The sequence below is a fragment of the Glycine soja genome, chromosome 20 (genome assembly GCF_004193775.1).
Source record: "Glycine soja cultivar W05 chromosome 20, ASM419377v2, whole genome shotgun sequence".
NCBI lineage: Eukaryota > Viridiplantae > Streptophyta > Magnoliopsida > Fabales > Fabaceae > Glycine > Glycine soja.
The window spans coordinates 33,566,235-33,638,323 of NC_041021.1; the positions used below are offsets into that span (position 1 = coordinate 33,566,235).

At 34.2% G+C, this 72,089-nt stretch overlaps 4 protein-coding genes across 6 annotated transcripts; 1 reads left to right on the forward strand and 3 right to left on the reverse strand.

Annotated features, from left to right (window-relative positions):
* Nucleotides 1-15,151: 15,151 nt before the first annotated feature.
* Nucleotides 15,152-16,455, reverse strand: LOC114401756 (uncharacterized protein PF11_0207-like). Its single transcript, XM_028364334.1, has 2 exons — nt 15,936-16,455; nt 15,152-15,621 (listed from the first exon to the last, which is right to left on the reverse strand). Exons 1-2 carry the CDS (start codon nt 16,378-16,380, stop codon nt 15,380-15,382), a joined length of 687 nt encoding a protein of 228 aa, XP_028220135.1. The 5' UTR covers nt 16,381-16,455; the 3' UTR covers nt 15,152-15,379.
* Nucleotides 16,456-38,916: 22,461 nt separating this feature from the next.
* LOC114402218 (WD repeat-containing protein 55-like) lies at nt 38,917-43,994 on the reverse strand. Of its 3 annotated transcripts, XM_028364711.1 has the most exons (13): nt 43,810-43,994; nt 43,627-43,714; nt 43,447-43,519; nt 42,758-42,864; nt 41,924-41,966; nt 41,773-41,829; nt 41,304-41,380; nt 41,116-41,164; nt 40,968-41,014; nt 40,781-40,854; nt 40,435-40,490; nt 39,364-39,484; nt 38,917-39,233 (listed from the first exon to the last, which is right to left on the reverse strand). In XM_028364711.1, the coding sequence occupies exons 1-13, from the start codon at nt 43,871-43,873 to the stop codon at nt 39,163-39,165; spliced, it is 927 nt and encodes a 308-aa protein (XP_028220512.1). In that variant the 5' UTR covers nt 43,874-43,994; the 3' UTR covers nt 38,917-39,162. The 3 variants fall into 3 exon arrangements, with proteins under 3 accessions (XP_028220512.1, XP_028220513.1, XP_028220514.1); XM_028364712.1 differs by lacking the exons at nt 41,116-41,164; nt 41,304-41,380; XM_028364713.1 differs by lacking the exons at nt 41,304-41,380; nt 41,773-41,829; nt 41,924-41,966.
* Nucleotides 43,995-46,386: 2,392 nt separating this feature from the next.
* On the forward strand, nt 46,387-47,896 carry LOC114402011 (protein MAIN-LIKE 2-like). Its single transcript, XM_028364564.1, has 3 exons — nt 46,387-46,758; nt 46,861-47,520; nt 47,606-47,896. The coding sequence occupies exons 1-3, from the start codon at nt 46,387-46,389 to the stop codon at nt 47,894-47,896; spliced, it is 1,323 nt and encodes a 440-aa protein (XP_028220365.1).
* A 7,446-nt stretch (nt 47,897-55,342) lies between these two features.
* Nucleotides 55,343-55,816, reverse strand: LOC114402012. Its single transcript, XM_028364565.1, has one exon. The coding sequence runs from the start codon at nt 55,814-55,816 to the stop codon at nt 55,343-55,345; it is 474 nt and encodes a 157-aa protein (XP_028220366.1).
* Nucleotides 55,817-72,089: the final 16,273 nt, after the last annotated feature.

Here is a 72,089-nt window from a genome sequence, read left to right on the forward strand (position 1 = left end):
ACTTAGGTCGTTTGCATTGTTACCTATGCATCGGGGATGTGATCCCCCTTGGGTGCGCTCAGGCAAGGTGTGAGAGGATTGCTCGTGTCCCTAGGGATGTCTGACACGAGCCTCTAGGTGGTCATGATCATCCTTTAGCTTTCTCAACTCTTCCTTGTGGCGTCGCTCTATCTTTGTAATGCGATTTTGGAGTTGCTTTAGAGTGTTCGTGCCTGCCATAGCTACCGGATGAGGATGCGAGTCTACAAGTCTGCGATGGGGGTCTCGTGTCTGATGTCAGACCGAGTGCTAACCATGGAGGGATGTGAGTGGATTGTTGAGAGTCCACGGGATATGTTTTACTACGGCCCAACGGTGGGCGCCAATTGTTCTTACTACAATTTCAATAATAAACTATAGTAATTATCTTGTCTTTCTCTTATTTATTGTGATGTTTGTATCCTTTTTAATTAGGTTGGTTCATTATAGGGAATAGTCATACTTAGTTTAATTGTCGGAAATTTATTAGTTTTGTCGTTATCTCACTTAGTGACTTCAACTTTGAACTTAGCAAAATACTTCTAAAAGTCTATTTGAGGAAGACTTGGATTTCGCTAATGAATTGTAAAAGTTGTTAAGCGAATTGCACTTTACGGGGAAAAGATAAAACAAATATTTTGAAGGGAATTTGACGTGGTAGGAAATCATTGGGAACATTTTTGTATCTACCAAGGGTTTACTGCGTCTCCATCTTCATCCAAGCTCCATTTTCTCTTCCATTTTGTGTAATTTCTTGAATTTTCATTTCTTCTCATCACAATGAAAGACTAGTTTTCATCTTTGTTGGGGAATTTGGTGTACTAGCAACTCATGTAATCACTTCTCCTACTTATTCCATATTTGGTTTAATGTTAATGCTTATTTTCTGTATTTAATGCTTCTTGTTGGATTGATAACCCAATCACATAATTTTGTATGGTTTAATTGTCATTGAAAAATGCATTTAAAATTAAGAAATGGAAATTGTAACGACTCGCCTTTGTTACATGAAACTAGCAACTAACTCAAACGGAAGATTTTATAACTCTTCAGTTAATTTATTTATGAAGGTATTAGTAAACTTTTTTGTCTCAAAGGCCTAAGCCTAAACACACATCTCCAAAATAAAAACATCACATGATATATATACAACATCATAGTAACTCAAATATTCTCAAAACATACATATAAACATAAACCACACTATAAGGATAAACTACATAACTCTAAGTTCGTTAAAACTAAACATTGCTTTCAAGAGGAAACAAAAACAGATAACATGCATTCACGTCTAGATATGCATATCCTTGAAGTCTTCAAAGACATGGGACCACCTCCTATCCATTTGCTCCCCACGTATGTCAGATATGGGATCATCATAGGCACGAATCACATGTACAACAATGCAAGGATAAGCTTACAAAAAATAAGCATACTAAAATGGGATTAAAAATTGACAATTAAAGCATGATCTACTATCATCACGTATTTGATATAATATGTAGAAATCATACATAAAACATAAGTCTTAAAATCTACATAGCAAAGAATATCATAATAATCATTAGTTCATCAATCATCATATACCATCATCATCATTAGTCGGCCAATCATTATAACCATGAGTTATCCATCAAACATGATCATCACCAGTTCAACATTCATCGACACCAAAGACAAACTCAACTCCATGAAGATTTCACCTTTTGAGTGATTAACTCAAGTACATCTCTTAATATAGTCACACCTTGAAAATGGATAAGCGTGGGTAATAGCTTACCTCGAAAAGACTTGAAAAGACCTTGACCTATCTAGGGATTTGTCTACTCATCCATTCTATAGGGCTATTCCTGTTAGCCACCATCGACAACCTTCAATACTAGGTTAAAGGCCCACCAAACACTCTCAACTTATGTGCCTACTCACAACAACAACAACTAAACTTTAATTCCTTGAGATTTAAGATACAACACCTTTGTACCTACCATCTCACTCATGGTCGGTCTCAAGTATCCAAGTTTCACTATCAACAACCATTCATCCCGTATACACTAAAAAGACACTAAACCTCTTGGGAAGTAATTCTCAACACGCTGACGTGTCACTTGGAGTTAAAATATTGGGTGTAATGCCCTAAAATTTCGCTAACTGAAAATCAACGTTTAATATATTTCTTGTATTATTTGATTGAATTAGATGAGTTGAGGTGTTGTATGAATTATCTATGTGTGATTGCTTGATATAGATGCTAAGTTATGTGAAGTCTGTTTAGCATATGTTGAAAATGTGAGATTTCAAGTTTTACCGAAACTTATTCCGGTAAAACCACGATCCCAAACTCGTTAACCATTGGATTGCCTTCAAACTTGAACTGTAGGTTTCGTGACTTATGTCTACATGTATTGACCGTTGGGATTTTCCAAATAATATTTTTGGACAACCAACTCAGTGAGACAGGTGCGCTAAGCAAAATTCAAAACCCGCCAGAGAAATTCGCTTAGTGAGACGGGGCGCTAAGCCCAATTCCAACCCGAGGAAGTACTTCACTCAGCATGACAGGCCATACTTAACGCCAAAAGTGGATTTCCGCTTAGCAAGATGAGCTCGTTAAGCAAGATCTACAAATTATAAATACGTCCAATGACGTAACATTTTGCTTTTTTAGCTCTCTCTCTCTCTCTCTCTCTCCAAAATTTCCACCCAGAAACCCAAACCCCCGTCTCCTCCACCACCCACGACCACCAATGGCCACCATGAGCTGCCATTGCTTGCTGCTGGACCACCGCATGAAGAGGAACGCTTTAATCAGAACGGAATCCTCAAAATCCATCTCAAAGATTCGATAGAGAACAAGCTCTCAATCCTTTCTTTCGTAGTTTCTCTGAGGTAGCATTGACTTCTATGCCTTTCTCCTAGTTAGTTTGAGTTTCTCTTAGTATCTCTTGTGTTTTGGGTACCGTAATAGGATATTTTTACACTTCCTTTGAAAAGCCCTTGAAAATGAGACGTTGTAAAAGTTACATTTTTATAAAATTGATGATTTTTTTGTGACCTTCGCTGAACCTCGGTCAAATTGGCATGATCATAATTTCAAAATGACATCTCTTTGTAGTAGAACCTGAAACACCCCTTAGCCTCTTTTATTTTCATAGGGGTATTTGACCCCTGAATGTTGATATTAATCTTGTTTTTGAAATATATACTAAATTGCCTTTGATTTGGTATATAGACCTATGCTTTTGGATCGACAAATGTGAACATGAGAGGCCTTTGAGAGACGCAGAAAGGAGCTGATAGAAAGCTCATGATAGGTGAGAGGATTTTATCATAATTTATGACTTTGATACCATAATTAGGGTCAGGGAACCCAATTATGGGAATGTATATTTGTCCCTGTGAGATGAAGGAACTATGAATGTAAGAAGAGCAAGAAAGCACCCTCTTGTATCCAAATATGAAGCTTTCTGAATGAAGAATTGTGAAACCATTTCAAAACTTCAAACAAGATTCACCCATATTGTGAATCACTTGCTTGATCTTGGAAAACCGTTTGAAGATGATGAGCTAAACATCAAGATTCTCAATTGTCTTACAAGAACTTTGGAACCAAAGATCACAGCGACCAAGGAATCCAAGGACTTAACATCAATGTCGATGGAAGATCTCTTCGGAAAATTGCTTGTGTATGAACATGGGTTGATTCAACAAACTCGTGTAGAAGAAACATAAAATAAAAGAAAAGGAATTGCACTCAAGGTTAGTTCTTCAAAGGAAGATTGCAAAGAAAGCTCTAGTGATGACGAAGATGTAGAGAATTTAAGCTTGATGGTAAAGAAGTTTAGGAAATTTCTCAAACAATCCAAAAATAGAAAATTCTCTAAACCTTCAAAAAAAGATAGAAAACAACAACAACACCTTTACATGCTTCAAATGCGGGAAGCAGGGCCATATCAAATCAGAATGTCCAATCTACCTTAGAAAACAACTTGCTGAAAAGAAAGGAAAGAAGGATAGAAAATAGAAAAAGGCCTACATAGCTTGGGAAGAAAATGCATTCACATCCTCTGATTTTTCTAGTGAAGAAGAAGTTGCAAATGTGTGCTTGATGGCTGATTTAATGGATGACTACTCAACCATTGAAGAAATTGAGGTAAATTCTGAATTTGAAGAAGTTTTGGAAGCATTTAATGAAATGCATGAAGAAGCACAAAGACCTTCTATTTCAAACAATAAACTGAGACGCGGTCTAAAATTTCATATCACTAAATTGTCTTCAACACAAAGTGAGTTGGAAAAACTGAGACAAGAAAATGAAAAACTTATTTCAACTTATAAAGCCACTGGTTGTGTTTGTGCTTCTACTTCTCTTAATATGGATGGTTACAAATCTTTACAAATTATGTTTGAAAACTTCAAAAAGGATCACTATGAAGAACGTATGAAGTTGCAAAATGAGCTTTCTTATCTTAAAGACCTTTTTAGAAAAATGAACAGAGGAAAGATTGACCTCAGTCACTTGCTCAGTGTGCAAAAGCATACTACCAATAAGACTAGTTTGGGGTATAACAACCTTTTCAAAGAAAATCAAGTTTTCATCCTCCAAAAAGGTGAACTCAAACAAAGTCTCCAAAAATAAAAACATAGTGCATTTTGATCGTACAGCAAAGACTTGTCATTATTTCATGAAAAGAGGGCACACATCTTACAAATGTTATATTAGAAGATTTGAATTTCCTAGAGGTAAATGTGTTTGGATTCCTAAAGATTTAATTGTGAAAATTAACCCCAATGGACCCAACCTCAATTGGGTACCACCTTTCTATAATTATTTTTTCTTGTATGTGTGTCTAAAAGCAAGAGACTCACTATGGTACTTGGATAGTGGCTGCTCTAGGCACATGACTGGTGACATGTCTAAACTTACTGACTTTGTATCAAAGGAAGAAGGATATGTCACTTTTGGAGACAACAATAAGGGAAGAATTATGGAAGAAGGAAATATTGGAAATTAGCACAAGACAAATAAAAAATGTTTTGTATGTTGATGGACTTAAGCACAATCTCTTGAGCATAAGTCAACTATGTGATAAAGGCTTCAAAAATGAATTTAACAAGAATTGTTGTCTCATTTGTGAAACTAAATCTGGTAAGGTTGTTCACATAGGTAAAAGAATAGGTAATATCTACATGCTTAATATTGAACATGCATCATTTCATGAACTTAGTTGCTTGGTAAGTAAGATTGATGATTCTTGGCTATGGCATCATAGGGCTGCACATATAAACATACATCATCTCAATCATCTAGTTAAAAAGTACTTAGTAATTGGTATTTCAAAACTCAAGTTTGAGAAAAATAAATTGTGTTAAGCATGTCAAAAGGGGAAACAAGTTAAAAACTCTTTTCAAAGTAAAAACGTTGTTTCTACTTCAAAACCCCTTAAACTACTTCATATAGATTTATTTGGACCATCAAGAACTATGAGTTTAGATGATTATTCAAGGTTCACTTGGACTTTCTTTTTGAAAACCAAAACTAATGTTTTTTGCAAACTTGCCGAAGTTATTCAAAATGAGAAAGGTCTTCACATTGTTTCTATTAGAAGCGATCATGTTGGGGAATTTCAAAATGAGTATTTTGAAAAAAAAAAATTGAAGAAAATGGAATTCACCATAATTTTTCTTCCCCAAGAGCACCTCAACAAAATTGTGTTGTGGAGAGGAAAAATAGATCTCTTGAAGAAGGAGCTAGAACTCTTCTAAATGAAACAAAGTTATCAATGTACTTTTGGGCTGATGTTATGAGTATTGTTTGCTATACTCTCAACAAGCTTCTTATAAGACTTATTCTAAAGAAAATTCCTTAAGAGCTTTACTAAGGAAGAAAACCAAATATATCTCATTTAAAGGTTTTTGGATGTAAATGATCTGTTTTAAACAATAGAAAAGAATCTCTTGGCAAATTTGATGCAAAAGCCGATGAGGCTATTTTTCTTGGTTATTCATTGCAAAGCAAAGCATATAGAGTGTTTAATAGAAGAACTATGTGTATGGAAGAATCTGCACATGTTGTTTGTGATAAAACTAACTCTATTATTCAAGAAAATACTTTGGAAGATGAAGATGCGGGTTTTTCAGATAAGGACACTGCACTTGAAGATGAAACCAAAGTGAAAGATCTTGAACAAAACAAGGAAATCACTACTACACCTCCTAAAGACCTCCCAAGAGAATGGAGAACTCAAAGAGACCTCTCCTTGGACAACATAACCAGTGAAATATCAAAGGGAGTATCTACTTACTCTAGACTTAGGATTTTCTGCAACAACATGGTTTTTGTTTCTTAGATTAAACCAAGAAACATAGATGAAGCTTTGTATGATGAGCATTGGTTGTTGGCTATGCATGAAAAGTTAAATCAGTTTAGTTAAAAGGATCATTAAGTATCTTAAGGGCACAACCAATGTTGTTTTGTGGTATCGCAAAGGTACCTCCTTAAATCTAATTGTCTTTTTAGATTCTGATTTTGCAGGATGCAAGTTAGATAGGAAAAGCACAAGTGGGACCTGCCATCTCTTAGGAAGCTCACTTGTATCTTGGAACTACAAGAAATAAGCCTATCTAGCACTATCCATTATGCAAAAGCAGAATATATTGCAGCTGGAAGTTGTTGTTCTCAAAGTCTCTGAATGAAACAATACCTAGAAGACTTTGGAGTAATCCTTTATCACATTCCCTTGAAATGTGACAACACAAGTGCTGTTAATTTTTCTACAAATCTTGTCATGCATTCTAGAAATAAACATATAGAGATTAGGCATCACTTTCTTAGAGGTCTTGTATCAAAAGGTGATTGTTGCATGAAGTTTGTTGACAGTGAACATCAACTACCTAACATCTTCTCTAAACCTCTTCTTAGAGATGGGTTCTTCTTTATTAGGAATGAACTAGGTATCCTAAATAGATCTAGTGTTGAATTATGTTATGCTTTAGTACATGTAGCTTGATATATATGCTCTCTATGTTTGTCATTTTTTTAATATCTTTGTATGTTGATATGTGATTGAATATCACTTTCTAAAAAATACGTGTTTTTCTCTGCCTTTCGTGTGTTTCATGATTTTAATCGATTACACAGTGTTGTTATGTGATTATCAGTCTTTGAAACTTTTTGTTTTAATCGATTACCCCATGATTTAATCGATTACCATACATGTTTTTGTGGTTCTATGGTTTAAGGTTTTTTGTTATAATTGATTATTGCATCATATTAATCGATTACATGTTTTGGTTTACATCCTTTTTTGGCTTTGCATTTTGATGTAATCGATTACGGCTTTGTGACACCCTCTACCCCATACATATATGTACTAATAAAAGGAAAAGAAATCATAATTAATTAAAAGTTTTTAAAACACATTTAAAAAGAAACCTTTCAACAGGGTAAAAGGCTCACATTCACTTTTTTTTACATCATATTCTAATTTGTCCAAATAAATAATAAAGTCATCTCAACTCAAACAAGATCGTCTAAGACTTCATACAATTAATATAGAAACCTATACCCCAATGTCACATCCTATCAGAGCATGGTGTCTCGACGTCCTTCAGCACAAGGTTCCTTAAAGTAATTCAACTAGTCATCTGCTCCCCCGAACACAAAGTTCAAGATCATCACAGGATCCAAACACAAACAACACACAGGGAATGAGTTATCACATTCCTAACTAATGGAGAGAAATAAGATAACATGTAGGCATAAATATCATATAAAAAAATAAAACTTAAACATAGCTCACGTCATTTCACCATTTTGTCGCCCAACATCACATCACAACACAACACATCTCATTAATTTTCACAACATTCACGTACTCAAGGATCAAAACACAATATCACCAAGTCAATCAATATCTATCAATACACAAGCGTTATGCAATATATACACTAAGACTCAATACTATATGCAATGTAGTACCATGTCAGTGAAAAACCTCGTCGGATGCCTAGGAGTACATGACAAGACAAACCACACACTAGTAAGTCAAGTCACTCTCACTAGGTAAAATCATAGGGAGACCAGTCAAGGTCACGCTGTTTTGCAAGAATGCTCTAACCATGTGGGATCGGCACAGGCTTAACGGAGCACTCAAACCAGGTGTATTTACCCCCAAGGCCTACACTCCGAAGAGTCCGTCAGGGCCTCTTCCTCATAATTCAGGTCCAACCCAGAAAATATTTTAGCATACAAACTCTATCTATGAACTGTACAAAACACATGACTCCTTAATTGTTCTCAAAATAGTTTTATCTCATTGCGCTTGTGATTAAACTCAGCGAGTCCCCATAGTCGTTCCCATCATAATACTTGTCGCGCGTTAACTCGTCACCCTTGAAGGGTCTTATTATTAGTTCGTCGCCCTTGAAGGATCTTATAGTTGTGTTATTGTACAATGCATAGCTTACAACTCAATGCACACAACATCTCAATGCACTAATATATTACAAGTCAATACATACTAAATTTATCACATATATTCGGTCTCAATCACAATGGTATAATCCTAAAATAACATGTTATCACACCTCATGAATCATACACACTTTACCTATGAACTATGCAATACACATAACTACTCAATTGTTTTCAAAATCATTTTAACTTGTCGCGCTTGTGATTAAACTCGTCGGGTTCCTACAGTGGATCTCATCACAATACTCGTCGCCCTTAACGGGTCTTACAATTGTGTGATTGCAGAGTTCATAGCTCATAACTCAATATCCACATCTCATTTCAATACACATGTATTTCATCATTCATCACAAGTTCAATTTATCATATACTCACAATTTGAATCACCATTTCATAATCTCAACATAACAATTTATGCAAAAGGTTTATCACAACATGGGGAGTAAAACCCCTCAAATAATTTCACATAATTATATCAAAATCATGGGTCAAAACACAAAAACATCAAGAGCGCTCAAGTTTATCAATTAATTCTCATCAAAACATCAATTGGTACATAAAACACAACAATATTGTATTTATAATCGTAAAGGAAAAATTGTAATTCAATAAACATCCCAAAATAAACCCCAATTTAATCCTCTAAGGATCCCTACACATGTTCATTCTAACCTCAATTGCGATAAACTCATCCCTTACCTTTAAGCGGGCTCACGTGTGCATTGTGACAGCAATAGCGGCATCTCTAGCGGTTTTCTAAGATTCCTCCAGTTTTTCCTCCAACTGCTCTGATAGGGTTCCCAAACATCAGAGAGAAGGAGAAGGGATTGAAGCCTCTATTTTGTATTGTCTTTGTGCGATTCAGTTTCTCTCTCCAGGAATCTTACTTCTCAAATCCCAACGGTGGAAGTGTGCAGTAATGAATCTCAAACCACATATCAAAATTTCATGACAATATAACGGCTACCAAGTCCAGGATCGTAGTTTTACTGAGACAGTTTTAGATTTCTACGGGAAAAGAAAAAGTTTCGATAAAAAGAGTTTTTCTCTCCGCTTCGATATTTTTTTGTAATTTCCAACGGTTAGAATGTTTGTAAATGAGTTCTGAGATTGTTACTCAAATTTCACAATGATCCAACTGTAAATGAGTCCAAGATCATCATTTTTCTAAGATAGGTTTGGTGGTATGCGGGAAAAAGAGAGGGTTTTGGGAGGAAGAGTGGAGAAAACAAAATTGAGAGAAAGAGGAGGCATCGTCAGTGTAAAAACTGACCTAACACGTCTCTATTTATAGTTAGGGTACTTAAAACTTATCATTTACTCTATTTATTTATTCTTATCATTTTATAAAACAAACTCTATTTTATTCCCTATCAAATGAATAAATAAAATACCCTTTTTATTTTCTCTCAAACCATTATTTTAATTAATAAAGTTATTTCTCCTTATTTATTTTATTATAAAAAAAACTTATCATTTTTTAAAGCTCTATTTATTTACAAATAACAATTAGTTTACAAAATATGGGATGTTACAGGCTTCATTTTAATTGATTACATGCTATGGTTTATAGCTTCTTTTGGCTTTGTATTTTATTTTCATCGATTACCTTACATCTTAATCGATTACAAAGGCCACATTGGGAGTTTTCTAGCATATTTAATCGATTACACCTACATTTTAATCAATTACTTACATCAGCTTTTGGTTTTTGGTGAAAACAAGGGCCAATTTAATTGATTAACATGTAACTTTAATCGATTACTTGCATATTTTTGTGTGTTGTAATCTATTACATCTCTTCATCTTCACCACATCAACCACCATTACTACTGCATTTACTCCCACCACCCATCTCAGCCAACCAAAACGCCTCAGCCTCTCTTTATAAGCCAACCTTACCCTATCCATAAATCACACCAACACCTCCTTTAAAATCTCCAGTTACCACCCATCTCTGAACCCAAACATATTCTGCTATCAAACCCTTTGTCTCCTCTTCAAGAGGGCAAGCAATCCTTCAAGAGCATAGCAAAAGGCAAAAACTTCCAAAAGGAAGCAAGAAGAATGTTCATAGGCTACTATCAACCATTTGGACACATGGTTCATAGATGAAAGCAAGAAGAATGACTACAAGATGATACATGTTGTAAAAAATGTGAGGATCCCTAAGTATTTGGACTTGGAATGGTTCTTTCAACAAGGGTTCAACATCTCCAATATGCTAGAAGTACAAGGATTGCCAAAGCTAGTGCAGATGAAAAAAATATTTTATCCAGAGCTAGTCAAGGTTTTCTACTCTTATGCATGTGTTGACCTTGAAGGTAACCTCTTCTCTATTGTTAATGGAGTAGATATGGTCATTGATGTTGCTATGTGGAAGGAAATAATCGGTCTGGACATGGGTGAAGTCCACAAGTTCGATGAAACGCCTAATGGGTACAACAAGATGCAAACCTATAGGGGAATGCTTCTTGACCCTGCTAGGAACTTGAGGAATCGCTTAGGAGTTGGTGGACTGACTATAAAGGATAGAATGTTAGTATACCTCATCACCTATATTCTCACACCTAGCTAAAGTAATCATGCTCAGGTAATGGATGATGATCTACAAATAGTTTATGGTATGAAATCAGGTATCAAGATGAACTGGGTACTATTGATTGAAGACATTATGCTGAAGTGTTGTCACTTGGTGGATTATGAATTCCCTTATGTTGTGCTTGCCTCAGGATTCATTGACTACTTCAATGTTGATATCTCTAATGAGGTTATGCACTTTACCAAAGCCTCTAATGACATTACTAAAAGGCATCTCAAGAATCTTGGAATGAGGTTTGTTGATCATGAATGGATAATGGCTGGAGAGCCTGCAGTAGGAAACATTGACGAGATGTAAGAAAATGTTGAAGTTGAAGCTCCACAAGAGCCTGCACATCAATGGAGTCCTTTCGAGACCCTTATGATTAAGAAGATGGACGTTATGCTTCACCTCCATCAAGAGCACTCAGCTAAAGTTCATAGTTCCTTGGAGAATATAACTACCCAACTAGAAAACATTGAGACTAGGTTGACCCTTAGCAACCTCCTTAACCCTGATGAGGATGAAGCTTAGTTGTGTGTTTCAGTGCTTGTTTCAGCTATTTGATTGTCCTTTCTGTTTGTTTTTAATCCTATTTTCATTTCTCTAGTCGATTATTATGATGTATGATTAAGTAGTTATGTTCTCTTATAATGATTGTACTGATTAAGTTGTAATGGTTATTCTATGAATGAAATGCCATGATATCTTCCTTGTTCACATCATACTTTGTCTATTTTTTTGTAGTTGTGACTTTTTGGCCTTGTTGTGCCAAAAAGGGGAGAAAATTGCATTAGGAAGTAGTATTACATTGCATACTTACTCTACTCTATGATGATGATGAAATATGGTTTGACACTTCTCTTAGCGCTCATAAACTTTTAGGTTGCTTTTTCAAGAGAAGTCTCTACTCTCAAGACTCTCCAAATGCACACAAATGACAATTCAAGTTTGGCATCATTAAAGCCAAAAAGGAGGAGATTGTTAGAGATAAGGGGGGGCAACATGAAGATTAAGCTTTGGACTTGAAGAAGTTTTATCTTTTACATGTCCAAATCTTTGAGTGGCATTTGTATTGATTTTTGCATCTTAATCTATATCTTTCCATATGTACATCATGCATCATCATGCAGAGGTAGGAAGATTGTTTCTAAAGTTAGAAACTTCTTTAGTGCATAAAATTCTCTATTTTAATCGATTATCGGGCTATTCGTAATTGATTACACAAGTCGTTTGAAGCTTGCAAAGATATTTTCGTTCGATTTAATTGATTACTAGTTATCCGTAATTGATTATATCGTCCAGTTTAGAGCATGTTTAGTTTTTCATGAGTCTCTGCTTAATTGATTACCAGGTGATTGTAATCGATTACTTCATTCTTGAAAGTGTCCCCAGAAGTGATCAAGAACACTTTAATCGATTACATTGTTCTTAAAAGCTTTTCAGGTTTGGGAAGAACACTTTAATCGATTAAAATGATAATCTAATCGATTACTTCTTTGAAATAATTGATTACAGGTTGTTATAACTATTTTCTTTATTTACCTTGTGTTCTCACTTTTAATAGATCAGAATAAGTGCTTAGAATAAGTTTGTTTGACTCACACTTTCTAGTCTTCGTTTTCTAAAGTGTTCATGGTAAAAGTAAGTTGTTAACATCCTATGAGATCAAGAAAACATCCATTCGATCAAGCAAAGGCTTTTGCATTTGAATGACCAGGTTGTGTTTCTCCTTGACTCAGTTTTTCATGTGTTTTACATGTTGTTAGCATATGCATGAGTTCTGAAAGCATGCTAGAATATGGTTTTCTAGTTTGGGCTAAGGGTAGGTGTCTCTTAGGCTCTTATTCACAAAGGGACCTAGGGTTGGGTACCTTAGTCTCTTTTTATGGGTAGGAACTGAGATTGATTATGATTGCTTGTAAGAATTCAAAGTGTATAGTGGAAATGCAATTCAAATTGAATTAGATAACTAGAGCAGCTTCTCTAGAGATAGAGAATGGACCAATATAAAAATTGGCGTACTTTTTCTCTTGATCTTATCTCTCTCATTGTATTCTTGATCAATTTGCTAAATTTAAAGAAAATTTCTTTTCAAAAAGAACTTTAAAAAAAGGATATTGTGTATTGGTGATTGATTAGATATTAGTTTTAACAAAATTTTGTGATACAATCCTTGAAAGCAAAAGTTTTTCAAAACTTTGTTTTTAAGTTTAATTTGATTTAAAAACCAATTCAACACCCACCCCTCCTCCTCTTGGTTTGTGAGTTCCATCATCTTTTTCAGTATGGAGATTTCCAAAAGCATAGTCTCAAACATTAGAGTTAGCTTTGGTGTTAGAGATGAATAAAGAACATTTTGTAATGACATTGCTCTGCATAGCCTTGAATTTATTCCATTTTTCATGCAATTTTACGTTATAACATTTCTAACATGTTTTAAATATGTAATTGCATTTAATTTATCAATGTTTTTAATGTAATGAGACTTGAAATGTTATTTAATTTTTTATTTTTCATGAAAAAATTACCACTGTGTTAAATGAAGAATAAATCTTGATAATTTTAGAAATGTAAATTGTCACTAACTAGAGAGGATTAATTTTTGTTGTTGATTTGAGAGGGAAGCAATTCATCACTAATTTGAAAGGGATGCAATTTGTCACTAATTATTGACGGAATGATTAACCATCAATATTTGAAGGAGATTTTATATGTCATTAGTGAGGGAAAAGAGAGAGAATAGTGATGAATAAATGAGAGTACCTTTTCAAATAGAGAAGGATTTGTGTGGGACAATTAGTGAAGGAATAATGAGGGACTAGCGGCAAATAACTAGCAAGGGCATTGCAAGGGATTAACGAGGGCTCTATCGTCGCTAACTAGTGAGGGAAAATATTTGCATTCCACCACATAATTTGTGAGGGATTTTGCGAAGGAGAATATGGAATTAATGAAGAGATTGCAAGGGACTCTGTCCGTCGCTACTTGGCAACTAATTTTTAGCGAGGACTAATGTTCATCGCAAACGACTTTTGTGTTAAATTAGAGAGGGATTGGCGACGAAATTATCCTTGCTAAAACACGAGTTTCTTTTTGTGATATGAAAAAGCAATATTTCATTGATTTAGTAAAAACTTTTAGAATTATTTATTATTTTACTCTTGATGAACCCTTTAAATTTCAATTAGGGTTAGGGTTGCCTTTTCTTTACCTTTTCTTTTATCATTGAATAATTAACATTATAATTCAATTAAATAATAGTTAATATCAGTTATTGAATATTCCTTTTGATTTTGTTAATTCACAGCTGGTTCCTATCTTCTGCTTTATTTATTTATAAATTTACATATTGTACTAATTATGGTGCTTTTGCGTTTTTGACACTTGTTTTAGGCTTTTGGTGGAATGAAATCATTGCATGGCGATTGATAGGTTTGCATAGAATCTAATTTTCCCTGTGTCAAAGGAAATCAATCTAGGGAATGTGACGTAAATTGAATTGGTTTTTTTCTTAAACTAATTCAAGAAAAAATAAGTGTAGTATTTTATAAAATTAATTTGATTATCCGAATTGTTTTTATAAAATCAGGTCTATTAATCAAACTGGTTTTTATTTAAATATTTTTTATTTAAAAAAATAGTTCAAAAACTAATTCGAAAACCAGTTCAAAATTGTTTCGACTATTAGAATTAATTTAAAACTGATTAAAAATTAATTTAGTTCAAAATCAATTTTTTTAAAACCAATTCGATTTTGAATCAGTTTCTAAATCAGTTTAACTATTTGGATATAAAACCGAATCAGTTAAAACAGCTCAAAATCAATTAAGTTCGATTTTTTTACCGAATTAGCTTTTTGGACACCCTTCTCCCCACCCTTTACCATTGAAGGGAGACATGCCAAATTAAACCAGTGGAACAAAAACTTCTTTTAGAAACTAACTTTGTTTGAATCTAAATAATTAATGAAAGAAAAAATAAAAGTAAAAAAAAAAATCTTTCTATCTTAATTTCTTTCCGTAGTCCTTAGACCTGGCATATAACATTCAATAACTAAGCTAGTCCACAAGGAAAAATTGCTAATCTTCCTCAATGTTCTGTTTTTTTTCTTTCTTTCAAGGTACAAGATGAAGATTTTTCTTCTGTGGAAGTATTGGCTTGCTTATTTTTCTGAAGAAAAAAGGAAGGGGAAAAAATAAAAGGAAAATAGGTGATGTTGCAATATACAAACCAACCCAGTATACAATAATACATATTCAACCACATTGTTCAATTTTGGATATGAAACCTAGTTTTTGTGCATTTCATTTTCCCAATTTGCTTTTCAAGAGCTTCTCTTTCGTTTGAATTGAATTTTTCTTGCCATTCATAATCCTCAGGCTTTGCCTTAACAAGTCAAACTCCCTCTCCTTTTTGTACTTTTCTTTCTCCATTGAAAGTAATTGAGTTTTTAAGGCCTTGATGGTTTCGTCCTTTTCTTGCAATTCCTTCTTCAGATTTTCCATTTGGATGTCATTCTCCTCTGCTTTCCAATACAGACCATCCCCTGTGAAACACAACCAAAAATTCCAATTAAGCCCAACCAAATCAAAACAACACACTCAACCGTTATGAAGTTAGTTATATTAGTAACATATTGAAAATTCCTAAAGAGCAAAGTAAAAAAAATAAATTATACCCAAACCATTGAACATCTTAATTGGGCTAGGAATTGAACCCCACCAGCCTCAATCTACTTTTCAAAAACATAACATAAAAGCACAAGGCAAGTAGTAACCATGAATTCTTGTTCTACAATTTATATTTTTCTTAAATAAGTACAAAAAGTAGATAGATAGATATATATATAGAGAGAGAGACCATCATATGTTCTTTGAATGAGTTCATCAAGCTCGATCTTAATTGCAAGATAAAGTTGCTTCCACTTCTCCACAGCTTCATCTCTCCTTGCTCTCTCCTCTTTCATCTGCTCAACCAAGAGCTTAGTCCCCATCAATTCCCACTCCTTCTCACTACTCTTCTCCATCATTCCAACCTCAATCTCTCTTATCTTCTCATCTTTCTCTTCCACCAAACTCCTCAATTGCTTCACCTCCTCTCTCAGCCTCTTCCCCTCTTGCTTCCAATCTGCCTCCTTGAAAGTGAACACCATTATGTCCCTCTCATAGCTCCTGGTCTCCTTCTCCCTCTCATACATCATCTCCTTAATCTCCTCTTGCAATAGCCTCACTTTCTCCTTCAAATTCATCACATATTTCTCAGAACTCTTCCTCCTCATCCCACTCTTGCTAACACTGCCACCCATGTTTGATGGTGATGACCCTTTGGTTTTGTGGGTAGTTTTGTGAACTGTCAACTTATAGTGATGAGAGAGAGGAAGATATAATAATAATAATAATAATAATAATAATAATAATAATAATAATGGAGGATGAATGGTATAAAAAACTTGAGTGCTACAGGGTAGGCTTAGGCTCCTGACATTGATAGAAAACGCACCAAGAATTTTGGGCTATTTTATGAAACTCGGATAAGGGTCATTGTTGTACTTATGCTTCAATAATGGAAGTGGTGAAATGTGGCTCGTGAATAGCACTTGCTATTTGCTAACGAGTAGAGTAATAGTAGTAAGATTTTAACATTGGAAACAATAGACACCACATGTTCTGGCTGCAATTATAAATGGGAATTCACCTATTCGCATGCAAATATTTCTCGGGAGCCTGGGGTAGATTTATGACGACCCTCAATAATTAAACAATTTATTGGCTAATTCCAATTGGTCACATTCTAATGCAAGGTTGTATTCTTTCCCACATGGATAGTACATCTAAACATAATTCTCGTGAAGCTTTGCAACAGTTTAATCAAAATTAATCATGTGATTTATTTTAGATCATAAATTTCAGAGACAAGAAAGCAAGTGAAAAAAAAAATCTGTACTTACTAAGTGACGATATGTGTCTGTTTCAAAGAAAAAAAGGGACAATTTGGGCAAACGAAAAGTCAATTTCTATCAAACTGAAAAAGTAAGAAATTTAATGCGTGCTTAACTTTTTGTAATGGATAAATTCTCCTATAATTATTAGTAGTGAATAAAAAATTGTTTTCCCGAGCAATAGAATAAAGCTTGCCCCATAAGTCACATGAGTAACACTTAGGCCTCACATATTTTTTGAAGGATAAAAGGCACATTAATTAAACTAGGAAAATATACATTGGAACAACTGTCAAGTTGTGACACAGGTGTAACACATATTCTATAGAAATTTGCTAGAAACCCTTGCTGGTCCATACAATACCAACTAGAGAGATATTAGTGGATTAGGCCAACAACAAAGGGTTGTCATGGGAAGCACATTTAGAGAGTGACAACAATATTCTCAAACTTAGCCTTAGCCATGCTGGTGTAACATAACACCGTATTTTTGCAGGTATTAATTGTCTTTTGGTTCCATAGAAAACAAAATTTCAATGCGTGATGTTTGTGTATTTCCCTATACGACATCATCATGCTGGTACAAAAAATCATAAATAATGGGTTTTGTGGATGCCACCTTTGGATTCCCTGCTTGAGAAGGACTTGAAGCATTCTGCTATTATGGCCCTTTGCAGGACCTAGTTTGTTTTCCTGGAAGCAGCATCGTATCTAGGAATTTTGGGACCTTAGACAAAAATGTTTTTTTTTTAAAAAAGGATAGGGGCCTATGTTATAATATTAATATAAACTAATAATTTTTATGTTATTTTTTTGGTCTTTTAAGCTGCAAAATTATTTGTTAAAGTTTTATAATTAAATAACTCTAACATCTTACTCTCAATATATATCATAGTTAATTCATTCAATCTATCTTGTAGCATGGTTGATCTTAAATATGATTTAATCAATTTTAATTTTGAAAAATTTCTTTCAGTGGTCGCAACAATCAGGAATAGTATCCTATAAGCAATGTATGTATTTGGAAAAGAACCTAACCTTTTTATAAAGTTCAATATTTTTAATGTTGTGTTAATTTCATTTGTTAAAAAAAATTTCAATAACTTTAATTCTGAAAACAAATCAAAACCATCAATAACAGAATGGTCCTCAAAACTCAAAATCTTTTCAAGATTGATGCAATATTTTATCAATTCATCTTCACTCAAACTTTTAAATTTATTTGAATCAAATAAAAATCCAAACATGTTTTTATATTATAAAAATTGTTCAAATCGACTCTCAATAGAAGATATAGACTAATCTAATATATACAAAAAATAATCAACGCGAAAAGAATCTTCAGTAGAATGCGCTATCTCATCACTAATGTCGCGACCTACCCTTCGGCAGGAGGGCGTCGCGACCTACCCTTCGGTGGGAGGGCGACACGAAGGCTCACGGGTGCGTCTTCCAAGGGAGGAAAACGCGCAAAGTCGCCACCAATGTTTATTTGAGGAAAACGTTAGAAAACCGAAAATGTGGGTCTACAAACTTTAAGTATGAAAGGTTCGGGAGTTGTTTTTATGCACCGGGAAGGTATTAGCACCCCACGCATCCATTACAAGGGACGACAACATCTAATCGAGTGTGCAAATCATGACTTCAAAATTATGTATTTTTCCTTTTATGTTTTTTACTTTTTTGTGGTCGACAATGGTGTTTCCCTCACTCCTACGTATCCTCAATTGCGATGAGAAAATCAGACTTACGTAATTCTTTCAAGAACTTGTTGGATCAAGTGGCCTCAGAATAATTAAGAAGGGGGGGTTGAATTAATTATTCCTAAACCTTTACTAATTAAAAATTTACTCTTCTAAGTCTTTTTCTATGTTGTTAAGTGAATAAAGAGTAGAAGAGAAACTTAACCAAAAGTAAAAGCGGAAATTAAAATGCACAGCGGAAATTAAAAGAGTAAAGAAGAAGGAGACAAATACACAAGATTGCTTGTGTAAAGAATGAATTGGAAAAGATAGATGTATAGAATGATTGATTGAATGAATGATGAAATGCAAAACAAAGCCTTACTTTTATAGACTCTTCATGTCTGGTCAAGAGAACCATTAGAAGAGTTATGACTTTTAGAAAAACTTAAAACCAATTTGAAAAAGTCAAAAACTATTTGAAGAGTTACATCTTTTGATTTGTTCAGAAACTATCACTGGTAATTGATTACCAAATCAGTGTAATCGATTACACAAAGCCTTTTTATGAAAGAATGTGACTCTTCACATTTGAATTTGAATTTCAACGTTCAAGCACACTGGTAATCGATTACCAAAGCATTGTAATCGATTACAAGATTTTGAAATCAATTGGAATGTTATAAATTCAGTTGAAATCTTTTTCAAAAACATTTTGCTACTGGTAATCGATTACAACAATCTGATAATCGATTACCAGAGAATAAAAACTCTTTGGTAAACAAGTTTTGAGAAAAATCCATGTGCTATTCAGTTTTTGAAAAAACTTTTTCATACTTATCTTGATTAATTCTTCTCTTGATTCTTGAATCTTGATCTTGATTCTTGGAAGCTTGAACCTTGAATCTTGATTCTTGATTCTTGAAATCAAATTTCCTCTTGAACCTTGAAATGTTCTTGATTTAATCTTGAACATCTTGAACTCATTCTTTGATTCTTGAGATCATCTTCTTTGTTATCATGAAGTGTTCTTGACCTTTGAGCTTTTTGTCATCACCTTTGTTATCATCAAAACTTCTTTGAATCAATCTTGATTCATCATGAAGCTTGCTTCTACACTGAACGTTGGTTAAGTTGTTTTGATCTTTTTTCGCAAGATCGATTTTAACCAAACAAAAATCGTTTAAGACGTTGGACCTTTAAACGATCTTTTGATTTTTGGAAAGGGGAGAGAGTTGTTTAAGGCGTTGGACCTTGAAACAACCTCTCGAATTTGAAGGGAGAGAACCGTTAAGGCGTTGGACCTTTGAACGATCTCTTTTGGGTAAGAAGCGTTAAGGCGTTGGACCTCGAACGATCTCTTTTGGGTGAGAAACGTTAAGGCATTGGACCTTGAACGATCTCTTTTGGGGTCGACAAAAGCAGGGCTTTTTCTCCTACGTATCCTCAATTGCGATGAGAAACTCATACCTACATAATTCTTAAAAGTGGTAAAGTTACACGGTGTGTTGGTTTTATACTTTTGAACGGTCTATTTTAACCAATAAAAGCAAAGGGGACCGTTTAAGGCATTGGACCTTAAAACGGTTTCAAGTGACCTTTTTGCGGGCAAAGTTTCAAGTGACCTTAAACGAGATTACAACACAAATGATCGGTTGAAATTCATTTTATCATTTATTAGGCAAGATAACGACTTAAACGATCAGTTAAAGCTCGTTAAAAATGGAAAAAAAGGATACCGAAAGTAAGCGGAATGAAAATGAAAGCATACAAAACAAGAATGGACCACTGAGGGTGCATAGAACGAATTGAAAGTTTCGAATTTGAGAACTTACCGGTTGAAGATCGAAGAACGAACGAAGAATGGCGAATAACTTCCACGGAATCGCTCACAGAAACGTTTTGGAAGCGTTACATAAGCACCTCGGGTTGAATTTTTTTCCTTCTTTCTCTTTCTCTCACTAATTTTAAGTGAAACACAGTGCAAGAAAATTGCTGGCCCCTAAAACTCAGCCCCCTTTCCCTATTTATAGGAGAAAAAGGGAGGTGGCTATCATTCAGTTGCTTCCTGATGAAGATTTTTTAGCGCACCCCCCCCCCCCTTATTTATAAGAAAAATGGACTGTGGACTTCTAAAAAATAATTTATATTAATAATATTACTATTAAAAAAAATTGAGGGCCTTATAAATTTGGGGACTCTAGGCCATTGCCTTCTTGAATGTCCGGGCCTGCCTAGAAGGTCAATCACTACTCAATCTCATTAAATTTTGGCCTGTGTTTTACTTCATATTTTTTGGTATATGGTGTTTAATTGTTACAACAGTTATTGTCCTTTGTCCATTTGTGCCAATGCTGGCCTTCTGTGACTAACTGAAGATGGAAAAGTATGCCTGAAATTGCAAATTAACATGGTGAAAGTTAAAGTGTGTGAAGAGAAAAATGACGAGGCAATAGAGCTTTGAAAATGACTTCAATTTAGTACTATTGTTTGTTGAGGGTATGGTATTGAATGATGACACTGAATAGGTTGATGAGTGAATTGAAAAGAATTTTATTACACGTGAGAGTTTACTTCAATACCGAGTAGGTAAATCAGTTGTTACGGGTTGTTCTAACTTAATTACTCTTTGCTTCCTATATTGATCTTATAGTAGTATGATTTAATTTGGAATGGTGGACGGCCAACGCAATATCGGGATATAATATGGTTCTAAGAAGTTATGATAATTCATCAACAGTATTTAAAAAATAACAATTTAATATTGATATAATAAAGAGATTAAGTATAAATTATACTACCCTTTCAAAAAAAGTTTAAATAAGTTTAAATATGTTTTGGTCCTGAAAAATTATCAAATAATTGGTTTCTAATATTATTTCTTTTGCTTTAGATATTTGAAAAAATATATATTTTTCATTCTGTCCCTACAATTATGTTGGTTGTTCTTGAAATATTTTCAGATTTTTCTTTTGGTCCTTAAATTTTCTTTTATCATAACGGCCAAAATGTTTTTCATTGGTAACGTGCTAAGTTAATAAAGTCAATGTAACCACAAAGATCAAATGCAATTTTTTTTTCAGGAACTAAAAGTAAAAAATAAATAATATTAAGGACTAAATACAAAGTTTAACTATTTTTCAGAGACAAAGACATATTTAAACCTAAATTATAATATTTAATAATTAATTTTATAGCTTGTCATTACTAATAATGTTTCAATTTGAACTTTTTTAACATATTATAATTATTACAAATTATTCAACAAATTAATTCAATGTTTTTTTACTTGTCTTTTTCTTTCCTGCATTTAAAAGTTGCACTTTATTCCTTTATTGTATTACACTTTCTCTCAATTTATTCGTTATAGTACTTTTTATATATCAATTAACTGATGTTTGAATTAAAGTGAAACATTAACTCCTAATTTATCTTTGCTTAAATTAATTCTGAATTTATTCTTATTAATTAGTATTTAATATAGTAATTATAATATGTTTTACTCTAATCTAAATTTTAGGAGAATTTAACGATAAAAATATACAGAAATAAGTTGAAAAGGAATAAAATAAAATTTAACTTATTTTTTCTTACGAGCAACACTAAATTAAAATAACACGTATTATTGGAGGGACGGGGAACATTCTATCGTTTTCTTTTCTTTACCTTTTCTTTTTAAGAGCGAAATAAAGATAAAATCACTTGAAAGAAAGTGGCAGATACATCACAAAGAGAACTCCAAATTCAAAAAGGCGCTGAAAAGTGTAAAAAACGATTCTGTGGGACTGATAAACAACAATCTGTTAATAATATGACGTCAATATAGAGCATATTGTCTGGGTGTTTCAGATGACGAAAGGTCAGTTATAGTTTTTTTTTTTATTATTATTACAAACAAAAGGTCAGTTATAGTTTAACAAAAGTAATCCGATCTGACAAATATAGATATATTACAATATATAAAACTTAAATAGCGGCTTTTAAAATATTTGTGGTATTATTTGTAATAAAAGTAATAATATGTATATTTTTAGCTATTTTATATGTTTTTCAAACTTCTCGTAATTAATCTGTAAGAAATAATGTACCATATTATAGTTAAAAAGCGTCTGTTTGCGTTGTAAAAATCTTCATGAATAATTTTTAGAAAAAGAATCTAGGGAGTGATATTATCTTCTATAAAATTCTATGTTTGTGTTTAGAACTTTGATACAATTATCAATTCAGATTGAAAGGTACTAAATATACATAGTTAAAAGAAAGTAAATTAAAATTTAAAGAAATTAAAAAGGAATAAATTACATATTGGGTTTTGGCCCAATCGAATTATGCAAGGGTGAGGAACCCATCCAAAACTGAACCTAACTCAATTATAATTTTGTAACTTAGATTGTGTTAGACTTTTTTAGTGCATTTAATTAAAATTGGTTTGGATATTAGGTTCACAAATTTCAAATTCAATCAAAGCCAACTACATAATAAATATATATAATAAAAATAATAATTATCTGATTTATTCTGTTTTATACGTGAGAGTTTGTGAATAATTGAAAAAGTAAAAAAAATGTGAGCTGTAAAATAATTTTAATGATTTAGTGAATACTAACTGTAAGTTACTATAATTGCTATAAAACAATGAAGTAAAGAACTAACTGTTGGCTTATAAAAATTAAAAATTAATGAAACAATACTAAATTATTAATTTTGAGGTAATAATCTCTAATAATGCATGAAAGTTGATAATTGTTCGTCTTGTAGGTACTATCAATAATCAACACAATGGGATTTTTTTTTTTTAAAAAGCTTAAGATATAATCTACCACAATATATCTAATAACAGCTTCAATGTTACATTTCATGGAACCCCTTTGTTGATGACGAAATTTTTGTCATGCATTATATATAATTTTGATGCTGTTGACATTGTCCTCATCTTGACTTTTGATTGTCAGTGAAATCTTACAAGACTTCATCATGATTTTGGTCATTTCATTTAATAAAATCTTTTTTTTACTATTTAAATGATCAACATATGCATGATCCAACAATATTTCACAAATCACATTCTTTTCTTTTGTGTCAATAGACTTTCTGGTACTATTTCCGACATTTCTATGGCAATAACAAACCAATCTTTTTGCAACTCGTCAAACCCACTTCAGCAAATCATATTCCCTAAAGCCTGAATCCAATAATCATTTATTTGAATATCATAGACATAATAAATGTCAACAACTAACAATTACTTATTCAATATATGCCTTTGTAGTGGTGAAGAATTCACTGTAAATATGATAGTCTTCATAGAGGTTCATATTCCACCTCTTAATCAAATGGTTCTCAACTAATGGATTTTCCAAAACATTATCATTTGCTTCTAACAGATGCTCAAAAGCATCCCCACTTCCTTCGATCACAAACACAAATCCTACAATCAATCAACAGTTAAAATAAAACTTGGTAAGACAATGAATAACATATCACTAAAACATACTTTTATATTTATTTAATTAATTCAAAAAAATTATTAAAAAAATATATTTAAATATATAGGGGAATAACGTTTTTGTTATGTATCCAGGTTAAGATACAAAACAAAATTATGATTTTATTATGTATTTGAATCCATATACATAGAGAAATCATGATTCCTGTATGTATCGATTTGATTACATAGTAAAATCACGATTTTGTTATGTCTAAACGAGATACAATGTGGAATCTTGATTCTACTATCTAACTAAACTCATATACAAAACAGAATCACATATTCGCTATATATGTGAGTTCAAATACATAGTGCAATTATGGTTGCGCTATGTCCTATAACCTAACAAATTTATGTTTCCGTTGAACTTAAATACAACAAAACTTGCTGGTGCTAGAGATGACAACCAACACACAAAAATGATTAGACTCGACGCTTACAAGTTTACCTGGTGGCACCATGCTACAACAAAATGGTGAGGGATGGTGAGGATCCACTTTGGAAGGAAAGGCAAAAAAATGGAAGAGGGTCTTATAGAAGAGGGTAAGAGGAGTTGTGAGTGAGAAAAGTGGAAGAGGTTGGAGTGGTGTTGGAAATATTAGCAATAGCAAAAATGACTTTTTTTTCCTATATTTTTAATAAAAAATGAGGTAGAAAGAGCATTAGAAAAGGTGAGAATAGCAATTCCCTAAGTGTTGATTGACTGTATTATTAAGGTAATTGCTATTCACACCCATGTTTGCGATTCTCATCCATGTGATTAAATATTTTTAAAATTCCAAAAAATATTCTTTTGAATGAAATATGATTCTTTTACACAAATGAACAATAAAATCATAATTATATTGTAAAATATGGGGGCAAAAATACATGAACAATGAAAATATGATCATGTTGTAAATTTGTGCAATAAAATCATAATTTTGTTGGATAACTCAACCTAGATAGTAATGGAAACATATTATTTTTTTGTTTTGAAAAATAATAAAATTATGATTCCACTGGAAAAAAGTTGAAAAAAAAAAACCCACCAAAATTGCAAAATGTGAATTGAAGGAAAACGCAGAAAAATTCAAAGAATGTGGTTGATGATGCAAAACGAATAACGGGAGGAGATTTGGTGTTTGCAGTGTGATGCAAAAAAGAAGGGAGAAGAGGTATTGGGGGTGTCAAACCAAAGTGAGAGGGAGGAAGGGAAAGGAAAGGGAGGAGAGCATGCAAGCAATCTCACATTAGCTGGGGTGACAATACCAATGGATGTCTCAATAGCAAATTTTTATCATCAAAGACACAAGGTTCAGATAGGTGTTACGGCCCAAGCTCTTTGTTTTTTTTTTTTTTCTTGGAATAAAAGAAATAATCATTAATAAAGCGTCTGTCACTCTGTTACAGACATGCAACAGCAGAGGCCAATTCCGCAAGTCATGGGGGCCTAACCAAACATGCTATACGGATTTTTTTGGTGCGGTCTTTTGTTTTTGGTACAAATATGGTATACGAATTTTCTTTTGGTACAAAGATATGGTATATCACCGCTAAAAATAAAAAGATATCGTATACGGTTGGGTTTAATTTTTCGTTTTAATTTACATATATTACTAATAAAAAAATTATACCTGTATTTAATAAGATTTGATTATTTTATCCAACGATATTCTATTTATTAACATAATGTGATGATAAGTATTTTTTTATTAAATGCGTGTAAATATATTTTACATTTAAATAGTTTAAAGAATAAAAGCTTCCTCACGTTAAATATGTGCGTGAAAAGTTTTAAAAAATAAGTTATTATTACTTTTTTGGAAAAAAAGAATAGTTGCTATACACATTATTAGTATTTATTTTAGTAATTAGAGTTAAATTTACACGATGTGATGAATATTTTTAGTTTAAAATTTAGGTTAAAATATGTTTTTATTTTTTTATATATACTCGAATTTTATTGTTAGATCCCGATCATTTTATTTTCTATCTTTATCTCTAATTTATTAGGGAACAAACACACAATTTGTTAATTTATTAGGGACTAAAACAAAAGTGTTGTTTTATTAGAAATTCAATGAAAAATAAAAAATTATTAGAAAACAAACATAAAAATTAAATATTTATTAGGGATAAAACATATTTAAATGAATTATATAAAAACAAAATTTGGAGTCACTAGTTTTAGGTTTTAAGAAAATGAAAATTATCATTTTTGTCTTTGCTTAATAATATAGTTCTTTTTCATATTGAAAAAAATCATATTGATTAACATTTTCATCTTTTAAAGTTAAAAATTTTAATTTTTATCTAGATGAGGCGAGAGTCATGGAGGTGCACGATGAGGGTGTCCTTGCCGATGCCACTGGAGTTGTTGATGATGATGATTAGAAGGTTAGGGTTTGGGGTGAGAGGCTCTGAGCTAAAAGGGTAGCCTATTGAAGCTTCTAGGGCGCAGAGGAGGTCAGAGCATTTTGCTTTTTCCAAAGTAGGGATTGGGATGGAGTGTTCTTTGGACGTCCCCCATTTTGGAAGAGGAGAAAGAGATTTTTTGAGTGAGGTCACAAAGAAAGGGTGTACGAAAAGCATGGAAGATTGAGCATCAGAATAAGGAGGTGCGTGAGAATGAGGAGAGAAATTTCAAAAGAAAATTGTCTTTGAATACTTAATTTTTAAGACAATTTTAATAAAACTGTCTTTGAATACTTAAGATGATTTTTATAAAACCGTCATCGTACCACTCTTGTTATTTACAAAATTACCATCACATGACATTTGAAGACTATTTCACATAATCATCTTAGAATGTGCGTCGTAAAAAATAATTTTTTTTATAGTGTCTCTTTAAAAATTAACGTGATCAACACCAAATCTTGAAGAACAACTCATTCTAAATTTCTATTTTTCTAACCGTATGTTTAATTTTACATTGCTTGAAGCTTGGATTAGCTCAAGCTTTCAAGTATTTTTAACCCATATGATGTAAAATTTTTAGGTATGAAAGCACAAGTATATTTATAGGAGACAATCATCATTTAAGTAGGATAATATTATTATAAATAACAAAATTTCTTTTTCAAATATTTAATATACTCAACACTCCAATTTGAAATCATATGTTAAAACATTAACCTCGTATGAGATGATTCATATGTTCGTTGTATGTTTGATGTGTTATTAATATGAGTGTAAAAAACACAAACAAACACACACTAAATACCCAGTATATTAATCATGCAGAAAAGATGGACCACTGTCTCTTAGGTGGATACAAGTTTGATATTAGCCAATCATTCAAACCCAAAATCAAAAGCAAACCAACTTGTACAGCAAGCAATGGATAACAATGTATTCTACATTTTGCTCTTTATTTCGTTGCAAAGGGGGCCAATAATATTAATTTGCTAGTGATCACTCCTCTTTTAGAAGACACATTTGATCTTGTTGGAATAATTTCAAGGACGGCCCTCCCTAGAAATTGTTCCACTTTCATCGGGGGCATAAGAACTTTGGCGGTAGGCCGTGTCATTTCTACGAATCTGGACAGTGTGTATAGGTGTAGGAACTATAAAGTCAATTCTTCTTTCTTTTATAAATTTATTTTTTTAGTCGTTAATTACTTAGTATATATATTACTTTTAAAAAAATTCATTGATTAATTATTTGAGTAGTTGTGTTTGAAAAAGGAAAAGCCTAATCTTTTGTCTGGATGGAGTATTTTCGGAATTCAAAGACATTGAAATACATGACATTTAAATTTTTTTCATTTTTTAAATATTTTGTTTGGATTAAATAATTCAAATATGTTATATTTTAAACTACTTGTTTGGATATAATAATTCAATTTCTGTTAATACAAAATTTAATTTTAAGATAATTATTTAAAAATTAAAATTTTAATATTAAATTTTACCAAAAATAAACATTAATCAAATTTTATTGATTAATAATTCACAAGTAATTTTAATATTAGATAATTTTTAATATTTTAAAAATAATTTTAATATTAGAAATATTTAATAGTTTAAAAATAATATTTTACACTTTTTTTGTTTATAAATTTACAAAGTATTTTAAAATTACAATTCATATAGGAATTCATTGCATTTTTAAAACACCTTTAAAATTCCATAACTATTACAAAAGTTCAATACTATATCCCACAATACGACATGAGCTCTTTTTGAACTAAAAGTAATGAAAAAAAAATCAATTTTGATCACAAATGATTCAAAGTAACAATATCACAAACAATAAAAAATAAACTCTAAAGAAATTCAAGTTGCTTTGATGTCCCAAGCAGGGGCGAGCAATTTCAGGCCCAAAATATTGAACCCAACTTAAACTAACACATCTTATTTTAGGGCCATCTCCACTTGATCGAGCTATCAGTTTAAGCTAGTTTGGATTAAGCGGGTCATAAGGATCAGGTGGGTTGAAATGGTTTTGCCCAAAATCATCCAAGTACATTGCACTCGAAAATTCAATCTCTGATTACCAAATTTACTCCCCGGTCTCAACCCCCTCAATCCCTGCCACCTTCTCGACCCACCAATCACTATATACACCTCATTCCGAATTCGAAACCAGTCAACGTCCGCCCATATCGCTACCCTCATTTTCAGAAGGCCGAAATCGAAGCTTAAGTTGACTCCATGCTCCATAAGGGGTTAATTCGCCCAAGTACTAGCCCTTTTTCTTCTCCTGTTTTTTTGGTCTGCAAACACGATGGAACATGGCGATTTTGCGTTGATTATCACGCGTTTACTGCACTCACGATCAAAGATCATTTTCCTATTCCCATGATTGACGAAGTCTTGGATGAGTTAGAAGGGGCCTGTTGGTTTTCCAAATTGGACTTGCTGCAAGGCTATCATCAGATCTTGATGCATGAAGATTATGTCTTTAAAACTGCATTATGAACACACCATGGACACTACGAGTTTAGGGTGATGCCATTTGGGCTGTGAAATGCACCTTTGTCATTCCAAGCCACTATGAACACACTTTTTTTGGCCGTTTCTCTGATATTTTATTATCGTCTTCTTTGATGACATTTTAATATACAATCTTACATTGGACAACCATTTACTTCATTTAAAGAAAGCATTTCAAGTTCTGTTGGCAAAGCAATTTGTTCTAAAATTTTCGAAATGCTCATTTTCCCAAAACTAGGTCGAACACTTGGGCTATGTGGTCTTATCGCTAGTAGTGGAACCCGTAATGACCAAAGTCCAAGCCATTCAACAATGGCCCAGACCACAATCTGCAAGAGCTCTGCCTAGCTTCCTGAGCCTCGCAGGTTCATTCGTGGGTACGCTACAAATGTGGCACCACTAAACAAGCTTACGACAACAAAACCATTCAAATGGACTCTGAAAGCTCATCATTCCTTTAGTCAACTTAAGGAGGTTCTCACCACGGCTCTAGTCCTCCATCTGTTGGATTTCACTCTTCCTTTTATGGTGGAAACAGACACATCCGGTGTCGACATGGGGTGCAATCCTATCCCAAAAGGGTCACCCTATTGCCTTTTTCAGTAATTCATTTCCTCCTAAATTGCCCTGTGCTTCCACCTATGTCAGGGAGCTCTTTGTGATTACGGCTGTTGTAAAAAAATGGAGACAATATTTACTTGGTCATCGTTTCATCATACTCACAGACCACCGAAGTCTCAAGGAGTTGATGACACAAGTGGTACAAATGTCGGAACTACAGATGTACCTCGCGTGTCTCATGGGTTATGATTATTGTATTCAGTACCAGTCTGACAACACCAACTTGGTGGTGAACGCATTATCTAAAATTCCAAAAACTCCTTCTGGAACACTGTTGCTATTATCAGTGCCCTGTTTAACATTTTTGGAGAAATTGAAGAGCAATTTTACTCAAGATCCTAATTTTGTCCAATTTTGGCAAGCTATCATTAACAAACCTGACGAACATCCTGAATTTTCCATCACCCGAGACTTAATTCTGAAAGGAGGATGAATTTGGTTACCCCAAGGATCATCCTTTATCGGGACCTTACCCACAGAGTATCACTCCACTCCCACGGGTGGTCACATGGGTGTCGCCAAAACCATGGCAAGACTGACTGAAAACTTCTATTGGTCGGGACTCAGGAAATATGTCGAACGCTTTGTTGCTTCATGTGTTGATTGTCACACATGAAATATGAGACTAAGAAAACAGTGGGACTATTGTGTCCTTTACCAGTACCATGTCGATCATGGGAGGACCTTTCGTTGGATTTTATCACTAGCCTATTGGCGTTTTGCGGTTACACTACCATTTTGGTTGTCATCGACAAGTTCTCGAAGGGAATTCACTTGGGTATGCTACCCACTCATCATACCTCATATTCAGTCATCGTCTTATTCATGGATATTATCGAAAAAATTCACGGAATGCTGCAAAGTTTAGTTTCTGATCGCGATCCTCTGTTTCTTAGCTGTTTTTGGAATGAATTATTTTAGTTAAGTGGAACATGCTTACGAATGAGCTTTGCGTATCATCCATAGACGGATGGACAAATAGAGGTATTGAACCGTGTTATCGAACAATATCTTGGAGCTTTTTTTCATAAGAAGCCATCGTCCTAGGGAAAATTTCTCAATTGGGTTGAGTGGTCATACAATACATCCCGACACTCTGGTTCGAGAGCTTGCCCTTACAAAATTACTTTTGACAAAAAGCCTTTCAATTTTTTGTTGTATTTGGCCGACGCTTCTAACATCGAAGCTGTTAATGAATTGCTTACCAATAGAGAAGCAATTTTCGTTGAATTCAAGAAGAAGCTCTTAAAGGCTTAGGCAATTATGAAGTAGTTCGTGGATACCAAACTTAAAGATGTCAAGTTTGAAATCGGCGATTGGGTTATGGTCAAACTCCGACCTCACAAGAAATCCTCTGTTTGGGGTCAATCCACTGAATATTCGAAACTTGCTAAAAGGTTTTATGTGCCTTTCCAAGTCATAGATAGAATTGGCCCGACTGCCTACAAACTTCAATTATTGGAAGAAGCGTGTATACACCCCGTATTCCATTGTTCAATACTCAAACCTTTCCATCACCCACATTCTAATGACAACCTTCCTTCTTTAGCTCTACTAGTGACTTTTGATGATGATCACCTCATCATCACTCCTCTATCCATTTTGTACACGCGCAAAACAGTTGATTCCAAATTGCAAGTTCTGGTCCAATGCCAAAGATTGTCACTGGATGACACCTCGTGGGAAGATTGGGATCAACTCCAATCTGATTACCACCTTGAGGACAAGGTGCTTTTGGATGGCAAAGGGAATGATAACAATTCAGCGAAACCAGAAAGCAAGGCCATAGAGAAGGAGCATGGTCCCAGCTTACCTTAAGGTGCTTTTGGATGACAATATGATTTTGTGTAACCGTTTATGTTGAGTTGGCTACTTGGGGGGACAACTTCCTTGATCTTGTCTGTCATTGGAATATTCACTATCTTTCAGTTAGGACCTTGTCACTACAGAATTCCAAATTCTGTTATTACGCTTTCATTATAAATATTCATTACTTGTAATAAAGAAGGATATAGGAATGAAATATTACCTTCTTCTATATCATTCTTTCTTCTCTTTCCTTGCGCTTATGGAGGTCTTGACCCTCGAAGCCCAGATTTGTTACTCGACCCTAACAATAACCTTAAATAGATGACATAGGTACGATTCAAACTGTTGGATCGAGTGGCCTCAGAATAATTAAGAAAGGGGGGTTGAATTAATTATTCCTAAACCTTTACTAATTAAAAATTACTCTTTTAAGGCTTTTACTTATGTTGTTAAGAGATTATGGAGTAGAAGAGAAACTTAACAGAAAGTAAAAGCGGAAATTAAATGCACACCGGAAAGTAAAAGAGTAGGGAAGAAGGAAACAAACACACAAGAGTTTTTATACTTGTTCGGCAACAACCCGTGCCTACCTCCAGTCCCCAAGCGACCCGCGGTCCTTGAGATTTCTTTCAACCTTGTAAAAATCCATTTACAAGCAAAGATCCACAAGGGATGTACCCTCCCTTGTTCTCTTTGAACCTAGTGGATGTACCCTCCACTAGAACTGATCCACAAGAGATGTACCCTCTCTTGTTCTCAGTCAAACCCAAGTAGATGTACCCTCTACTTGTAACACAAAGGATGTACCCTCCAATGTATTAAGACAAAGATCTCAGGCTGTTAAACCTTTGATACTTTGTTAATGGGGATAAAAAAGAATTCTCAGGTGGTTAAACCTTTGAACGCTTTTGTATTAGGGAATGGGAAGAATCAAAAGAATTCTCAGACTGTGTCGTGTTGAATTCTTTGACAAGGGAGAAGGGAGACACAAAAGAATTCAGACGGTTAGTCCTTTGTTCTTTTGGAAAAGGGAGAAGAGAGACACAAAAAGAATTCAGGCGGTTAGTCCTTGGCGAATTCTTTTTGGAAAAGGGAGAAGAGAATGAAAAGGATGAATAGCACAAGTTTTCAAGGTTTAGAAAACCAGAAAACTTCAAAAAGATTTTGGTACAAAGAAGAAGAAGAAGTTCAAAGAGATTCAAGGCTTGTAAAGGATTGTATTGAAATGATTGGAAAAGTATTCAAGATTGTTGTTAGAAAGATTGATTGAAAATGCAAAACAAAGCCTTGCTTTTATAGACTCTTCATGTTTGGTCAAGAGGGCCATTCAGAAGACTTATAACTTTTAGAAAAACTTAAAACCCATTTGAAAAAGTCAAAACCTTTTTGAAGAGTTACATCTTTTGATTTTTCAGAAATAGTCACTGGTAATCGATTACCAAATAAGTGTAATCGATTACACAAAGCTTTTGAGTGAAACAATGTGACTCTTCATTTTTAAATTTGAATTTCAACGTTCAAGGACACTGGTAATCGATTACCAAAACATTGTAATCGATTACAACCTTTTGAAAATATTTGGAACGTTGTAAATTCAGTTTGAAAACTTTTTCAAACTCATTTTGCTACTGGTAATCGATTACAACAATATGGTAATCGATAACCAGAGAGTAAAAACTCTTTGGTAAAGATTTTGTCAAAAACTCATGTGCTATTCAAAGTTTTGAAAAAACTTTTTAATACTTATCTTGTTTGAGTCTTTTCTTCATTCTTGAATCTTGAGTCTTGAATCTTGATCTTGATTCTTGAGATCTTGAATCTTGAATCTTGATTGTAGACTTTCTTCTTGAGTCTTGAATTCTTCTTGATTCTTGAACTCTTGACTTGTTCTTGATTCACTTGAGTTGTTCTTTGATCTTTTGAGATTTTTGTTCATCACCTTTGTCATCATCTTTTGTTGTCATCATTGTTATCATCAAAACACCTTTGAATTATTGTTGATTCATCATGAAACTTTGCTTCCACACAAACATGTTTTGACTAGATGACAAGTGATACACCATTAGAATATTTTGCCCATTCTAAGAAATTTATAATGTGGTCAATTGCTTTAAGAATCACTTTACCTTATAGAATATTATGAATCAACATGAAAACTTTTGACATCTCATTTATCTCAGGAACTTCATGTTAAAACAAAAGTTCTCGAAATCAGTAAATTAAACGTGTAACAAGTGTTATGCCTTCACAATACTATTGACTATAACAAACAATCTTTTTTTTTCCTAAGAAGAATATAACCGATTTTCATATAATCGACTATGATTTGATTATAATAACTACTTATTATGTGTAACACCCTCCTCTATAATTTTTAAATTAATGATAAGCCAAATAAGATTGTAATTAGTATTTTACATTCCATGAATAGTTGGCAATTTTAATATTTATTTCAGGTGATAATTCTGAAATAACTATTAAAACTACAATTATAAGAAATTACCAATTTTTCTTCAAACATGAAAATAAGTCTATATAATTTCAAAATAATTATTTGAACTTAGAATTATGTTATATAGGAAAATATTCAAGCAGTATATTTTTCTCAGAAAAATATTAAATTCTAAGAAAATACCGTTAAAGGCTTAGACTGTCTGAGAAATAAATAATATGTATAAAATTTTCATAAAATAATGATAAATTCACAATGTCAGTTTAGATTCAGCTTATATACATTAAAAGATAATTTTGGGTAGGAGTGGGTAAACGGGCTCAGGTCCATGGACTGACCCGCGGGGTCCGCGGTCCGCACGGGTTACAGACCAATTTTTTTAAATGGTCCATGGTTATATCATATTTTTGGGCCCGCCCCGCTTAACCCGCGGACTATGCGGGTTTGGTCCGCGGGGTCCGCGGGTTGCCCGCAGTCCGAATTAGGTTTAATTTGTGTGATCCTGACTTAATTATATTATGTTTGATTTTCTCTTTTTCACTTTAAACTTTTTTTTTAAATAATAGATAAAGAAATATATTAGATAAGATAAAGATATAAAGATAAAAATAAAAAATTTAAATTAAAAGATGATAAAGATAAAAAAGGATAAGATAAGAAAAATAAAAGATAACAAAAATAAAAGATTAAGATAAAACAGATAAGTGATAACCTGCTAAAAATCTTCTTTTTTGATATTTTCTCGATCTTTTTCTCTTTTAATCTATCATTTTCATATCTAAAAGTCATAAATAATAAAAATATCAATTCTTATCATTTAAGCCAAAAGTAATTGTTAAATAAATATTTTTAAAGATATTTCAATATATTTTTATTATAAAAAATAGCTCATATCACATTTAGTAGTTGTAGCAGGCTAAGAACATTTTTTCTCCTCACATGTGCTTAACAAATATCGAACTAGGCTTCTTGTTGACAATATATACTAAAAATTGGTTACTAATATTTGATATGCAGGGTAAATAATATGTAATGATTATTGTCTTTTAATCACTTAACTTGATTTTATTCTAATATTTATTATTATTTCGAGTTTTAGGAAAAGAAGATGAAGATATGAAGATGGAGAAGCCTAAGCTACTTCAAATATGAAATCATTTGTTGTTGGAGATGTTTAAATTTCATATTTTAGATTTATTGCTTGAATTTTCTTTTGTTAAGACATTATTTATTTTATTGATGTAATTGACTAATTATTGAGATTTTATTTACATTTGTATTGAACTTAACTTGATTGTATTATATTTTTATTAAAATTAAAATTCTTTTAAAACTAGGCCCGCGGACCGGCCTGTTTGACCCGTGGGGTTCGCGGGGCGGAGACGAACCAATTTATTTGGTCCGTGTAAGAAGCGAGGCGGATTGGACCGGTCCACTACCAATGCGGGCTTATGCGGACGGGCTTTACGCGGGTGAGTTGACCCGCTTACCCACCCCTAATTTTGGGTAAAATTTGAGAATTTTTAAGAAACAAATAAAAACACTGAAAAATTAGACAAAAAAAAAAAATACTTAGATGATTTAAATAATTAGAATTTATCATAAAATTTTATTTTGATTTGTAACCTTAAATATAAATTAAGTTCATTAAAAAGTTTTGACTAAAAATAAAATTGTTTGACCAAAAAGTTAAAAATTTGTCGTATAAACTTACACAAATAGTACCCTAAAACACCTGCTCATCTATAAAAAGAGATCGGATAAAATTTTATCATTTCTCTTATGTTTGGTGATGTCAGCAAAGAGACATCAGCAATAAGGTTATAAAAAAAAATGGAGAACAAAAAAAAGAGATGTGGATCGAACTATAAAAGGTCTTCTTCAGAACGTTTAAAGTTACACCCAACCGTTTTCTTCTTTTAAGAAGTTAACTACATTCTCATCTGTCTTTCTCTTATTCTCTATCTGTGAGACTCTGAACCACCTATTCAGTTGCCTCTCTCATCTTCCCTTTTTCAGATAAACTCCATAAAATCACTTTTTTCAACCCATCTTTTTCACAACTGCACTTTTGTCTTCACATGGAGTATCCAAAAATCAGAACGCAAACCTCATACTATTCTTCCTTACTGTTGATTCAAGGCAAGGGAGGAGTGAGGTGGTTCTGTATGTTTGTATTTTTATTTCTGCTATGTTAAAATTATGTACTGACCTTTTATTTTATCTCGTATATTTTGCTGTTTCTGAATTATATACTAAGAATTTATAGAGTTCTATTTGTCTGGGTACTGATCATGACAAACAGACACTACTATTTTCTTGTGATTTTCTTAAAGATAGAAAGCTGTTTTTGCTACTCCATGCAGTTACTCGTTTTTTTTTTTTAAAATAAAAAACAAAAACACTCACTTAGCTTTAGAATACTGAAACATACCTTTTTTCTTTGTCTTTCTCGGTTCTATACATACCCAAGAAGGCACATGCTTATTACACTGTTTTGTACATAAAAATAATAATAAGATGCAAATGATATAAATGTTCGGATAGTTGGAAGAGAAAAACAAAAGAAACTTCTCTATTTCAAAAAACAACTTTTTCTTAACAAAGAATAGTTATAAACCAACAAGGAAAATTTTAACCTCATGTGTCTGTGTCTCGGGTTGGAAGACAGAAACATAGGAAAATCACTTTGTCTCTTTCAACCAGTTATGTTAAGGTTTGTGGGTGTTTGACCAAGTGAAGGGATCACAAGAAGAAAAGGTTTATTTTAAATTAGGATCCAGCTGCTACAAGTTATAACTAAACCAAAAACCATTTTAACTTCCCGAGTGTGAACATGGGATTCTGGTTTTTAATAGAACCAATTTTCTTATCATCATTTAAATCTTTCTTACCCACCTTCTTTAGACGAGAGTTGTTTTTTTTTTTTCATATAAAAAAAAATAAGTACAGATTTGGTGAATTTGTTTCAGGTATAGAATAGTCAAGATGCAAGGAGGATCTTTTGTTTATTGAAAGATGAATGTGTTATTTTCGGTTCTGCAGTTTAAGACTTAAGGTAGAAACTCCTTGCTGGAACAAAACCATTATTATTAGAGCTCAAGAGAGATAAAACTGAATTGTTATTGAATTGAGATTAAAATCTAAAATGATACAAGGGTCTCATTATATATAGGTATAGAGCCCAAAGGAAAGGAAAGGTAGAACTAAGATATAAGAGTCCTAACAGAAAAACAAAAATAACTATCTTTTTGTTAATTGTTCCAAAGGAAAGGAAAGGTAGAACTAAGACATAAGAGTGAGAGAGGTTCAAACTTGAAACTTAAAAAACTTATCTCATGTTTTCGGGGCATGGGAAAGGAAAGTAAAAGAGCCGTGAAAATGAGAGATCGGGTTTAAAACAAATACATGCACACGGTATATAAAATATGGTAATTTTCGTCATTTCAGCCTGCTTTTAATGCTACACCACCTATAATAATAAGGAATGGAGGGAGAAATGATAGTAACTTCGAATTCTTCCCATTAATATTTTAATAAAAATTAATGAAAAAATACCACCTAGAATAATAAATGTTTGTGGCATTTGTTTGTCAATTAACTACAAGGTACCAATTAATATATATTCAAATTTTATTTTATAATACTACAATCTTGTATAGGAATTTATAATAAATAATAAATTTATATAATGATAAAACATAAGAATAAATATTATCTAAGGTGTAAATTTTGCTCAATATATTTAATATATTAACATACTACATACTAGTAATATTGTATAAAAAATAATATGTTATCATTTATATCAAGTGAATTATAAATACATGCACTGTGAAATTATATAAAATCATTTTTAATAATTTTATAACTAATTTTTTTTGTTAATTGATATTTAAAGTATAATTTATGCGATTAAAAATTTAATATGGAAAATCAATTTAATCGGTTAATATATTTACTTCAAATAATTAATTTCTCTCGCTAATTAAAAACCATAGATTCTTTTTTTATTTTAATTATGTTTAACTTCACCCAGAGTTTCCAACCAAGACATTCGTAATAACACAATGCTATGCCTCCAAGTTCCATGATGGGGGCATGTTATGGTAAGACCAAGACATACTACACCCTTGAGAATATCTATTGTGACCATCTCCCGCCAGTTTCACCCTGAACTACTTAGTCTTAGACACAGGTAAGTTTTAAGGCTGTCACCAATTCTTGGTAGTTGGTAAGTAAAGCTTTGAATGGGTTGATTGAAAGTATACTCGCTATTCTTACGATTGATTTTTTTTTTTCTGGACTAGCCGTTGTCATTAATACCATTTCCTTTATCTAGATCACTCCTATCATGAGACTTTGGATGACAAGATGAAAATTATGATAATAACTCCTTATTGGATGACAACTCAAAGTCAACTACACTAATTACTCGTGCAGGAGCACATGACATGAGCATATGCATGCACACAAACTCCCACACCTTATACTGGCATATGACAATTTTTCCTTTCGAATTGCTTTCTCGGTCCATGGCATTTTTCTATTCTAGATTAGACCCTTTTGAGAGTAACCTTCAGCTGAACTTGAGAATCTAATGCAACTTCTATTGTAATATATAAAATCTTAGCACGTTGTAGGATTAAATTCTCATTAGAATGATAATTAATGTTGTTTACAACTATACTATGTGTAGTTTTATTTCGAACCTTACTGCTTGTACTGTATATAGCAGCAATCATTGTCAATAGTGCCTTTGGTTATGGGTTATTGGAGTTCCATTACATTTGAACACAGCCACCCTGCGTAGTTACAATTTACAACTAGTTAACACTTAGGACAATCCACTCTCCAAGGCAACTCAACAAATAAACCGTTTAAACGACTTTGAAATTGGAACTTTAATTAAACAACACAAAAAAAATATAATAGGAAAAGACAATAAAAATGGTCACTATATTTCATAATTTAACATAAATGAATTACTTCATATATTGAAAGAAAAAATTATATCCTTGTACCAATATAACACACAAAAAAGCCATCATCTGGACACGGTCCAACGTATGTATCCATTTTTTGGAGGGGCGCCTTCAACTTAATATTGATTAGGAAATCAAGGAAGTTTTCTAATTGGGTCAACACATTTGAACAGAGATGCATTCAAACCTCCTATAAATCTGAAAAGAAGTTGTTCGATCCACCTAGGGCATTCCCATTATTTGCATTCTTTCTCTTGTTCCCTGAGAAAGTTGTCAACACACATATTTAAGCACAGCATACACATAGCCTTCCAATGACCAAATCATGTCTATACTCCCTTTTGTTATGGACTTTCTATAACATTCACATTTATCACAAATCATATCTCACCTTTACTATTCTTTGAAGGATCATCATCTAGATCCATCGCATCATCGTCACTGTCAACAGCTCCAGCTTCATTACTTTGTGTGTTTCCTGAGCCTTGTAGAATATTATCCAAGTCCCATAGCTGCATGAAAAGAAAATGTTGGATGTTCAGACAACTAATTTGTTAGTATAATCTGTACAAAAATATAGTAAATATATAGACATACTTGCATATACAGACACATGCAACCAATGGTTCACATTTTTAACAGTGACCTACCCTCCATTATTAATAAAGACACCTCAGATTGACAAACCATATTTTAAGCCAAACCATTGCAAACTCATCCAACCAGTACGTCAAAATATATGTTCTTTTTTGTTGTTTTAAGGAATATGGACCATATTAACTGATTTAACTTCTATATTTACTTGCCAAAAACTATAACTTAATGTAATCCCATTGGTAATATCATTGCATACAATCATCTGTCCCCTTTTCAGTTGCAAATGTCCATCCCAATTAAGCAATACAAGCACTCTGGAGGAAATTATTTTCTTTTACTTAGAATTCTAACCACTAAGAATCCCCTTTGATATTAAAAGGGTTAAATTATATAGAGATATCTGAATTCTGAAACTTTTTTGTTGTAATCCCTGCACAGAAAAGTCTACACTTCAGTACCTACATGAAAAATTATTTACAAAATAATGCTAGACATTTATTGAAGTTATGGCAGTATTAGAATTTTCTTTCATACAGGGACCAAAAGAAAAAATGATGTTAAGTGTAGGGACCAAAATGTAAAAACTTTTTATGTAAGGACAAATGAAGTGTAAGATTTATTAACATAGGGACTAAAACAAAATAATGATCTCAAGAATAGGGACCAAATCTAATACCATTATTGCATCAACACACAGTAAGAATCAGTTTATAAACTTTTTTTTCATGTAGGAACTAAACTGTAGGTTTTTTTCATAAAGGGACTGAAACGGAATACTGAGGTAAGGACATTTTTAATTTAACCTACTTAAGGATAAAAAAAGAGGAGACAATTCCTACAAATTTTACAGAGTTAGGAAAAGTACCTTTAACATTTGATCATGGGAAATGCTTCCAAGAAACTTCCTATCATGAGAGAATGCTACAAGACCAAAGAAACCATAAGTGATTACTAGAAGTTAGGAATAAAAGAAAAGACATGAAAACATACAATAATGCATGCTAATGCTTGAGCACACAATAATGAGGCTGAAAGCAGCAAAAAAAATATCATACTAGGCTGAAGTCCCAAAATACCTCATTAGACATGAAAACTACAGAATTAATGCTAACATACAGTAAAACTACAGAATCATGGCTTAAAACAATAGAGTCCACATGCAGACAGAACCAGTCAACATTAAATGCTCAGAGGAAGAGACTGTATGTTACCAAGACACTCAACAGGATATTCTGAGTGTTCTGCAATTGGCTGGATGACTCTGTTTGGTAATATCCCAACCAGGCTGAACAATAAAAAAAAATCACTAATATAAATGAAACAGAGAACAACGGAAATAAAAGATTGAAATGTGATTCAAACAAGAGGAACAATGCTCTCAAACAGAGAAAGACTGACTTGATAATTCTATTCTCTGATCCGGTAATAATCCTGTCTTCATCAAGCTAAGATTAAAAAGAAGAAAAAAAAAAGTTTAATACAACACCTAAGGATGGTAAGAAAAACCTGCTGAAGCTGAAATAATCATGTTATGATATTGATTCACCTTCAACATAGCATCAATAGAATTAGAAGAGAGATCAGTAAATCGATCGCTGGAATTGAAGAAAAATAGTAAGATCAATCAAACAGGTATATAAGAAATACAAGAGAATGAGAACATCCTTAATGTCTTTCAGCTTCTCCTACAAATCATATCTATCACGTAATTCTGATGTGTTCCACATTATATACCTACAATCCTTGAAACATCCCCACGAATACAATAGAATGATTCCAGTTTGTGATCCACATACAACTTTCCTACCATTCTAGTCACCCAGCCAAAAAAACATAGGCATCAGTTATGTGATCATTTTAGAATGTGTCAAACATAGTACATCTTTCATTGCAAGGAAAGAAATTGACAAATAGCCTGTTTGGGTTTGCCGTAAAATCATAAATAGTTGCATTTTTATTCAAAAAAAAAGACACTTCAATTTTTTGAGGTATTTAGCCAAAGTATAAAGTACTTTAAGTGATAATAGAAATAGAAAATATACTGTTAAAATCAAGAAGAAATTGCTTCTCCTATGAAGCAAGAATAAAAGCAGATAAAAACATTCATTGAAGTTCTTTTTCATAGGAACATTTTTAAAAGAATCCTGTAAAAGAATACAAATTCATTGCAAAGTCATGAGCTTAGAGCCTTAGACTATGATACCTTCATTAAAACCACAGACAGTAGCTCATCTTCAGAAAATTCAGATTGAGCTTGCACCTGTCAGTAAATCATGAAAAGGTGGGTTGAAATTCCAATGTAATAAATAGTTTATGTTTTAAAAGGAACTAGAAAACACAGATATACAGCTTACTTTATTTCTTCGAAGATTGCAAACAGACAGAGTCCCATCTCCACTTAACAACAAAAGAAAATTTAAGGGGAAAAAAGAATTTAGACTATATTGATAAGTAAGGAAAGTAGAATTTGAAAAACAAATGGTTATATTCATCAAGCATATTGCAAGGCAATTCAATTATTAACAGCAAATTAGAAAAATATTTTTCATAAACAAGGAAAACAGCACTGTTAAAATGTGAAAACAGTTTTAAGTAACTGTCAGTTGTCAGCAGCAAGGTTAATTTCAAGGATATAAAAGGGGGGCAGGGAGGGATCAAGGTAATAAATTAAAACACATGTTTGGACAACTAATACTAATTGTTGCAGAACAGTTCAAATATGAAATAAACATGTTTATTCATAAAATCCAACCAGCATATGTTAAGGAATGGACCTAAGTTCCCTAATAAAATTTGGGCTAGACCAGCTAGTTAATAAGCAGACATGATAATTAAAAAACATAATCTTATTTCTACAACAGTTAATAATACCATTGGCCACAACAAGTTACTATTATAAAATATAAATCAATACAGAAATAACTTGAGGGCAAAAAAATGCTATAAAATTTTCAAATATAAAATATATGATTATCTTGTACTAATGGTTTCTTAATTAAATGCAAGTAAGAATTTGAGAGAACACACATCATTCTTTTTATAATTACAAATCAATTATAAATTGACATGGCATCCCTCTCCATAAGAAAGTTAAAAAAAGATATTTATAATCACTACCTAGTGACAACTAAGTAACTCTTTTCTATCCATTGGTATTTTGGGGCAGGTGAAGTTAGAGAATTAGCTACCTTGTTGCCAACAGTTTCATTGCATCAGACACAAAAGTAATGTCTGAAATGTAATCTTCATGGGCATTAAAAGAATTGCAACAAGAACGTTCTCTGATATCCCATACCTACAAGAAGGAAGAGCTAAATGAAAAGCATTGAGAAAACACTATCACCTGGCCTTCCCATAACTCAAACATCAATATTGCAACCATCTTCAGAATAGTAATGGGTGGCTGTAAGTTGAATAGTGGCTAAAAGATGCCATAAAAGTGGGAAAAAATGTATGACAATTGACAAAAAGGAAAAAAAACAATAAATCAAACAATATTCAAATAAGGAATGGTGCTCATAGCAAAAGGGATTATAGATGAATTGATTGCAAATTTACAATAACTATTATTGTGGTCCAGATATTTACATGAGATGAGAATAGGAAAGTGATCATTGGACACGATACTTTCTGTGCTTGCTAGGGGCATAGCACTTTCAAATTAGTCAAGTCGTGACTAATTAAGCTTCATTAATTTATAAGCTGGGCAAAGACAGAAATTTTAAAACAAATGAGCAATCTATTATTACCATCCACTATCATAAAAATGACTAAATATCTACGTCAAAATTTATCAATGCAGACCATGACGTAGTCTGAATATCAGAGCAAATACAAATGCTAAGAATTTGAAAATTGAAATTAAAAAAAGAGTTACCTTTATACAACCTTCATCATCTCCCGAGGCAACAGTTGACTCAGTCAAGTTTATCAATCTATTTATCGCAGCCCTGCATCACAACAAAAACCACAAACAAATTCTAAAGCAATGAAGATACTTGTGAATCTACTGTAACCCAAATCATGACAAAGGTGTAATTGCAGGAAATTTGATCACTCATGAGCATCATCAAGACGAGCAATTGTAGATCCAGTTTCCACATCCGTAGCCAGTATTAAGCAATCCGGAGAACCTGTCAAGATCGCTGAAACGCAAGCATAGCAACAAACATTTTAAGTTCAAACCCATCCAAATGAAATAATCAATCATCAACATAATATACAAAATAAAGTGCTTTACCACGTCCACCGTTGATGAATCGAGCAGCCCTGCAGGACTCAGTGTGAGCATGAACTTCCAGCATCCTGAAACTAAAAACCAAAAAGAATACAAGAATGAAAGTTAGCAGCAATTCACCAAAAAGAAATACAAATTAGCAGAGCAAATAGCAAATAGCAACCAACAACCAACACTCAGCAAACAAAAATAAAAGGTTCAGAATTTATACCTCACAGGGACATGTTTTTGTGTATATTGCTTTTTTTTTTTTTTTTAAAAAAATTATGCCTGAACCATCATTTTATTCATATTAGTAGTTACTTTTTTATTTATTTGCTATTAGAAAATGCATATGTATATGAGAAATGAAAAATTGAATTTATATTACAAAGTTAACTTGATAAATGAGGGATTTTATTGAAGCATCGCATGAAAGTTAAATTACCAAAGCAGAGACATGAACCACTACATGTCTTAATATTTAACTTCTGAAATTAAAACAACAGACCATTCCCTTCAACTTCTTTTAAAATAATTCTAAGTTCTTGAAACTTAAACTTTAAACATTAGATATCTATTATTCTTTTTTCCTTTCTCTCATTTATTCTAACACATTCATCTAATACACAACCTTAATTTACTGAGTATTTTGTATTTATTTAGCACTCAATTTTATCATGCAATACTAGGCAATTAAAGAACTAGTTAGGTATATGGTAGAAAAAGTTAAATGTTGATGAAATACATATCTTGATTTAGAATTGAATTGACGATCGTCTCTGTTTCTAGATGGACTACCCTAGATAGGGTTGGAGGCTACCTATCTAGACTCCAAAGCATCAAGTGTGTGTATTCTACTCTATCTCTAGGCCACACTCTAAACAGCTGTGATTTATATAAGCATTAGTTCTTCAAAATTTCATCAAAATGAGCTAAATTCCTTGACAGCTGTGATTTATATAAGCATTAGTTCTTCAAAATTTGATCAAAATGAGCTAAATTCCTTGGCAGCTGTGATTTATATAAGCATTAGTTCTTCAAAATTTCATCCATGGCTACAAGTGGATTTCTTACAGAAGAGAGATCAAAATAGCAGTATATTTTCCTTGAGATGTCAAGGTAGATTAGTTTTGTTAGCAATGTGAAACTAGAGGTGCCATTTACCTTGATAAGAATATAGCCTTGTGTAAGCAGTTGAAGATACTTTACAAAAAATGGTAGCCTCATTGGCAGAGAAGTGCTAAAAGAATGTGAAACAATCTTTACCCTCCCCTTATTTTATTCTTTGATTCATTTATCTTGTACAATATTTAGATGATCATTAATATGTGTCACCTTATCTTATTCTTTTTGTGCTTACTTTCTCTGTACACAAAATGTATGTCGTGGAACAATATCACATGTAGTGCAAAGATTTTAAATTGAAGTCGTAGTCCCAGTTTTGTCTTGATCCTAAATATTAGAGAAAATTACAGATATTGTAGAGATTAAAAAGTCTTGAATCCTTGATGTTGCAGTTGCCTACAGGTTTTTAAAACCTTGCATACAATGAGTCGATGATGAGGAGCTCGACATTGGGAATTTCATGTCATATGTCTGACATTCTGAAAGTGTATAAAGTGCTAATGTCATAGACAAAGCTACTAATGAGAATCAAATATAACTAATGAAAAAGAGACACATTTATTTGTTCCACACGTGCTCACAGACAAAGCCTTTTCTTCATATTCATTTTTTCTGTACAGTTTTTTTCCCCTCTAGTGACTAGCGTGCTCTATCCTCTCTGCATCTATCAATGATGGCTTTGTATACATTGCATCAATTAGAACATCAAGCAAGGTTGATTAGCAACAGTGAAGTAGAGCTTGTGATGGAAAGGTGCATTGATGATTCTAAGCAATGATGTTGTACCACTCTCAACAATGTAGATAGCTAGAGATAAACCGAAGATATAGAGAATGGAATTCAAAAGCTCCTGCAGTAGTATAAAATAATGCTAACACATAAAGTTATTGATACTTAGCATATAGCAATAAAACTGACTCAACTAGGGGATTCTCTTGTCTTATAAATTCTTCCTCTTAATCTTGTCTTATGTTAGAAATGTATTTTGGATTGGGTAATCCATGATACAAATGTATTACAGATTAACCAATATGCAATACATTCGTGCCTATTACAAATTTCTCAATCCATAATACACACTTCCTTCTTCGACACCACTGTTGACCTCAACCACTACCTCTCCAACTCATTGGACTCAAGTTGATAGTTGAAACTACTAGAATACAAAGCTTGTGCCTGAAGAACATTTATAATAAAGGTTCACACTTCAAATAGAACAATTTCATACCTAGCATGCCTTCATTCCACATGTCCCTCCTAATCAAGCAGTTATGAAAAGATCATGTCCAAGAAACATACAAAACTTAATTTGACCAAATTAGTAAGAAACATACAAATTTTAATTTGACCAAATTAGTAAGAAGCATACAAAACTTGTATTAGAACAAATTAGTAATGACAAAGCTTTGTTACCAATTATTTTAATATTTAATTTTACCAAAAAAAGTAAATGTTCTTCATGATTTCAGGATCATGGTTAGAATAAGAGGGTTAGCTCGTGCCTCAGGTACTGGTAGAGGCAGAGACATGAGTCAGGATGCACATTATCCTGAAGTTCCTCAACATAGGCCTACTACTTCAGTACGTAGGCAATGGGTTCATGTGACTGAGGACGTTACTCATACACCTGAGGATGTGCCTCAGTTGAATGAGGATGTTCCTCATGTGTCTGATGCTACTCCGGAGATGACAGGCGCTGTTGATGCTGCGGACGTAGAGGGAGTGGCTACTGATGGTAGTGAGGGTTCACTTGCTGTTGATGAGGGATTCCCTGGTGGGCCACGTGACCCATCGATTTTGGCTGGTTTTGCCGAGCATGTGGAACATAGCATCTGGAGTGGACAGGTACTTACATTTTGACGTTCAGTAATTATATGATAATTATTTATAGTTTGATTGTTTTTGATATAGACATTTTTATAAACTGTTATGTGTTATTCAATTTAGGAACGACCCAATCTGAAGTTGGTCTCCCATGGTAGAAAAGTAGATAAATTTGGGAGACCAACGCCTGAGATAGAAAGCATGATTGCGGCCACCAGATTGAGTCCACTGATCAGGTGTTCGGTAATCACCACTGATCCTGGACTTATATCCGCCTTCTTCGAGAGGTGGCATAGGGAGACCAACACCTTCCACTTGCCAGTAGGAGAGTTGACGATCACTCTAGATGACGTGGTGTCACTCCTACACCTTCCCATCACTGGCGCGCTGCATACCTTCGAGCCGCTGGTTACTTCCGACGCAGTCATGCTTTTGACGGAGCTGCTTAAGGTCAGCCCTGAGGAGGCTAGAGCTAAGACCCATCAAGCTGGTGGGCCTCATGTTTGGTTGTCATGGCTTCGAGACGTGTACGAGAGCAAGTGCCGGGCCAGACGGTGGGTTGTAGCAGCCCGTGCGTACCTCCTCCACTTGGTCGGTTGCATTTTTTTCGCTAACAAGAGTGCAACACATGTTTATGTCATGCACCTGGAGGCTTTTAGGGACCTGGCCCAGGCAGGGGGATTCTCTTGGGGAGCGGTTGCGTTGATCCACTTGTACGAGTATCTGAATGAAGTGTTGCAGACCCCTACACGGCAGATAACCGGTTACATTACATTATTTCAGGTAAATATTGTGTTACTTATAATTTAAATTGAACTAAGATGAAATTCATTTTTTTTTTTTATTGATGTTGACTTCGTGTTTGTAGTGTTGGATATACGAGCACTTTCCGACGGTGCATCAGTGCGTCGTTGATGATGCTTATGCTGAGGCAAGCCCACATGCCTCCAGGTGTCTTACGGGTAAGGCTCATATGATGAGGATCAAGGGAGCCCCATACCGGGCACCTATGGAAGCCCTGACTGTCACGAACGTGTCATGGATGCCCTATGCTGAGCACCGGGGAGTTAGGGGCTTCGACCTGATCTCATCGTACACGGGCCAACTTAAATGGGGTCAGATAGTAGTCTACGTTCGACCAAAGCGGGTGCTTCGATAGTTCGGGTACATTCAGACCGTCCCTCCACTGCCTGTTCGTGATTCGTTGACGGGTCCTGATATAGACGACTGGTGGCTGCACTTTTCAGACCATCAAGTGCCCGTGGGGGAGATCTATGTAGTTCCTAGCCAGTTGGCGCCAGACTACATGGATTGGTTTTTTCGGATTTCGCACCCGTTTGTCACGCCGATCGAGGACAATGCTGAGCCGAGATATCCGCCTACCCCACATGATGAGGAGTTCATCGAGCCACCTATCCTGGAGGTTCCAGTTGCGTCCGATCTCCCTACACATTCAGTGGTAAGCTAAAATTGTGTACTTTTTCATAATTTAAATTTTTAAAAAATGTGATACTAACTTTGTTATTTTGATGGCTGCCAAGGATGTGAAGCGATGGTTGAAAATTTGGGAGCAATCGCTGAGCATTTGGAGCAGGTCATCAACCTCAGGATGGTCACTGAAGGCATTGACTTATATGACATCATGGCTCGTTGCCTGAGGATAGCTAGAGGTGACGCCGCAGATGGAAGTCTTAGGCCGTGACAAAGACGACACATAGAATTGGATACATATTTTTATTGTATTTAAAGTTTTAATTTTTGTATTCCTTTATATATGTGATAAGACACATATACTTAGACCATTTTTAATTTATGTCTCTCTCTCTCTCTCTATATATATATATACTTTGAAATTTAAATATAAACCATACACACGTACATAGAGATAGTTAAAAATTATCTATCCAAATAAAACAAGATACAGGTAAATAACTAAAAATTATGAAATTATAGTAGATGACAGGCGTTGAAAAAAATTATAATATTCGAATAAATAGAAATAAAATGAAAGAAATGAATAAATTTCTTTGGGCCTGTTTGGGATAATGGAAAACAAAGTAAAAATAAATAAATAAGTTATTTAGAAATATTCTATACTAATAAAAATGTAATTTTTTACTCCACTAATAAAAATAGGATTTGGACCGTTACAAATATGCCTAAGTACCCCTATTCGGCATTTTTTTTTTAAAATTATGTGCGAGTCGCCTAAGACATTCGAGGGGTGCTATTTCTCATGTTTGCACGTCAAGGAACTAAAAAAAAATAAAAGTGTCGACCGGTTCCATCAAATCGGACCTGAAAAAAAAAGCACAAAAATAAAAAAATAGGATTTGGACCGTTACAAATATGCCTAAGTACCCCTGTTCGGCATTTTTTAAAATTATGTGCGAGTCACCTAAGACATTCAGGGGGAACTATTTCTCATATTTGCACATCAAGGAACTAAAAAAAAATAAAAGCCTCGACTGGTTCCATCGAATCAGACCTGAAAAAAAGCACAAAAATAAAAAAAAAATAGGATTTGGACCGTTACAAATATGCCTAAGTACCCCTGTTCGGCATTTTTTTAAAATCATGTGTGAGTCGCCTAAGACATTCGGGGGCGCTATTTCTCATGTTTGCACGTGAACGAACTAAAAAAAAAAAGCGTTGACCGGTTCCATCGAATCGGACCTGAAAAAAAGCACAAAAATAAAAAAAAATAGGATTTGGACCGTTACAAATATGCCTAAGTACCCCTATTCGGCATTTTTTTAAAATTATGTGCGAGTCATCTAAGACATTCGGGGGGGGGGGTACTATTTCTCATGTTTGTACATCAAAGAACTCAAAAAAATATAAAAGCCTCGACTGGTTCCATCGAATCGGACCTGAAAAAAAAAAGCACAAAAAATAGGATTTGGACCGTTACAAATATGCCTAAGTACCCCTGTTCGATATTTTTTTAAAATTATGTGCGAGTCACCTAAGACATTCGGGGGGCACTATTTCTCATGTTTGCACATCAAGGAATAAAAAAAAAAATAAAAGCCTCGACTGGTTCCATCAAATCGGACCTGGAAAAAAAGCACAAAAATTAAAAAAATAGGATTTGGACCATTACAAATATGCCTAAGTACCCTTGTTCGGCATTTTTTTAAAATCATGTGAGTCGCCTAAGACATCCGGGGGTGCTATTTCTCATGTTTGCATGTCAAGGAACTCAAAAAAATAAAAGCCTTGACCGATTCCATCGAATTGAACTTGAAAAATAGCACAAAAATAAAAAAAGGATTTGTTTATTTATATGATTTTTATCTTTAAGGTAAAATAATTTATCGGTAATATAAAGATTATTCGGTAAAATATTTATTTATGAAATTATTTAAATTTATTTATATGATTTTTATCTTTAAGGTAAAATAATTTCATAAGATTTCAAAGTAAAATTAAATTATTAGTTATTTATTTTTTTAAAAAAGAAGTAATTATATAAATTTATTAATCAATCACTATAATAATAACATACTTTAACTATTTTACATAATTCTGAACATATTATAATTAGTCATAAAAGTTAGAAAAACAATTAATCAGTACCAACAACATTAAGCATCCGCTTTTCATATATAATACACATAACAAATGGGTCACAAACATAACAAAGCGACAAAGAGTTGTTTACACACTAACACATTACATTCAATTCAACATGGTGGACACAAATATAATTTGCATGAAACACCACAAAATATAACTAGCATTCAATCCTGCAACGACGTAACCACCTCGTCCTCATTTTCCATTACCAGTTTACTAAAGAGAGCCAAAATTTCTATTGGCACAAATTGTTTCCAGTAATTGGACTCTACCAACACCTTCAGCACGTCGTCGTCAGATTTCAGCTTACTAATTTCAAATTTTATAACTTTGTCAGAATACTTCAAATGAGCAGGTTGTCAAAAAAACAAACTCCTTACAACTTGGGATTCATGAATCCTATGAGGAGGATTCCCTTTAGGTGCTACTTGCTTGATCAAATCCTTCAGTTTATCTAGGCTACATCCTTTTGGAATATCAAATTTTTGGGGATTTTTTCCCGTGAACGCGTAACCTATAAAGTTGTTTTGGCGTGGCATGTTCCACCTTCCGTTATAATACAGAACCGCATCATGAGTAGGGGTCATAGTGCATTCAAGTAAGTTTAAAATTCCATTTGGTGTTCTACTAGCGGTGCATAACAACTCAATCGGTCCAACACATGAAAATCGATCATTACACATTAACATTGTGTTCACATCCATGTCATCTTTCAATTGCATACATTGGAAGTGAATTTTGTTACTTGTATCTTCGAGTGGTCGCCGGTAATGAATTTCATCCACAACTTGATTGTCATTTACCTGAAGGGTGTTGTGTATTCTGCTTTTAAGAGTTGCAAAATCACACATGTTTGGTACTCGCATGGGCACTGGAGTTGAACTTTGAAAATAAACCCCACACTTGTTGTGAATGACGGATCCATTTGGAAAAATGAAGGCCAACCTTGAGTTGACGATCGTCTGAGAGGAAGTTTCTCCTAAGAATGCCATTGTTTGTCGAATTTTTTTTGACATAATGTGAATACCACTTTATGTGCGAAAGATGGGCGCCTGGCCATGTCTCATTTATAAACATGGCATGCAGGTGCTTGGCTTCACTTTTAACAGACCTGTGATCATTTTCCGTTTTTAAATTTACAAGTAAAGCAATGTCGTGTCACATCATTCAATGTTGTGTCACGTCAGTAATTGTCATGTCACATTAATCAATGTCGAGTCAAATCAGTCATAGTCATGTCGTGTCATGTTAGTCATTGTCGTATCGCATCACTACTTGTCCTGTCACATCAATGAATGTCGAGTCACGTCATGCAATGCTTTATGACTTACGACATTGACACATGACAAGCACGTAATTGCTTTTAAATGGACAAGATGATCAATTTGTTCACGCAACAATTCATTAGTATTTCAATACTGACATGTTACATCAACATAAATCCAATTGTAAATACAAATACATAAATGTTACAACTTCAATGTTCATTTGGGTCTACATGCGTTGTTTTAATTGTCATTTGGCTTAAGTATTGCTGCATTCTACCTACGTATGGAGTTGGCCACTATTTTGCCTGAGGATATGAATTGCTTGACCACAACAACGCCGTAGGTGGTAAGGGACAAAAATCTTTGAGATAAACCTGTTGTAAGTGAAATAACAATAATAAGTTAAACGAACAAGCCAAGTTATTGAATAATTGAAAATATTTGAGTAAATAAATTTTCAATGGACCTGAACAAAATGATTTCCAAACACATGACCGACGCATATCATGCGGTGCGTAGAAGAATCGGGCGGTGGTTGACTTCTGAGAGGAAAAAATGTGAAGCTTTGTTATCGTGACAACGATACATGGATTACATTATATCTTGATGCAATGACATATCCCATGTCCGTTATATCCATCCACTTGTCCACACTAACCTAAATCACAAAAACATACATGTGTCAGTCATGTAAACATTATTTATAAAAAAAGGCATAAACAACATACCTTGGATAACCCATCCACATGTAGGGATAACCTCAACTGTTCAAATCTCTCCGTGCCACCAAAGAGCTTTATGTAGTCTTGTGACCATTTGCCATGTTCTTTAATCAATTCATTGCGCATCAGTGCCCAAGATTCTTCTCCCATATCTAACAAAGCAGCAAGTGACTGATATCCATAGTTACCATCTGCTTTCACATCAACAATGTCCTCAATGAAACCCTGTATAAATGGTGCAAATTGATCCAACATCGGGATCATCCTTGCTGGCTTCAGTGGTTTAGCAGCGGAAGCAGTACGTCTGACTGAAGTGTTGCTGTTTTGAACTGAATGATAAGCATCAACATACTCCCAATATGACGGATCACGCTTTTTCGATCTTTGGCTTCTTTTCATCACTTTCTTTGGTGCACCTTTGGTGTTAACCTTTGATGGAGGAGGACACATAGAGTTCTCATCGGGATACGCAAATTCTCTAAGTTTACTCTTGAAAGAAACTTTGCCGCAGACATCAAGTTCCTCAAATCTTTTATATATTCTATCCATCTCTTCCTTGATGCTGACTTCGGCCTCACATAACCCCTGGTCTGAAAAACTAAGTCTCCTCCTGTACATATGGACTGCATCGAGTGGGATGCTGCCACCATCATACCTTTGTAGCTCACATGCACATGGAAGACCTAGCGTGGTTCTCAAGACACAACCACAAGAAGACGGATTGTCTCCGAAATAACGTACATGCTTAAACTCATGTGCAATTTCATTTAAAGCGTACCTTGAAACCATTCCCAGAAGCCTCTTGTATAAGGTTTTTTTAAATACATGTCCAATGACATGCGTACTTGTTTCGAATGATGCTCTAATTTGAGTGTGCTGCAGCGTGATCATGTTGTTCATGGCATCCCAAACACTACAGAGGTCTCCAACGCTATTCTGTAATACCCTTTTCAAAGCCCGATGAGCAGATTCAACCCTACATTTATAACACACAACAGACAAAACAAATTAATAACAATCATGTTCCTAACAATCATTAAAAGAAACTTGACTAAAATAATAAAACATTTAAATACCTATTTGTTGTTGTGTTGCCTAGGTGCATCACCTTATTCGTCCAGGCCGTGATAAATTTCTCCTTATGTGGGACAATCCATGTCTCACATACATAGTCAACGAACATTGGCCACGGGGAATGTTCGCTTCCAGCAAGTGCACCGGATCGCACAAGTAGTATAAAACGGTAAGAACCGAGTATCGAACTCTCTGGGAACTTGTGTTATTTGGTAAGCTATTTTAGCAAATAGGTGTCTAGTGAGTAAAGATAAGTGTGAATATGAACAGGTGTGTAAACTATCTGTGAAAAAAGGAAAATCACGTGAGAGAAATGATGTGTAAAAACAAGAAGAAAACATGTTGGCCTTTCTAAGAGGTGCCTGATGCTAAAAAGATATTCTCTATCTAACAATGCTTATGTGTTCCTATGGTGTCTCCTGAGATACTAAACCCCTATTCCTCATGATAGTTTAGCCTAATCCTGCTCAAGCATCGTCCGTAGATTCCTCTTATTGGACTAAACTCAACCAGGACCGCATAAAGACACACATACGCAACTAAATTATCGCACCCCAATTCCTCGTGATAGTACCACAACTTAGCCCTGTACTATCAAGGACTTTAGAATCAGACCAGTTTCCACTGTTGAAATAGATAGAAATATATTTACATCAGGTACCTACAGGGAAGATCCAATAGAGGATTTAGCTTTCCATAACCAGGAGGCCTTCTTTACAACAAAGAGAAGAATAAGATGAAAGATTGCAAAAATACAAGTGGTGAGGATGTCTCTTTCACCTCTAGGATCTCACAATCACTCACAAACTCATGCCAAGCTCTCAAACAGGCTCCTACTTCAAGCTCTAATCTTTGCAGATCTTCACACAGCAAAATCTCTCAAAACTCTTTGGAACTTGGACCTTTCTCTCTCTAGAATCTCTAGACATGCAAAGCTTTGAATCCCAGTCCAAAACTCCCCCTCTCAAATCTGATTTTAGGCATAAATAGGTGGCCTTGTTTGTGCTCATGCGCTTAGCGCAATTATGGACCGCTTAGCGCACATTAGTGAATTTTGACTTAGCGCGAGCCTTTCTCACTTAGCGGATGGACTGAAGCGGTGCGCTTAGTGAGATGAAGCAGTGCGCTTAGCGAACATGTACAACTCATCTTCTTCCAGAGTCTTCCTCGTGCTTAGCACATGAGTGTTACGCTTAGTGGACGCTCGCTAAGCTAGCAGATTGACTTAGCGAGAAGGTGAAAAACAACACTTTTCAAAGCTTGCCTAATTAACCTGAAATTGAGAGAAAATGATTATTAAACACACAAAATGGAAGTACTAAGCTTTTATTATCTATACTTAACAAAAAAATACTTGTAACACTACAAAATAACCATAAATTGGAAGAGTTTGATACAATTTACACAAGTTTTATACACAAAAGTTAGTTGTATTCACCGACTAACAGGGAACACGCTACTTGAAACCTTTGAAGGTGTTCAGGGAACTGCTGTTCCGAAGGACAATCTAACAGAGTACCCCAGCTATCCATTGCACTCCCAGACATTTTTTTGACCAATTAGCGATTTGCACTTTGCCTTCACATTCTTGTCTATGTGAAACCTGCACAACAAGTTCGTACACTCCGGAAACACAATTTTCAGTGCATTCATGAGGGCTAGGTCTTTGTCTATGACAATAACAATAGGGAGGCAATTGTTTCTTAAAAATAGGCCTCGAAATCGTTCCAATGCCCATACAAGATTGTTCACACGCTCACCCTCCAGGTATGCAAACCCAACAGAGAAAGTCATCCTTGTTGGTGTCACCCCCACAAAGTCAAGCAATGGGAGTCTGTACCTATTTGTTTTGTAGGTATTGTCTATCAAGAAAACAAGATGACACACATTACATAACTTAACTGCATCTGGGTGACACCAAAACAAATCACGCACCACAACTTCATCCTTTAATCTATGCTAATGAATGTATTGATCACGTTCAAGAAGCCTCATTAGGTGTTGCATTTCAGTGTCTTCTCCTCTGATCAAAGAACGATATGCACTTCTTGCATTGTAGATTTGTTTGATTGTGATGCAACTGTTGGCGTTGTGCTCCTTTAACGTTAGCAGGATGTTTCTTAATTTCACATTCGACTTTATCATATCAGCAATGATATTCTTCTTATCATTTGTCAATCTCCCAACATATGGATGTCCAACTAAGGTCTTCGCCAATTCATGGTTGTGAATCCCATAGATCAACATCACCATCCAACTTTCTCCTCCATGCACTAGTTTCCCATGAAGCTTGAAGGGACAACCACATTTCCCAGTGCCTGTGTTTCTTCTAACAAATTCTTTCTTCCTACACTTGTACTGACCGCTCCTTTCACACCCAATTAACACAAATGAAGTTCTTCCTCTACTACCAGTATATGTATCAGACCTCATAATTACTGCAACAAAACCGTTTTCATGGGCAACCGTTCGAGCCCACTACAAAACGTCGTCTCGGGTTGCAAAGACCTATAACGCAACCCTGACATATTACTGTTGGATCAAGTGGCCTCGGAATAATTAAGAAGGGGGGGGTTGAATTAATTATTAATGTACCTTGACAAATTAAAACTTATCCTTCTTAATGTTACTAGATTTAATTAGGCTTTTACTACAAAGTTAAGAAAGTAAAGAACAATAATTGAAACTTAACCAAAAGTAAAAGCGATAATTAAAAGTGCACAGTGGAAATTAAAGAGTGTAGGGAAGAAGAAGACAAACACAAGAATTTATATTGGTTCGGCAACAACCCGTGCCTACATCTAGTCCCCAAGCAACCACCGGTTCTTGAGATTTCTTTTCAACCTTGTGAAATCCTTTACAAGCAAAGATCCACAAGGGATGTACCCTCCCTTGTTCTCTTTGAACAACCAAGTGGATGTACCCTCCACTTGAACTGATCCACAAGAGATGTACCCTCTCTTGTTCTCAGTTACAACAACTCAAGTAGATGTACCCTCTACTTGTACCACAAAGGATGTACCCTCCAATGTGTTAAGACAAAGTTCTCAGGCGGTTAGTCATTTGAATCTTTGTAAAGGGGAAACAAAAGATATCTCAGGCGGTTAGTCCTTTGAAATCTTTTGTTTAAGGAAAAGGGAAGAATCAAAAGAATTCTCAGACTGTGTCCTTTTGAATTCTTTGAAAAGGGAGAAGGGAGACACAAAAGAATTCAAGCGGTTAGTCTTTTATTCTTTTGGAAAAGGAAGAAGAGAGACAAAAAAAGAATTCAGGCGATTAGTCCGTGTTGAATTCTTTTTGGCAAAGGGAGAAGAGAATGAAAAGATATAGCACACTTTTTTTTTCTGCAGAAGAACAAGGTTTGGAAAACAGAAAAATTAGAAAGCTTTTTGGCAAAGGAAGAAGAAGAAAGATGAGAAGCAAAGGTTTCAAGATTTCTCAAAAGTTGTTCCAAGAAGTTCAAAAGTTGTAAAAGTTATTTGAATGCAAATCAAGGTCTTGCTTTTATAGACTCTTCATATCTGGTTAAGAAAACCATTGGAAGAGTTATAACCTTGAGAAAACCATTGGAAGAGTTACATCTCTTGACTTTTTATTCAGAACTTGTCACTGGTAATCGATTACCATAACCATGTAATCGATTACACAAAACATTTTATGAAAAGATGTGACTCTTCACAATTGAATTTGAATTTCAACGTTCAGATACACTGGTAATTGATTACCAATATATTGTAATCGATTACACCATTTAAAAATCAATTGGAACGTTGCAAATTCAGTTAAAAGCTTTTGAAATCAAACTTTGCCACTGGTAATCGATTACCAGAGAGTAAAAACTCTAGTAACTTTCATCACCATGAAGCTTGCTTCTACAATTACTTTTTATACAAATCATACATTAAACCAAACGACTGAAACTGATCAACATGATTACTTGAGAAGTATTAAAAGCGTATGAACAATCGACATGTCCTTCATTCACACCACAATGTTGTTCATCTTCAAAATCCATATCAACTTCTTCAGACATCGTATTGTCATACGCCCATTGATCTTCGTCCATCTTAATTCAAACTATAACTATCACCTAATTCAACATTCAACTAAATAAGTTGAACAATACAACAACTTAAATAAATTGACTAAATAATAACTTCAAACTATGAATATCGACTAATTTAAGATTTAACAACCTAATACAAATATTTTATCTACATCAATAATTTAACAAAAAAAAAATTCAACTTTTAATTATCTAATTTCAACATTATAACTACATAGTTCATATCACCAAAAAATACTTCATCCTAGGGGAAAAAATCAACACTTCAACCAACTAATATAATTATAGCTTACGTATTTTATTTTGACATACATTACAAATAGAATTAACCAATATAACATACAAAATAATCTAAAAATTTAAAACACCAAAAAAACAAATTAACTCACGGAAGAACCTTCTTCCGCAGTTGAAAATAACAACTGCAGAAGAAGGTTCCTCCGTGGAATCACGCGGAAGATGTTCTTCTACAGGAATGGACGGAAGAAGGTTCTTCCATAGTTAATGTTATAACTACGGAAGGAGGTTCTTCCGTGCATTCCTGCGGAAGAACATCTTCCGTGTGATTCCACGGAAGAACCTTCTTAGGCAGTTGTTATTTTCAACTGCGGAAGAAGGTTCTTCTGTGCACTCTCGTGGAAGAAGTTCTTCCACAGGAATGAACGGAAGAAGGATCTTTTGTAGTTGTTAATTACACCTGCGGAAGAAGGTTCTTCCAACGAATCACGTGGAAGACGTTCTTTCGTGTCTTTGAAACAAAAACTTCCGCCATTCCCGTACCCAAAATAAACAACCATAGACACAAAAGCTATAAAATATGTACCATGGTCGACAAATAACACACCAAAGCAGAGATCTCTAACTTCACCACACCCCAAACTCTCTCAAAGCTCCAAATACCGCACAACACAACTACGGAGAAACAAAGAAACCAACAATGTAACCAAAAAACAAATAAACCAACTTTTTGTACAAAAAATACGTTGAAGGGTATTTTGGGGTTTATGAAAAATTGTTGGGTGCACTAGCAATGTTGCTGTAGAAGCAAGCTTCATGATGATGAATCAAGTTGATTCAAATAGTTTTGATGATGACAAAGATGATGACAAAAAGCCCAAGAGAATGATTTCAAGATGGAGTCAACAAGTTCAAGATCAAGATAAAATCAAGATTAATTTCAAGTTTCAAGAAATGACATCAAGAAGAATCAAGATTCAAGAGAAGATGACTTCACAAGGGAAGTATTGAAAATAATTTTTCAAAAACCAAAAATAGCATAGTTTTGTTTTACAAGAAAATTTTTTCTCAAAATTTTCTAAGTTACTAGAGTTTTTACTCTCTGGTAATCGATTACCAGTTTCCTGTAATCGATTACCAGTGGCAAAGTTTGATTTCAAAAGCTTTTAACTAAATTTGCAACGTTCCAATTGATTTTTAAATGGTGTAATCGATTACAATATATTGGTAATCGATTACGAGTGTATCTGAACGTTGAAATTCAAATTCAATTGTGAAGAGTCACATCTTTTCATAAAATGCTTTGTGTAATCGATTACATGGTTTTGGTAATTGATTACCAGTGACAAGTTTTGAATAAAAATCAAGAGATGTAACTCTTCCAATGGTTTTCTCAAGATTTTCTCAAGGTTATAACTCTTGCAATGGTTTTCTTTACTAGACATGAAGAGTCTATAAAAGCAAGACCTTGACTTGCATTTTTAGTACTTGATATAACTTTTCATATATACTTTTGAATATCTACTTGAACTTCTTCTTCTTCTTCCTTTGCCAAAAGCTTTCTAAATTTTCTGGTTTCCAAACCTTGTTTTTTCATAGAAAACAAAAGTGTGCTATTCATCTTTTGCATTCTTTTCTCCCTTTGCCTGAAAGAATTCGACAAAGACTAACCGCCTGAATTTTTTTGTGTCTCCTTTCTCCCTTTTCAAAGAATTCAAAATGACACAGTCTGAGAATTCTTTTGATTCTTCCCTTTCCCTTAAACAAAAAATTTCAAAGGACTAATCGCCTGAGAACTTTGTCTTAACACATTGGAGGGTACATCCTTTGTGGTATAAGTAGAGGGTATATCTACTTGGGTTGTTGTAACTAAGAACAAGGGAGGGTACATCTCTTGTGGATCAGTTCAAGTGGAGGGTACATCCACTTGGTTGTTCAAAAAGAACAAGGGAGGGTACATCCCTTGTGGATCTTTGTTTGTAAAGGCTTTTACAAGGTTGAAAAGAAATCTCAAGGACCGCAGGTCTCTTGGGGACTGGATGTAGGCACAGGTTGTTGTCGAACCAGTATAAAACTCTTGTGTTTGTCTTCTTCTTCCCTACACTCTTTAATTTCCGCTCTGCACTTTAATTATCGCTTTTACTTTTGGTTAAGTTTCTTTTTCTTTTCTTAACTTTGTAGTAAAAGCCTAATTAAATCTAGTAACATTAAGAAGGATAAAATTTTAATTAGTCAAGGCACATTAATAATTAATTCAACCCCCCCTTCTTAATTATTCCGAGGCCACTTGATCCAACAGTTGTTAGGTGCTCCTAGCAATACCCATGTAGCATCGGTAAATTGGGCCAACCGGTAAAATACAGGGCTGTGGATTGACCCATCTACCATCTTTGAGAAATGTTCAAAACAAAATTGTGTTTTGTTTGGAACAAATGAATATTTGCTTATTTATTTTTATTTTTTATTCAGTGATCCTTTATATTTTTAAAAAAAGTTTATTTTTAAATTATTAGCAATATCAATTTTAAATAAATTGAAGGATCAAACTGAATAAAAAAATAAAATAAAGAACCAAATAATTTTTTTAAATAAAGAACTAAATTGAACAAAAAAAATAAGATAAAGAATCAAATTGAACTTTTCAAAAGATAAATGACCAAATACCTATTTTAACCTTTTGTTTTCTATTAAAATTAAAAATGGATGACTTCTATGCTGAATTGTGGGTTATTTATGGGTAAACAACTTCCATATACCATTAGATATAATAGTTTTCTTTATGAAAAGTTGAGATCCCTTATTAGCCACCTTTTGGATAAAAGGGGTTTATTTGAAAAAATACAAATTTTAATTTTAACATTTTAGTCATCATCTTTAGTGACAAAATAATACTTGGGTGTTATTAGATTCAAGGAGTTTAAGGGGTGTGCTGTAATGCCCATAAATTTTGCTAATTATAAATCGATGTTTAGTTGTATTTATCGTGTTATTTGATTATATGATTGACTTCAATGAGTTGAGGTAAGGTGTGAATTAGTCATGTGTGAATTACTTAATGTGGATGTTGAGATATGTGGAGTTTTATTGACCTAAGTTGAAATTATGAGATTTCAAATTTTACATAAATCTATTTCGATAAAACCGTGAACAAGGATTCATTAACCGTTGGATCATCTTCAAATTTTGACTCTAGGTTCCTAACAAATGTACCCACAGTTTGAGCATTAGGATTTCCAAAATAAAAAATTTTGACCTCTTGCTTAGCACGAGAAGTGCGCTAAACGCAATTCCAACCCGAGAGGGAATTATGCTGAGCGGGAATTGTTGCGCTTAACGCAACAGGAATTGCACTTAGTGCGAATTGTCATGCTCAATGCAAATCCCAACCCAAGAGGAATTGCGGAAAGTCACTCTTAGCACCAAAGGTGGACTCCCGCTTAGTGAGATGAGCTTGCTAAGTGAGATATGCAGATTATAAATATGTTCTTCAACATGAAAAACATGATTTTTCACACTCTTTCTCTCCAAACACCCACCCAAGCCCTAACACCTCCTCCTCCACCACCCACGACCATCGGTGGTCACCACGAGCCATCGTTGCTTGCCACTGAACCACCACACCAAGAGGAATGTTTTAATCGGAGCAGAATCCTCAGAATCCACCTCAAGGATTTGGTGGATAACAATCCCTCAAATTCTTTCTTTCGTAGCTTCTCTGAGGTAATCATGACTTCTAAGCCTTTCTGCTAATTATTTTGAGCTTCTCTTAGTGTCTCTTGTGTTTTGGGTATTGTAATAGGGTGTTTTTACACTTCCTCTAAAAAACCCTTGAAAATGAGTGATGTACCTCCATGTGGAGCTTGTAGGCCTTGGATCTTCTTCATCAATGGAGTCCTTTGCTTCTTGAAGCTTAATGGCAGTGGAATGGAGATGGAAGAAAGATTATTGCAGACGTCACTTCAAGGAGAAGATGAGTCAAGAACAAGCTCACCACCATAGGAAGCCGTGGATAAAAACTGGAAGGTAGGAGAAGATGAGTGGAGGGAGAGGGAGAGAAGGGGCACAAAATTTATGCCTCAAATAAGGTTTGAACTTTGTAGTGTAATTTCTAAAATGATCAAATTTGAAAAAATGCAAACACAAGGCCTCTATTTATAGCCTAAGTGTCACATAAAATTGGAGGGAAATTTGAATTTCTATTCAAATTTCACTTGAATTTGAATTTGTGGAGTCAAATTTGGATCCAAAATTTCACTAATTATGATTATTTAATTTTAGCTATGGTTCAGCCCACTAATCTAAGATCAAGTCCAAGATTCTCCACTAAGTGTGCTTAGGTGTCATGAGACATGTAAAACATGAAGGACATGCACAAAGTGCGACTATATGATGTGGCAATGAGATGTAGCAAGCAAATGCTCACCTCTCCCTTAGGATGGTCCAAAATTTAATTGGATTGGGCTTCTCCCAATTCAATTAAATTTCTCTCCCAATGGAATGTAAAGGAAATTTAAAGCAAGCTAGATGGTTTCCTATGTGAAGGCTTGGATGACCCTTTGGAGGTCCCAACTAGCTCTTCACTTAGTCTACACGGTTTACACTAAGATATTACACACAAATAGAGGTTTGGGTGGTCTCTTGGAGACTCCCAATACACCCCTGAAGAATGTCCAAGTACAAGGAATTGCAATAGAAAAAAAACCAGCACTCAATTGTTCTATTACAACAAATTTAACAAAGCAATTAAGGTCTTCAAATTTGTCTTCAATGCTTGTTTGTTTTCTCATGTGTTTCACTCAAAATTTGGTGAGGCTTTGGTTTCTTCAAATCCAATGGTGCTCCTAGGATCGTTAACCTCCAAGACTAAAAAATATTCCTTCAAGAAACACACCAATTTCCTCTTCCAATCCTTATTATAAGAAACACTTAAACATAAAAAAAGAAGACAAGCAAGAAACCAAAAGATGAAATGAAAGATAAACCAAAAGGAAATTTAACATGACATTAATTCAATGAGATTCAAAAAATAAAGCAAAAGGACAGCACCACAAGCCAAGGTGGAACAAAGTCCTAGAATGGCACTAGATTAGATTGACAAATGAAAAACAAGACTCAAAGCAAAATTCTAGTTATGTCAATATAGAAACACATCTAAAAGATCAACATCTCCAAGGAGTCAAATAGGCTTGTAATACAACTCAAAATAATGAACAATTTTTAAGCAAATCAAGCATACATATTTTTTGTTGTTGTTTTGGACGTGTATTTTGATGTTAATCTTTATCACCTTTTCTTGCTCATTTCTTTTTCCTTTTTGTTCATTATTTTTTAATTGTTTTTGTCCAGATGTCTATTTAATCCAGTTAAAATTTCAGATCAAAACTCAAAGTATTCAAGCCATGGTGGAGTTAAGAACACAGTGTGCCAAAACTGACAACAACCAGAATTTCAACCTAGAAATCAAGAATAGTGTTTATGTTGCTTAAGGCTTGGATAATTGCAATTTGTGTTTGCTTATGCTCAATTGTCTTGAATAACACAATTCAAGAGAGCTTAATACTTATTTTGATTCACAAATCCAGCCACAACTCAGCACCACAACTCAATTTCTTCATAGGCATCATATAGGAAACTTAGAAAACAAAAAAAAAGTTCAACAACAAGACTACTTCTAGGAATTGATTTAGAACATGTTATGAACTAAATAACATGCATGAATTAGACTAAAAATTCAAATTGTAGGCTAATAATTGAAAGAATACATGAACAAATGTATCTAGAATTCAATCAACAAAATCAAAATTGAACACAAACTTAGAACATAATGTGATAATTATTATGACTAAACATGACTCTAAGACAACATGATTGAAGTGATTTACACTTAGATTTTTGTGTTTTATATTCTAGTTGTTGCTGTTGTGGACCCCTATTTGAAGGACTTGCATAAGAGTTGTTAGAAGGACCTGTAAAAGAAGTGTTAGTGGGATCAGAATATGCTTTATTATTTTGTGGTCTCCAGCCTAATGGCTGATTTGAACCTGAGCCACCTCTGTAGCCTTGGTAGTTTCCTTGGAAGTTCTATTGAGTTCTAACTTGATCATGCAAATAATAGGCCTTGTCTTCTTGTTGGCAATCGCCAGATGCTGAATAGTGGCCATTCTGATGGTCACCACCACAGAAGTCATATCTCAAAACTTGTTGAACTTGATGAGCTTGGTCTATTTTATGTGATCCACCTTGTTGAAATTGTTGAGGAAGTTGGCCTATCTGTTTCGTTAAGGCCTCTATTTACTGAGTTAAGAGTTTGTTTTGAGCCAGAATTGCATTTTGAGTATCCAGCTCCATTATACCTTTTCTTTGAACCGAAGCCCTATCATGGTGACTCGAATAATCACTAGTTGTAATGGACTCAATGATTACAATTGCTTCCTCTGAACTCTTAGACATCATAGTACCTCAAACTGAGGCATTGAGAATCATCTTTGTTTGAGGTTTCAAACCATTGTAGAAAATATGTAGTTATGCAGCATCATCAAAACTATGGTTTGGGAACCTCCATAATAAAGACGAGAATCTCTCCTATGTTTTAGACCTTACCCTACTCCAACATGCCAAACACCACTAATATATATGTTATTATTCTTTTTACAGGTGTTGTGGGAAGAAGCTCTGAGTTTTAAGAACCTCTAGATTTGAGGTCAAATCCTTTTCAAGGGGGAGGGAATGATGCAATCCTACCCCCTAAGGGCATTGGATAAAAGACTCCAAGAAGATTGGGCCAGAGATACAAGAGAAGGGCCCTAGGGTTCTCATGGGCCTTAGGGAAGATTTTGGGCCCATAGGCTCAGTATGAGCCCAATTATTTTTGTACATATTAGTTTAGGAATTAATTATTTTTGGGCCTTGTATTTAGGGCTCCATAATGTAGGTAGAGTATCCTAGAAATGTAGGATTTTTCAGCCCTTGTATTTTTGGGCACCTAGACTAGTTTTTGTATTAGGGGTAGTTTTATAATTTCACATGCATTAAGTGAATATTTGATGTGTGTATTGGGAAATAAAGTTAATTGAATTGGGAGAAGCCCAATACAATTAAATTTTAGAGGGGGAGGTGAACATTTGCTTGCTACACCCCATTGCCACATCATATAGTCACATTTTGTGCATGTCCTTCATTCTTTACATGCCTCATGACACTTAAGCACACTTAGTGGAGAATCTTAGACTTGATCTTGGATTAGTGGGCTGAACAATAGCTAAAATTCACTAATCATAATTAGTGAAATTTTGACTCCAAAATTTGGCTCCACAAATTCAATTTCAAAATTCAAGTGAAATTTGAATAGAAATTCAAATTTTCCTCCAATTTTGTGTGACACTTAGGCTATAAATAGAAGTCATGTGTGTGAATTTTTTCAACTTTGATCATTTGAAAATTACATTTCAAAGTTCAGAACTCATTTGAGGCACAAAATTTCGTGCTCCCTCTCTCCCTCTCCCTCCACTCATCTTCTCCTACCCTCAAGCTGTTATCCATGACTTCTTATGGTGGTGAGCTTCTTCTTGATTCATCTTCTCCTTAAAGTGACGTCTCCAATAATCTTTCTTCCATCTCCATTCCACTGCCATTGATCTTCAAGAAGCAAAGGACTCCATTGATGAAGAAGATCCAAGGCCTACAAGCTCCACATGGAGCTACATCATGTGGTTTGAAGAACATCTTCATCTAGGTGATGTTCTTTTGCTTCCTCTATCTTTTTTCTTGTCAATTCACTTTAATTCCTTGTTCTTCATCTTATTCTCCATGTATATCATCCATTGTCTTGTGGTTTGTTTCTATTTAGTGTAGATTCAAAAAAATAAACCGATTAAATCTTAGGTTCAAATTTTATAGATCTACTCTTGAATCATTTTTTTGTGTTCAACCTTTAGATCTAAATTTTTTTCCAAAATATTTATTAGAAAAAAAACACAAAAATCTATGTGTAAATCACTTAATCCATGTTGTCTTAGAGTCATGTTTAGTCATAATAATTGTTACATTATGTTCCAAGTTTGTGTTGAATTTTGATTTTGTTGATTGAATTCTAGATACATTTGTTCATGTATTCTTCTCATTCTTAGCCTATCTTTTTAATTTTGAGTCTAATTCATGCATGTTATTTAGTTCATAACATGTTCTAAATCAATTCCTATAAGTAGTCTTGTTGTTGAACTTTGTTTTGTTTTCTAAGTTTCTAATATGCCTATGAAGAAATTGAGTTGTGGTGCTGAGTTGTGGCTGGATTTGTGAATCAAAATAAGTATTAAGCTCTCTTGAATTATGTTATTCAAGACATTTGAGCATAAGCAAACACGAATTGTAATTATCCAAGCCTTAAGCAACATAAACATTACTCTTGATTTCTAGGTTGAAATCGCTGGTGCTGGCAGCTTGAACATATGAACTTGTAAAAATTACTGGGAATTGGTCACTGCAAATTTTGAGCTGAAAGTTTTACTTTATTTTCAAGACATCTGGAACAAAATTAGAAGAAAAGAACCAAGTGATTTGGATAAAAGGAAAAAATAAGAAAAATCACACAATTTGGTAGGAAAATAGTATCCAGGAAAAAAAAGTGAAAGGGAAGTGTGCTTGTTGTTTTGGCTCGAAATTTGTTCTATAATTGGTGCCTATTTTATACCAATCTTAGTTCTGAAATTTAAATTGAAAATTAGTGTGAAAACAAGTGCCAAAACTAGAGTTTTCTTGAGTTTGTTTTCTATTTTTTTTACTCTACTCTAGAGCCATTCTAGGTTTCTCTTTGAGTCCTAGCTTGCTTTTATGTGCTTTTCATTGCTTTAATTGTTGAATAATCCTTGAAAATTTATCTTGTTAAAACTATATTGGTTTAGCTTTCATTTCATTTTTTTTGTCTTTGATTATTGTTTGTCTCTTTGTTTCCTTGTTTGTGAGTTGCCATATAGAAAATTGGAAAAGAGGATTGTTGCCATCCCTTGAACAATTTGAGTTAAGAAGCAAGCGGCCAACCACCTTAAGAGCTATTGGACTAAGAAGCACTACAAATTGAGTGAAACACCAAAGAGAGAACAACCATAAACATTGAGGACTTTTTTGTAACCTTGTAATTGGCAATTTACTTACCTTTATTGCTTTCAAATTTTGTAACAAAAAGGCCTTTCATTGGAAGTGTGTTGGGAACATCCAATAGGTTACCAAACTTCGATTTGTGTGTAATAATTTTAGGCAATTTTTCCCTTAGGATAGTGAGTATTTTGTTGGGAACCTTAAATGTGGTCATCCAAACACTCTTAGGATCTGCCTACTTTACATTTCTTGCACTTTAATTTCTTGCTTACTTTCATAGCTTATTTTCTTTACTAGTCACGCCTAGTTTATCTTTTTATTGCATAATACTTTATGCTTGCTTATCACGCTTATCTTAAGTTCTTTTAAATCCTAGCTTTTACCTGTTACAAACCCCCAACAAGAAAGAACCATAACTTGGGAACCAACATGAGTCATCATTCATCTAGTGTTAATGGTGAGGGTACTAGTCATAAGGATCCTCTATCTAGAATCTTAGATGAGTTGAGTTCCCTCAAGTTATGGAAAGAAAAACTAGAAGGAAAAGAGAGGGTAGAAATAAATCAAGATGAGAGAGAACAAATAAGAGAGGAAGAAAGAAGATAAATAATGAAAGAAATGAAAAGAGAAAAACATGCCTCATATAGTAGTCATGACTCTTGCAATAGTTTAAGTGAAGAACATAGCGACTATTATATAGGGCGCCATAGTTCACATACTAAACATCATTCCCAAAGAAGAGAAAAGGATAGAAGACCTCAAGAGGTTAACATTAGCGAAGAAAGAAAAGTTCCATTGACTACCCTTAGCTTTCAAGGGTATGCCCTCTATTGGTTGACTTCCCTTGTTAGGAAATGAAGGATTCATGGGTATCCTCCAGTAGAGTATTGGAATGATCTTAAGAGTACCTTTAGGAAGAGGCACATTCCTTCCTTCTATGAATGGGAGCTTATGCACAAGCTCCAAAGGCTTAGACAAGGGAGTATGAGTGTTGAAGAATATAGACAACAAATGAAACTACTCCTTTTAAGAGCTGGACTTAGGGAGGAGGAAGGAACAAGCATAACTAGGTTCCTTAGTGGGCTTAATATGGAAGTGAGGGACAAGGTTGAACTCCTTCCATATAGGGACCTAGATGAGCTAGTCCAACTTTGTATAAGAGTTGAGCAACAACTTAAAAGAAAGCCTTCTTCAAAATCTCATGGCTTTCACTCTTATCCAAGGAAGAACCACAAGCTCAAGGAATTTTGGGGGTTGCACCTTCAAAATACAAGGAAGATAAGGGTAAGACCATAGAGAAATCCACCCCTAAGACTGTTGGATCGAGTGGCCTCAGAATAATTAAGAAGGGGGGGGGGGGGTTGAATTAATTATTCCTAAACCTTTACTAATTAAAAAAAATACTCTTCTAAGGCTTTTACTTATTTTGTTAAGAGAATATGGAGTAGAAGAGAAACTTAATAGAAAGTAAAAGCAGAAATTAAATGCACAGCGGAAGTAAAAGAGTAGGGAAGAAGGAAACAAACACACAAGAGTTTTTATACTGGTTCGGCAACAACCCGTGCCTACATCCAGTCCCCAAGCGACCTGTGGTCCTTAAGATTTCTTTAAACCTTGTAAAAATCCTTTTACAAGCAAAGATCCATAAGGGATGTACCCTCCCTTATTCTCTTTCAACCTAGTGGATGTACCCTCCACTAGAACTGATCCACAAGAGATGTACCCTCTCTTGTTCTCAGTCAAACCCAAGTAGATGTACCCTCTACTTGTACCACAAAGGATGTACCCTCCAATGTGTTGAGACAAAGATCTCAGGCTGTTAAACCTTTGATACTTTGTGAATGGGGATACAAAAGAATTCTCAGGCGGTTAGTCCTTTGAACACTTTTGTATTAGGGAAAGGGAAGAATCAAAAGAATTCTCAGACTGTGTCATTTTGAATTCTTTGACAAGGGAGAAGGGAGACACAAAAGAATTCAGGCGGTTAGTCCTTTGTTCTTTTGGAAAAGGGAGAAGAGAGACACAAAAAGAATTCAGGCGGTTAGTCCTTGGCGAATTCTTTTTGGCAAAGGGAGAAGAGAATGAAAAGATGAATAGCACAAGTTTTCAAGGTTTGGAAAACCAGAAAACTTTAGAAAGATTTTGGTACAAAGAAGAAGAAGAAGTTCAAAGAGATTCAAGGCTTGTAAAGGATTGTATGAAATAAGTGTTCAAGGTTGTTTGAATGAATGTTCAAGATTTTTGAAATGTAAAACAAAGCCTTGCTTTTATAGACTCTCCATGTCTGGTCAAGAAGACCATTCAGAAGAGTTATAACTTTTAGAAAAACTTAAAACCCATTTGAAAAAGTCAAAACCTTTTTGAAGAGTTACATCTTTTGATTTTTTAGAAACAGTCACTGGTAATCAATTACCAAATAAGTGTAATCGATTACACAAAGCTTTTGAGTGAAAGGATGTGACTCTTCACATTTAAATTTGAGTTTCAACGTTCAAGGGCACTGGTAATCGATTACCAAAACATTGCAATCGATTACTGCCTTTTGAAAATAATTGGAACGTTGTAAATTCAGTTTGAAAACTTTTTCAAACTCATTTTGCTACTAGTAATCGATTACAACAATATGGTAATCGATTACCAGAGAGTAAAAACTCTTTGGTAAAGGTTTTTTCAAAAACTCAAGTGCTATTCAAAGTTTTGAAAAAACTTTTTAATACTTATCTTGATTGAGTCTTTTCTTCATTCTTGAATCTAGATCTTGATTCTTGAGATCTTGAATCTTGATTCTTGATTCTAGGCTTTCTTCTTGAGTCTTGAATTTTCCTTGATTCTTGAACTCTTGACTTGTTCTTGATTCACTTGAGATGTTCTTTGATCTTTGAGCTTTTTGTTCATCACCTTTGTCATCATCTTTTGTTGTCATCATTGTTATCATCAAAACACCTTTGAATCACATTCACCATGAAGCCTTGCTTCTACAAAGACTAGTTCCTAAGAAAGGACTATCAACATTAAATGCTTCAAATGTCTTGTGAGAGGTCACATTGCCTCTCAATGCCCCACAAAGAAAACCATGATTATGAGGGGTCAAGACATTTATAGTAGTCAAGAGGAGACTACTTCTTCCCCTTCCTCTAGTGAAAGTGAAGATGAAGTAAGGGGTGAAGAGTCTAGTGAGAAAGTCTACCCCCATGAAGAAGGTGACCTCCTAATGGTTAGAAGGCTCCTTGGAGGTCAATTTTGTGATCTTTCTTAATCCCAAAGAGAGAACATCTTTCATACAAGATGGAAAATTTTAGATAAAACTTGTTCTCTCATTATGGATAGTGGATCTTGTTGCAATTTGTGTAGCACAAACTTAGGGACTCATTAGGTAGGTTTGTTCTTATTTTTAGTTTCAATACAAACTTAGGTGCTCATATGAGATACCATAGGTTTGTTGTACTTTTTGGTAGGAATAATTAACATAAAAATATAGAAAAAGGTATGTTTTATTGCATTACTTTCCTTAATTTTTTAAATAGTGATCAAGGGGTTCTCATGGACCCTAAGAGAATGAAGGTCATTCCTGAGTGGTCCACCCCACCAAGTATAAGGAAAATTTGGGGCTTCTATGACTTAACAAACTTTTACAAAAGGTTTGCCCCATATTTTTCTATACTTGTAGCACCACTCATTGAGTTGGTGAGGAACCATGTTCCCTCATGGGAAGATACCCAGGAAAGGGGTTTTCAGACCTTACCCTACTCCAACATGCCAAACACCACTAATATATATGTTATTATTCTTTTTACAGGTGTTGAGGGAAGAAGCTTTCAGTTTTAAGAACCTCTGGATTTGAGGTCAAATCCTTTTCAAGGGGGAGGGAATGATGCAATCCTATCCCCTAAGGGCATTTGATAGAAGACTTCAAGAAGATTGGGCCAGAGATACAAGAGAAGGCCCTAGGGTTCTCATGGGCCTTAGGGAAGATTTTGGGCCCATGGGCTCAGTATGAGCCTAATTATTTTTGTACATATTAGGTTAGGAATTCATTATTTTTGGGCGTTGTATTTAGGGCTTCATAATATAGGTAGGGTACTGATTGCACCGGGCAAGTGCATCGGATCACACAAGTAGTGTAAAACGGTAAGAACTGAGTATCGAACTCTCGGGGAACTTGTGTTACTTGATAAAGCTATATTCAATGAATAGGTGTCTAATATGAAAAGATATGTGTGGACTATGAACAGGTATGTAAACTAACTATTAAAAAGGAAAATCATGTGAGTAATGATGTGTAAAGGCAAGTAGACAACATGTTGGTCTTCCTATTAGGTGCCTGATGTTATAAGGATATTCTCTACTTAACAATGCTCATGTGTTCTATGGTGTCTCCTGAAATGCTAATCCCCAATCCCTTGTGATAGTCTAGCCTAATCCTGATCAAGCATCATCTTCAGATTCCTCTTGTTGGACTAAACTCGAGCAGAACCACATTAAGACAAACATACAAACAACTAGGTTACCGTACCCCGATCCCTCGTGATAATATGATAAACTAGCCTTGTCCTATCATGTTCTAAGAATCTCACAATCACTCACAGACTCATATCATGCTCTTAGGATGGCTTCCTCTTCAAGCTCAGTTCTCTGCCAGTCTTCGCACAGCAAAAACTCTCTGGACTTTGGACCTTTCTCTCTCTAGAAATCTCTAAAAATGCAGAAGCTCAAGGAAAATCCCAAACTCTATCTCCATTTCTGATTTCAGGCTTAAATAGGTGGCTTTGTTGGTGCTTGCGTGCTTAGCGCAACTCTGGCTCGCTTAGCGCGCATAAGTGAATTTCGGCTTAGCGCTCGTCTTCTCGCTTAGCGGATGCATGCAAGCGGTGCGCTTAGTAGGATGAGTGCTTGCTTAGCGCGTGTGTCCAGCTCATCCTTCTTCCAGATTCTTCCTCACACTCAGCTGCAAAGTGGTGCACTTAGCGGATGGCTCGCTAAGCCGGCAGATTGGCTTAGCAAGAAGCAAAAAATCAGCACTTCACAAACTTGCCTAATTAACCTGAAATTGAAAGGAAATGATTATTAAATACACAAAATGGGAGTACTAAGTACTTATTACCTATATTTAACAAAAATTAATTACAACACTAAAAGATAACCATAAATGGGAGGAGTTAGATACGATTTTCACAGATTTCTTACACAAAAGTTAGTTGTATTCATCGACTAACAGGTAACCTAGAAATGTAGGATTTTTCAGCCCTTGTATTTTTGGGCACCTAGACTAGTTTTTGTATTAGGGGTAGTTTTGTAATTTCACATGCATTAATT

Coding starts and splice junctions, on each gene's coding strand:
- LOC114401756 (XM_028364334.1), bottom strand. CDS start 16,380: ATGGGTGGCAGTGTTAGCAAGAGTGGGATGAGGAGGAAGAGTTCTGAG. Junction 15,622..15,935: donor CATTCAAAGAACATATGATG/GTCTCTCTCTCT, acceptor TGTGTTTCACAG/GGGATGGTCTGTATTGGAAA.
- LOC114402011 (XM_028364564.1), top strand. CDS start 46,387: ATGGTTAGAATAAGAGGGTTAGCTCGTGCCTCAGGTACTGGTAGAGGC. Junction 46,759..46,860: donor ATAGCATCTGGAGTGGACAG/GTACTTACATTT, acceptor TATTCAATTTAG/GAACGACCCAATCTGAAGTT. Junction 47,521..47,605: donor GTTACATTACATTATTTCAG/GTAAATATTGTG, acceptor TCGTGTTTGTAG/TGTTGGATATACGAGCACTT.
- LOC114402218 (XM_028364711.1), bottom strand. CDS start 43,873: ATGCTGGAAGTTCATGCTCACACTGAGTCCTGCAGGGCTGCTCGATTC. Junction 41,381..41,772: donor TGTCTGTGGTTTTAATGAAG/GTATCATAGTCT, acceptor CTGGGTGACTAG/AATGGTAGGAAAGTTGTATG. Junction 40,855..40,967: donor TCAGAGAATAGAATTATCAA/GTCAGTCTTTCT, acceptor TTTATTGTTCAG/CCTGGTTGGGATATTACCAA.
- LOC114402012 (XM_028364565.1), bottom strand. CDS start 55,816: ATGAGGTCTGATACATATACTGGTAGTAGAGGAAGAACTTCATTTGTG.